We start from the raw sequence: 72089 nt of genomic DNA, 5'->3' as shown, positions 1-72089 counted from the left end.
TGACAAAAAAGTAACATTAACAGGCATTATTGCGCAGCTGTTCTATAAAAAGATCACATACAAAGGATTTGGACGGTTTCAAATGCAAGGGGAAGAAGCATTTTTGACGTCATCAAATTTTCGGAACTGGCTCGTTTTCTCAAAAAAACCGTAAGTTTCACTGACACAAATTGCAGCAAGTGTTGGCTGGTGCATCCTCCTAATTTTACCAAAAGCTTTTTCTCAACAAATGCATTTAAATTTTGTAAACATTAAAAACCTCGTGTTTTGAGCCCTATTTTTGAATGGATCGGTCGTGTTACTATTAATAGAGACCGGAATACGTATGCATTACGCATGCAAAACCGTCGTCCACGAATGGTGTTTTCTCATTGTGGTATAAATATGGCTCATGAAACACTGTTGGTGTTAGAGGCTCAAGTATGCATGCAGACTCCATTGATCTTGTCTTCCTACTTAGGGAGACACAAATATTTGAAACAATACTCAGGTACTGTTTTCCTTGTCTTTGGCAGTAAGCAGACAAGGAAAGCACCAACTAACGAAGTAAATTATTACTTTCACAATACCTTTTTACAAAGCATTACAATACAACTGCTTTATAACGTGCTCATTTTATAAGTTCATTTCATGGCACCAGGTACGTTTACTTAAGTTTATTGTGTGACTCACACTTACATGCAATTCACCAAGGCGCCACATAACTAGTTATACGGACACCCTGGATACACACAGAAAAAGCGATATTGTCCCAGTTTCATTTGTACATAATTAGATCTGTATGAGTAGAATGCACAAATAAGCGTAGCAAAAACATATGCATTGCCCATACTTAAAGAATGTTAACAGTCGAATCAAACCTGTGTTTCAAATGCTAGCATTTGCTTTCATATGTACATCACAAATTAGTGAACATGCATGGGGACGAAATGTCCATATTGTAAATATCTGCCATGCTAACACACTGAAGTTAAGCAGAAGTCATGGTTACAAAGGATGCTCGATATGAAGCATTTACTAAGACTATCTAAACTTTTGACCATAGTCAGTGCATCTGGTATTCGAGACCGTATAACATTTTTGTACTTATTAGTACACGTTACACATGCTACTTTGGTTTATACTATAAGGTAGCCGCATGTATGCTGTTTTAGGCTGTGGCTAAAGTATGCATGCAGACTCTATTATATTGCCTTCCTACTCGCGGAGATGAAACCCAGTCAATCTGACTGCAAAGCATGTTAATGTACGTAAAAGATAATAGATAAATGCTTAGTAAAGGATGTTGTCCCGAATGGTTCAAGGCCACAGTTATCCGCCCCCGTTGACCAAGATCCGGATGCTTGTGTTCAAGTACGAATACTTTAATAAAGTTGAATGAAATAGAAGAAACGGGTGCTCTATCTGTATAGGCCTTAACAGAGTTGGACACTGTATTGCAAAAGATCATAGTTTCCAGTGCAAATGTTAGAAAAATCATTACCTGTTGAACTCTGTAAATTGGTTGTTTGTAGACCTATTCCTTCTTGAGTCCAGAGTCATGTATTTCTACTCAGTTTTGCGAGGTATTGAATTTTTGTGTCTTGGAAAAACTCGAAAGCACTAGTCTTTGTTAGTCAACACCGCACACTAATCGGACAATTGCTACGAACCACGGCTTGGTCTTGCCTCATAATATATTGACTATTATAGACCTTCACAGAGGTCAGGGGTAAAGGTCGAACCATTATAATGGCGCCCAACGTGATTTTTAGTGTGCTATTGACTAGAGGTGCTGATAACACTATTACATGAATGCTACGGCAACGGATAATATACCACAATTATTAGTTACATTCCGTTGGATTTATGGATTACCAATTCACAATCAGTGCACATGGATAAACATATGATGTCGAGGGCTATATGTTGTTTTTTTTTTCGGGAAATGTGACTTTGGGACATTAAGGACAACAGCATGTTGGAACATTTGGAATACCACACTTTGGGGAATAACATTACACTGTCGGAGTTGACGTAGGGATTGCCGAGAACGTCATTCACAGATGCAGGGACCAGACCAGGATATTCAGGGAAATGATGAACATTATGTGTGACATTTATGACATTTGTGTTTAGTGGCCTTTCCAATGAGACTTGATGTATTGATCTGGTTCTGGATTTGTGTGAGTACCAAATATTGCCTAAAATACTAAGAATTTGCAATTTTTATACTTCTTTTCATTTTAAATAACTAATGGATTGCAGATTCTGGTATTTAACATGTCTTTAGTGAGATTTTGTAAAGTAAGAGTGAGATTTCACTTGCATGAAAAATAATCTGGTAAAGGTATTTAATTACTAATTAAACCCCTTCCTCATAAGTGCATTTTAATATTTGTAACCGTCCACCACAAATGTTACTCATTTAAAGTGCTGCTATTTTGAAAAAAAACATTGTGAAAACTATTTGTTTACATTTATCAGCTGTTGCAATACATTGCCAGTACAACATATAGTGATCTGACCTAGTTTGAGGCCTTTGAGTGCACACAGGTTCAAATTTCTAATTCAAGGTTATTTTGCAATATTCATGGCTTAGGAGATTTATTTCCTTCTGCAATTAATGTGTATTTGATTATTTCTGTCATTTATTCGGACTTTCCACTGATATTTGTGAGGTCAGACCCGGGATTATTTCTTTTTACCTGTAAGTGACTTTCTGACATTGAATCATTGAAAATTAATACGCCATTCATACGGTATGTGACTTACATTCCTGTCATGTGATCAGGGATTCTATTTATATTTGTTGCTCTCATTGGTTGATTGTGGAGTTTTCCCTCTGTGACATCATCAATATTTACTGTCATGTGACAATATCATGTGATATTCTTACACCATAGTACAGTTAGATAAATACATGTAGTGAACTTTAGAAAAGTAGTACTTGACATTAGATAATGTAGATTGAAAGTATGTTTGTGCTTTATAGTTAATTAGTCAAAAAGTATTGTAGTATTTAGAAAGACACTGTAGCAATTAGGTGCATAAGTGATTGTTGAATTAGCCATATAAATAATTCATTTATTTATTTGAACTTAAAAAAATATTTTTTGGTACCAAAATGATTTCATTCAAAATAAACATTGTTTTGAGTGAATTGAAGGAAATTATCATTGTATTTTATTGATGAAATACTTTGATGGTATAAATACGAAGAGAAAACATGTACATGTACAATTATAAATATTATTATTGTAAATAATAATATTCATAAGGTTTAATTTGCAAATTACACGGTGACAGAAATAAATTTGACTTATATAATTTATTATTTTTTTGCGGGGGGAAAGTGGTAAAATTGAATTGAATATTTAAACCGGTCATAGATTTGTGTGTAATGTGAAAGCTTCTTTTGATGGAAAGAGAAAACACGACAATTTAAGGAGTTATGAGAAGTTATGCTTTAGCTTGTTTGAATTAAAGGTACACCATTAGTGTTGAAGTGAATGAAATTAAAGGGACAGTGTTGAATCTCATGTGAATTAAAGGCACAGTATGGAACAGTGCGTGAATTAAAGGGACAGTATTGAACGTTGTGTGAGTTAAAGGGACATCATGATAGTCCCAGCTGAATTGAATTAAAGGGACATTACAAGTTGAAACACTTGAATGAGGTGTTTGAAATGTGCATTGGCATTGTGTATTGAAAATACAACAAGAGAACACTTACAGTAAAGTAAAGTGAAGTTAAATAGTTACTGACTAGCTAATTGAATAGTTGTGTTTGTGATGCACAATGATAATTTGTGTGAAATTGGGAGACATGATATTGTGAATTAGATTATTGATTATTCGGACTAATTGTTTAGTGACTTTGAGTGGTACTCATTATCATAGGAGTTTGACAGAACTTGTGAAATAAAGCTATGGTATATGGTTTGGGACACTAATGAAGTGATTTTGAAATTAAGTTTATTTGAAGTGATTTGTGAAATGAATGGTTTTAATAAATTGAGATCATAGTTGGTGCAGCAGTTGTGCCGTTTGGACTTATTAGTGCGAATTTTATGTTTTATTTGTGCTATTAAAAGTGTTTTTTGTGAAACAAGATGTTGTGTTTAGAGACTTAGGGATTGCAAGTGATGTGATTTAATTGCATGGTACAACATAATGTTCCATTAGTTCATTGAGATGTTATTGGTCAAGTGAATTATTTGATCTTTGTATGATGAATTTGGTGATGAACTTGTAAATATTGGGATTAATTGTAGTGGAAGGTGAAATGTGAACTCTTGGATTTAGCAATTGAGAACATAGTTGAATTCTGGGAAGATTTAGTGTGCTTTAAAGAACTTTTTGACTCTTTGACATTGTAACTTGAGTGTTATACAGTGATACGGAAAAGCTTAGTGATATTTGTGATAAAGTTTTGTGAAGGTTAGTGCATACTGAACTTAGTAAAGATGGCTGAGTTTATTGATGACGACAGTGAGATGGAGTGGGAGCATGAAACTTATCTGTACCCGCCATTATCCACATTCAGTGGAAATGAGTTGGACAGCGATGTCAATTGGGATACTTTCAAATTTGAAGTTGAGATGTTGGTGGAAAGTAATGCCTATAGTGAAAATGAGATTCTTATGAGTATGCGGAGATCATTAAAGGGCAAAGCATTTCACATTATGAGATATCTTGGTGTTAATGCCACTGTTGATGAAGTTTTGGTGAGGTTGGATAGCAACTATGGAAGTTTGGAAAGCCAAGTAGATATATTAAGAGACTTTTATTCATTGGAGCAAGGTGTGGAGGAATCTGTGTCTAGTTTTTGTGCAAGAGCCGAGTATTTATTTTATAAAGCAATAAAACTTGATGGATTGAAACATAGCGATACAGAGATTTTAAAGAGAACCGTGCATAAGGGCTTGAAAAGAGAATTAAGACATCTATCATTCTATAAATTGGACACTGTGCAAGACTATGACAGATTTGTTTTGGAGTTACGGCGTCTTGAGATGGACTTAAATAGAGATAGGAATGTGAATTCTGAAGCACAATATTGTAACTCAGCACAGACAGTGGAAAGTGACTCTGAAGTAAACATTGGCAATGTAAATGAATTGATAGAGAAATTGTACCATAGAATAGAAATTTTAGAAAAGGAAAGGGAAAATGGCTACTCTACGGCAAATACTTATTGTTTTGGAAGAAACTTTAAAAGGTATAAACCACAGTATGACAGGAGACGGCCAAGCTATTATCCTAGACGGCCAACATATACGCGCTATTTTGCACCTGCTTGCTTCCAATGCAATGAAAAGGGCCACATTGCCAAAGATTGCCCAAAGATAGTATCAAAGCCAATTGTGGATAGTTCTCAGAAACTGAAAAGAGAATCCCAATTAGTAGGCGAAACTAACGAAGCTGATGTTATAGTCAACGGAATAACAGCAAAAGCACTATTAGACACTGGAAGTTGTGTGAGCGTTATGTCAAAGGCGTTTTATGACAATTCCCTAAGCCACATTAAAATAGAGCCAGTTAACGAGGTTTTAAACGTGGAATGCGCTAACGGTGAGCACCTGCCATATGAAGGTTGCATTGAAGTGGAGTTGGAAGTCAATCAAGGATTACAGTCAGCAGGATCACAGCCTTGTTTATTTCTGATATCTAAGGACACCCATTATTCTGATAAAACTCCATTGATACTGGGAACTAACATCCTACACATCCTTCTTGACGAGTGCAAGTCAAATTTTGGTGACCAATTTTTACAAAGGGCCAAACTTCACATGCCCTGGTACTTGTCCTTCAGGTGCATTGTGATACGAGAACGTGAGCTGAAGCGATGTAAGAACCGAATAGCCATTATTAGATCTATGAATCAGAGAGTAATATTAAAGCCAAATGAAAGTCTGGACATTGAATGCTACACAGATAGGGAAATGAACTACCATAACACCACTGCACTTATCCATGAAACTGAAGATACCTACCTCCCTGACTTTGTTGACATCACACCGGGAATTATACATTATGAATTTAAGAAGAACAAACCAGTAACAGTTAATATTTCAAATCTCACCACCAACACAGTATCCATTGCTCCAAGATCCATCATTTGTGAATTACAACCTGTAACCATGGATGAGGATGTACTTAACCATATTGAAAGTCAGCAAGTCAAAGATGTCCTCAAAGAAGTTCATATTGATGAAAACAACAAGCTTAATGAAGAGCAAAGAAGACAAATTGATGAATTGTTAGAGAAGCACCGTGATATTTTTTCAACAGGAGAAACCGATATAGGCGTTTGCGATATGATAAAGCATCGCATTGATTTTCTTCCTGGATTTGAATCACCTTTTAAACAACGACATAGACGCATATCACCTGACATGATTAGCGAGGTTCGAAACCACATAGAGCAACTCCTGGCTGCAGGCATCATACAGAAGTCAAAGTCACCATGGGCCTCCAATGTGGTTTTGGTCAGGAAGAAGAATGGCAAGCTGCGTATGTGCGTCGACTACAGACAGCTCAACAATCGATCTGTCAAGGATGCCTATGCACTACCTCGCATTGAAGAGGTGTTCGACATCCTTCATGGCAGCCGGTTCTTTTCCACTATCGACATGAAGGCCGGTTATCATCAGGTAGAAATTGAAGAAAGCCACAAGGAGCGTACAGCGTTCACCGTAGGACCGCTAGGCTTCTACGAATACATTAAGATGCCATTTGGTATGTCCAACAGCCCTGCGACGTATCAGCGACTTATGGAGGAGTGCCTCGGTCCCCTCAACATGACAATTTGTGTCATATATCTTGATGACCTTATAGTTTTCGCTGATACATACGAGGAACACCTGAGAAGGTTGGACATTGTATTGACAAGGCTTAAGGAATGTGGACTAAAGCTATCTCCAGAGAAATGCTACTTTATCCAGGAGAAAGTACATTTTCTTGGCCATGTCGTGAGTGAAGAAGGTATAGAGACTGACCCTGCCAAGATACAGAAGGTGCGAGATTGGCCAGAACCGAAGAATGCAGATGAACTTCGCTCATTCCTTGCCTTCGCTGGATATTACAGGCGGTTCGTGAAGGACTTCAGCAAGGTTGTTAGACCACTATCTGATCTCCTTCCGGGCACTGCGACGAAGAAATCTAAACAGGGTAAGACGAGAAAACCTGAAAAGGAATGGCAGTGGACAGAAACAGAGCAAGAAATATTTGATAACTTAAAAGAAATGCTAACACACCCACCGATCCTCGCCTACCCTAATTTCAGTAAACCATTTGAAGTCCATACTGATGCATCTTTCAAGGGACTTGGAGCAATACTGTATCAGGAACAGGACAAGCAGAAAAGGGTTATTGTGTACGCGAGTCGATCACTTACAAAATCAGAAAAAAACTATCCGGCATACAAACTGGAATTTTTAGCATTGAAATGGGCAATAACTGAAAAATTCTCTGACTACCTTAAAATGAAACCATTTAAAGTACTTACCGACAACAATCCTCTCACTTACATACTTACTTCTGCAAAGCTGGATGCTACTGGTCAACGATGGGCATCTGCACTTGGACAATATGATTTCGAGATAACATACAGGGCCGGACTAAAGAATGCTGATGCAGATGGCATGAGCAGATACCCCCATGTAGAAGAGAAGACAGAAGAGGGAAGAAATATCAAGATAGAAGACAATGCGGTCAAGGCGATATGTGGTATTATTGTACCACCATATGTGGAGACATTGCCGGCCATGAATATCAATATAGTTGATGCTACGGAGATGCCAGGGCAGACTATGGCCCAGAAAGAACTGAGAGAAGTCAGAAAGAAGCAAAGAGAAGATCAACTGATAGAAAGATGGAGGCGAGCAGTTATTGACCAGCAATTGCCCAGATACAATCAAGGACGAGACGATGTAACGATGAAACGACATTTCAAGAATTTCACGATGAAAAGAGGAGTTTTATATAAACAAATGAAAGACCAGGACAATTGTATTGAACAACTTGTGTTACCTGAGGTATACCGGAAAGAAGTTTTACAGGGACTACACAATGATGTGGGTCACCCAGGACGAGAACGAACATTATCTCTACTCCGGGAAAGGTATTACTGGCCAGGTATGACCGCTGATGTCGACAAGTGGGTTAGTAGATGTGACAGGTGTTTACGGAGGAAGACGCCAACTAACACCAGGGCACCACTAGTCTCCATTAGCTCTACATACCCATTGGAGCTTGTATGTATGGACTTCTTGACCCTGGAGCCATCGAAGGGTGGGATTGCAAACATATTGGTAGTGACCGATCATTTCACCAAGTTTGCTCAGGCGATACCGTTGAAGAATCAGACTGCCAAGACAACTGCGGAAGCCCTATACAGCAACTTTATTCTGCACTACGGCATACCAACAGTTCTACACTCTGGTCAAGGGGCTAACTTCGAGTCTGAGATTGTTCAAGAGCTTTGTAGAATTACCAACATGAAGAAAAGCAGGACAACTCCGTACCACCCGATGGGCAACGGCCAGACAGAGCGTATGAATCGGACATTACTAGGAATGTTGGGGACGCTCGAGCCAGACCAGAAGCACGATTGGAAGAGGTTCGTAGCACCTCTCGTGTATGCATATAATTGCACGCCCCATGAAACAACGGGAATAACGCCCTTTGAACTGATGTTCGGGAGGAAACCTAAGTTACCAATTGATGCGGCGTTTGAGATAGATACTGGTGAAAACCCGAGAAAGCAAAGTACGAGGGAGTATTTAGAAGACATGCAAGAAAGAATTACCAAAACAACAGAGATTGTCCAGGAACACACGAAGAAGACTCAGAATAAGCAAAAGCAGCATTATGACCGAAAAGCCAGAGCAGCAAAGATACAAGTCGGAGATAGAGTCCTTGTAAAGATACTTGCTTTTGAAGGGAAACATAAGATCCAAGATCGATTTGAGGAAGAGATCTACGATGTTATGGAACAACCGAGGGTAGACATCCCAGTATTCAAAGTGAGAAATGAGAAGACAAAGAAAGTGAAGACTCTGCACAGAAATCATTTAGTCCCTGTGAACTACAAGGAAGACCTAGATGAAGATGTGGCAGTGAATGAAGTACCTGAAGAAACATCAGCTCAGAAAGAGGATGATGTACAGGTAGAAGGACCATCAGATGGTAAGAGGGATGAAGAAGTAAAAGTAGCGAAGGATAAAGAAAAAGGTGTCGACACACGTGAAGAATCGGATTCCGATGAAGAGTTGGGGTACTTTTATGTAGCACCTACATATAAGAATGGGGACGCCCGTTTACCTCAGATGAAGAAGAGTGAAGAAACTGTTGAAGTTGTTGAAGATGATGGAAGAAAACGCGCTACAGATGAACATAGAGTGGTAATAGAAATCAGGCCTGATGTAGAAGAGAGTGGCGAAATTCCACCTCAGCGAAGTGATGTTGAAACAGTACAGGATGGTCAAGAGCAGAATACTGGGGATGCAAGGCAAGATAGCCAAGAAGAAAACAACGCTGATTATAGGCAAGTGGAAGTGCAAACAATAGAAGCAAGAGTTGACACAGATGTAAGACTTGTGACAAGAGAACAAGATGTAAGCACTGTAGAGCCACAAGTAGATCTGAGAGAAGAAACTCGTCGAAAAGTGGTTGATGATGATAGACGACATAGAAATAGAGACAGAATAGAAGATAGACCGGAAGCGGTAGATGTACGACCTACTGAGACTGAAGAGAACAGAGACGATGAAGATGCACCGAGAAGATCATCCAGACAAAGAAGAATGCCTGCGAGATATGATGCGTATCAAATGAACCAGATGATACCAAGACCACAGGACTCGAGACTGCAAGCGTTGACGGAGTTAGTAGAGTCTGGAATATTGAACAACATTGACACCATGATAGCACAGAAGATAGTGGATTCAGTTTGGAAATAAATTATATTGCTGAAATTGATTTTAATGTATTTTATTGATTTTAATGGAACCAAATAAACTGTTATAAAGTTTGATTTAACCGAGTCAAGCGCGGACGCCTTTTTTGAAGTGGGGGGGAGAAAGCAGTAAGTAATTGAATTGAAATTTTGAAATTTGTGTTATAAGAAATACATAAAGTTATTGAAATTGTTGAAATATACTTGTATGATTACGTGGTCATACAGTTACTGGTAGTTACTATGAGTTTTAGGAGTAGTAATACTTTATTTACAGTACAGTATTTACATACTAGTAATGAGTGGAGTGTTGTTTGAAGTAGTAGTTCCAAGTTGTATACATGTTGTGTGGAAGAATGACGAGACGTCATTTCTTAGGGCCGGGGTGTATGTAGCCCTGTGAACATTTCAACATTCTTTAAAAAGTGTTGTCTGCTGCATTTCTCATATTTTGTGTTGTCTGCTTCCCTTGATTGATATTTGATGTTGTGAGAATAGCAATCTGCAGGGTTTTGGCGCATTTTATTTCTTTGGTTTTAACTGAGATCTGGAGTCATTTCCATAGAGCATTTCTATGTTTGGTATGTATTAAATGAATTGTAGGGAGTTATTCTTTTAATTGCAATATGTTGTATTGGTTGTGTATTTTGTATTTTTGGAAGGTTTGGTAAATTCTGTTTATTTATCAGTATTTCAAGATAGCAGCTCTTTTTAAGTAACCCTTTGCATGTGTTTCACTGTTTGCACACTTGTTTACAGAAGTAACCAGTTTCATAGTTATCACGGATGTGAGCTGAGAGATACAGAGGTTGCCAGTGAGAACACTCAGTTCCATAAACTTGTAAGTGTACTGTATGTAGCTGCAGATGTCATTAATGTTTTGTTGTTGTTGTCATGTGTTTTACCTTTCTATTGAATGTCATTTATCTCAATAGTTGTTTGTTAAAACGGGCCACTATGCACTTTACGATATTGTATGAGATAAATCTATTCTTTAACATTTTATTTATTATAACTAAATGTGATGTTGCATATTACTTAATACTGTTTATGTTATATTTCAGTGTGTAGAATCATCAGATTCAACTGTAATGAACTGGAGCCATTGTAATATATGTGAATCGTATAAACAGTAAAAACTCGAAAGCACTAGTCTTTGTTAGTCAACACCGCACACTAATCGGACAATTGCTACGAACCACGGCTTGGTCTTGCCTCATAATATATTGACTATTATAGACCTTCACAGAGGTCAGGGGTAAAGGTCGAACCATTATATATTATATTGCCTTCCTACTCGCGGAGATGAAACCCAGTCAATCTGACTGCAAAGCATGTTAATGTACGTAAAAGATAATAGATAAATGCTTAGTAAAGGATGTTGTCCCGAATGGTTCAAGGCCACAGTTATCCGCCCCCGTTGACCAAGATCCGGATGCTTGTGTTCAAGTACGAATACTTTAATAAAGTTGAATGAAATAGAAGAAACGGGTGCTCTATCTGTATAGGCCTTAACAGAGTTGGACACTGTATTGCAAAAGATCATAGTTTCCAGTGCAAATGTTGGAAAAATCATTACCTGTTGAACTCTGTAAATTGGTTGTTTGTAGACCTATTCCTTCTTGAGTCCAGAGTCATGTATTTCTACTCAGTTTTGCGAGGTATTGAATTTTTGTGTCTTGGATTGCTGTACGGCATCCAGTTGCTTGTTTTACAATTGGGGCTGTTGTAAAGTGAAAAACTATGTTAGTGTCTATATGAAATAATAGTAAAAATAACAGTGCTCTCAGGTCGGATGCCTTCTCTAAATTTAGGACTGAAAATGCGTCTTCAAATTGGTATAGTGTTTAAGTGTGAGTGTTGCACATACTTTATAGTTGTTTATGGCTTTTTTCCAATCTAAAGAGTGGCCTGAATGCATTCAAATATATAGGGAATTAATTAGTAGTGTATAACCTGAATGCATAAATAGCTATATATTTCTGATTGGCAACATTTAAAATAGACTCATATCTTAGGACAGTACAAAGTGCTCTAGAATAATAAGAAGCCCGTTTAGTACTTACTGAACTATCAGGAAATATTATGAGTTCTGCATACGTGTAATTTCAAAAATGTCTCTAAAAAGAGCTTGAACATGACCATGATTTTTTGCAGTAAATAGTAGACGCTATGTAATACAGTGTAACCAATTGGGCCATGTACCGTTCACGTCCTGCCGATAAACAGAAATCCTGCCAACAAAATGGCAGAGTTCATATTTCTGAGACGACACTGGTACGTGCGCTATCTGTCCACAGGTATCTTTGGTGACAAAAAAAGTAACATCAACAGGCATTATTGCGCAGCTGTTCTATAAAAAGATCACATACAAAGGATTTGGACGGTTTCAAATGCAAGGGGAAGAAGCATTTTTGACGTCATCAAATTTTCGGAACTAGCTCGTTTTCTCAAAAACCCTTAAGTTTCACTGACACAAATTGCAGCAAGTGTTGGCTGGTGCATCCTCCTAATTTTACCAAAAGCTTTTTCTCAACAAATGCATTTAAATTTTGTAAACATTAAAAACCTCGTGTTTTGAGCCCTATTTTTGAATGGATCGGTCGTGTTACTATTAATAGAGACCGGAATACGTATGCATTACGCATGCAAAACCGTCGTCCACGAATGGTGTTTTCTCTTTGTGGTATAAATATGGCTCATGAAACACTGTTGGTGTTAGAGGCTCAAGAATGCATGCAGACTCCATTGATCTTGTCTTCCTACTTAGGGAGACACAAATATTTGAAACAATACTCAGGTACTGTTTTCCTTGTCTTTGGCAGTAAACAGACAAGGAAAGCACCAACTAACGAAGTAAATTATTACTTTCACAATACCTTTTTACAAAGCATTACAATACAACTGCTTTATAACGTGCTCATTTTATAAGTTCATTTCATGGCACCAGGTACGTTTACTTAAGTTTATTGTGTGACTCACAATTACATGCAATTCACCAAGGCGCCACATAACTAGTTATACGGACACCCTGGATACACACAGAAAAAGCGATATTGTCCCAGTTTCATTTGAACATAATTAGATCTGTATGAGTAGAATGCACAAATAAGCGTAGCAAAAACATATGCATTGCCCATACTTAAAGAATGTTAACAGTCGAATCAAACCTGTGTTTCAAATGCTAGCATTTGCTTTCATATGTACATCACAAATTAGTGAACATGCATGGGGACGAAATGTCCATATTGTAAATATCTGCCATGCTAACACACTGAAGTTAAGCAGAAGTCATGGTTACAAAGGATGCTCGATATGAAGCATTTACTAAGACTATCTAAACTTTTGACCATAGTCAGTGCATCTGGTATTCGAGACCGTATAACATTTTTGTACTTATTAGTACACGTTACACATGCTACTTTGGTTTATACTATAAGGTAGCCGCATGTATGCTGTTTTAGGCTGTGGCTTAAGTATGCATGCAGACTCTATTATATTGCCTTCCTACTCGCGGAGATGAAACCCAGTCAATCTGACTGCAAAGCATGTTAATGTACGTAAAAGATAATAGATAAATGCTTAGTAAAGGATGTTGTCCCGAATGGTTCAAGGCCACAGTTATCTGCCCCCCGTTGACCAAGATCCGGATGCTTGTGTTCAAGTACGAATACTTTAATAAAGTTGAATGAAATAGAAGAAACGGGTGCTCTATCTGTATAGGCCTTAACAGAGTTGGACACTGTATTGCAAAAGATCATAGTTTCCAGTGCAAATGTTGGAAAAGTCATTACCTGTTGAACTCTGTAAATTGGTTGTTTGTAGACCTATTCCTTCTTGAGTCCAGAGTCATGTATTTCTACTCAATTTTGCGAGGTATTGAATTGGTCAACGTTATGTGTTCTTTGATTAAATTTTTGTGTCTTGGATTGCTGTACGGCATCCAGTTGCTTGTTTTACAATTGGGGCTGTTGTAAAGTGAAAAACTATGTTAGTGTCTATATGAAATAATAGTAAAAATAACAGTGCTCTCAGGTCGGATGCCTTCTCTAAATTTAGGACTGAGAATGCGTCTTCAAATTGGTATAGTGTTTAAGTGTGAGTGTTGCACATACTTTATAGTTGTTTATGGCTTTTTTTCCAATCTGAAGAGTTGCCTGAATGCATTGAAATATATAGGGAATTAATTAGTAGTGTATAACCTGAATGCATAAATAGCTATATATTTCTGATTGGCAACATTTAAAATAGACTCATATCTTAGGACAGTACAGAGTAATCTAGAATTATACGAAGCCCGTTTAGTACTTACTGAACTATCAGGAAATATTATGAGTTCTGCATACGTGTAATTTCAAAAATGTCTCTTAAAAGAGCTTCAACATGACCATGATTTATTTGCAGTAAATAGTAGACGCTATGTAATACAGTGTAACCAATTGGGCCATGTACCGTTCACGTCTTGCCGATGAACAGAAATCCTGCCAACAAAATGGCAGAGTTCATATTTCTGAGACGACACTGGTACGTTGGCTTTACCGATGGCGTACTTTTCCCACTCACGCATTTGACGGGTATTGTTTGTGTGGACGCCTTTTTGAACTTGGTAAGGCTAAAAGAAACTGCAAAAAAATGAAAACAAAAATAATAAAAAATAATTGAGTAAAAAAAAGGATACGAACAAAGGGTGATGCTGAGCGGATTTGAACTTACACCAAACGATCCACACGTACAACACTGGTCCAGCACGCTTAACCACTGCGCTATCTGTCCACAGGTGACAAAAAAGTAACATTAACAGGCATTATTGCGCAGCTGTTCTATAAAAAGATCACATACAAAGGATTTGGACGGTTTCAAATGCAAGGGGAAGAAGCATTTTTGACGTCATCAAATTTTCGGAACTGGCTCGTTTTCTCAAAAAAACCGTAAGTTTCACTGACACAAATTGCAGCAAGTGTTGGCTGGTGCATCCTCCTAATTTTACCAAAAGCTTTTTCTCAACAAATGCATTTAAATTTTGTAAACATTAAAAACCTCGTGTTTTGAGCCCTATTTTTGAATGGATCGGTCGTGTTACTATTAATAGAGACCGGAATACGTATGCATTACGCATGCAAAACCGTCGTCCACGAATGGTGTTTTCTCTTTGTGGTATAAATATGGCTCATGAAACACTGTTGGTGTTAGAGGCTCAAGTATGCATGCAGACTCCATTGATCTTGTCTTCCTACTTAGGGAGACACAAATATTTGAAACAATACTCAGGTACTGTTTTCCTTGTCTTTGGCAGTAAGCAGACAAGGAAAGCACCAACTAACGAAGTAAATTATTACTTTCACAATACCTTTTTACAAAGCATTACAATACAACTGCTTTATAACGTGCTCATTTTATAAGTTCATTTCATGGCACCAGGTACGTTTACTTAAGTTTATTGTGTGACTCACACTTACATGCAATACACCAAGGCGCCACATAACTAGTTATACGGACACCCTGGATACACACAGAAAAAGCGATATTGTCCCAGTTTCATTTGTACATAATTAGATCTGTATGAGTAGAATGCACAAATAAGCGTAGCAAAAACATATGCATTGCCCATACTGAAAGAATGTTAACAGTCGAATCAAACCTGTGTTTCAAATGCTAGCATTTGCTTTCATATGTACATCACAAATTAGTGAACATGCATGGGGACGAAATGTCCATATTGTAAATATCTGCCATGCTAACACACTGAAGTTAAGCAGAAGTCATGGTTACAAAGGATGCTCGATATGAAGCATTTACTAAGACTATCTAAACTTTTGACCATAGTCAGTGCATCTGGTATTCGAGACCGTATAACATTTTTGTACTTATTAGTACACGTTACACATGCTACTTTGGTTTATACTATAAGGTAGCCGCATGTATGCTGTTTTAGGCTGTGGCTTAAGTATGCATGCAGACTCTATTATATTGCCTTCCTACTCGCGGAGATGAAACCCAGTCAATCTGACTGCAAAGCATGTTAATGTACGTAAAAGATAATAGATAAATGCTTAGTAAAGGATGTTGTCCCGAATGGTTCAAGGCCACAGTTATCCGCCCCCCGTTGACCAAGATCCGGATGCTTGTGTTCAAGTACGAATACTTTAATAAAGTTGAATGAAATAGAAGAAACGGGTGCTCTATCTGTATAGGCCTTAACAGAGTTGGACACTGTATTGCAAAAGATCATAGTTTCCAGTGCAAATGTTGGAAAAATCATTACCTGTTGAACTCTGTAAATTGGTTGTTTGTAGACCTATTCCTTCTTGAGTCCAGAGTCATGTATTTCTACTCAATTTTGCGAGGTATTGAATTGGTCAACGTTATGTGTTCTTTGATTAAATTTTTGTGTCTTGGATTGCTGTACGGCATCCAGTTGCTTGTTTTACAATTGGGGCTGTTGTAAAGTGAAAAACTATGTTAGTGTCTATATGAAATAATAGTAAAAATAACAGTGCTCTCAGGTCGGATGCCTTCTCTAAATTTAGGACTGAGAATGCGTCTTCAAATTGGTATAGTGTTTAAGTGTGAGTGTTGCACATACTTTATAGTTGTTTATGGCTTTTTTTCCAATCTGAAGAGTTGCCTGAATGCATTGAAATATATAGGGAATTAATTAGTAGTGTATAACCTGAATGCATAAATAGCTATATATTTCTGATTGGCAACATTTAAAATAGACTCATATCTTAGGACAGTACAGAGTAATCTAGAATTATACGAAGCCCGTTTAGTACTTACTGAACTATCAGGAAATATTATGAGTTCTGCATACGTGTAATTTCAAAAATGTCTCTTAAAAGAGCTTCAACATGACCATGATTTATTTGCAGTAAATAGTAGACGCTATGTAATACAGTGTAACCAATTGGGCCATGTACCGTTCACGTCTTGCCGATGAACAGAAATCCTGCCAACAAAATGGCAGAGTTCATATTTCTGAGACGACACTGGTACGTTGGCTTTACCGATGGCGTACTTTTCCCACTCACGCATTTGACGGGTATTGTTTGTGTGGACGCCTTTTTGAACTTGGTAAGGCTAAAAGAAACTGCAAAAAAATGAAAACAAAAATAATAAAAAATAATTGAGTAAAAAAAAGGATACGAACAAAGGGTGATGCTGAGCGGATTTGAACTTACACCAAACGATCCACACGTACAACACTGGTCCAGCACGCTTAACCACTGCGCTATCTGTCCACAGGTGACAAAAAAGTAACATTAACAGGCATTATTGCGCAGCTGTTCTATAAAAAGATCACATACAAAGGATTTGGACGGTTTCAAATGCAAGGGGAAGAAGCATTTTTGACGTCATCAAATTTTCGGAACTGGCTCGTTTTCTCAAAAAAACCGTAAGTTTCACTGACACAAATTGCAGCAAGTGTTGGCTGGTGCATCCTCCTAATTTTACCAAAAGCTTTTTCTCAACAAATGCATTTAAATTTTGTAAACATTAAAAACCTCGTGTTTTGAGCCCTATTTTTGAATGGATCGGTCGTGTTACTATTAATAGAGACCGGAATACGTATGCATTACGCATGCAAAACCGTCGTCCACGAATGGTGTTTTCTCTTTGTGGTATAAATATGGCTCATGAAACACTGTTGGTGTTAGAGGCTCAAGTATGCATGCAGACTCCATTGATCTTGTCTTCCTACTTAGGGAGACACAAATATTTGAAACAATACTCAGGTACTGTTTTCCTTGTCTTTGGCAGTAAGCAGACAAGGAAAGCACCAACTAACGAAGTAAATTATTACTTTCACAATACCTTTTTACAAAGCATTACAATACAACTGCTTTATAACGTGCTCATTTTATAAGTTCATTTCATGGCACCAGGTACGTTTACTTAAGTTTATTGTGTGACTCACACTTACATGCAATTCACCAAGGCGCCACATAACTAGTTATACGGACACCCTGGATACACACAGAAAAAGCGATATTGTCCCAGTTTCATTTGTACATAATTAGATCTGTATGAGTAGAATGCACAAATAAGCGTAGCAAAAACATATGCATTGCCCATACTTAAAGAATGTTAACAGTCGAATCAAACCTGTGTTTCAAATGCTAGCATTTGCTTTCATATGTACATCACAAATTAGTGAACATGCATGGGGACGAAATGTCCATATTGTAAATATCTGCCATGCTAACACACTGAAGTTAAGCAGAAGTCATGGTTACAAAGGATGCTCGATATGAAGCATTTACTAAGACTATCTAAACTTTTGACCATAGTCAGTGCATCTGGTATTCGAGACCGTATAACATTTTTGTACTTATTAGTACACGTTACACATGCTACTTTGGTTTATACTATAAGGTAGCCGCATGTATGCTGTTTTAGGCTGTGGCTTAAGTATGCATGCAGACTCTATTATATTGCCTTCCTACTCGCGGAGATGAAACCCAGTCAATCTGACTGCAAAGCATGTTAATGTACGTAAAAGATAATAGATAAATGCTTAGTAAAGGATGTTGTCCCGAATGGTTCAAGGCCACAGTTATCTGCCCCCCGTTGACCAAGATCCGGATGCTTGTGTTCAAGTACGAATACTTTAATAAAGTTGAATGAAATAGAAGAAACGGGTGCTCTATCTGTATAGGCCTTAACAGAGTTGGACACTGTATTGCAAAAGATCATAGTTTCCAGTGCAAATGTTGGAAAAATCATTACCTGTTGAACTCTGTAAATTGGTTGTTTGTAGACCTATTCCTTCTTGAGTCCAGAGTCATGTATTTCTACTCAATTTTGCGAGGTATTGAATTGGTCAACGTTATGTGTTCTTTGATTAAATTTTTGTGTCTTGGATTGCTGTACGGCATCCAGTTGCTTGTTTTACAATTGGGGCTGTTGTAAAGTGAAAAACTATGTTAGTGTCTATATGAAATAATAGTAAAAATAACAGTGCTCTCAGGTCGGATGCCTTCTCTAAATTTAGGACTGAGAATGCGTCTTCAAATTGGTATAGTGTTTAAGTGTGAGTGTTGCACATACTTTATAGTTGTTTATGGCTTTTTTCCAATCTAAAGAGAGGCCTGAATGCATTCAAATATATAGGGAATTAATTAGTAGTGTATAACCTGAATGCATAAATAGCTATATATTTCTGATTGGCAACATTTAAAATAGACTCATATCTTAGGACAGTACAAAGTGCTCTAGAATAATACGAAGCCCGTTTAGTACTTACTGAACTATCAGGAAATATTATGAGTTCTGCATACGTGTAATTTCAAAAATGTCTCTAAAAAGAGCTTGAACATGACCATGATTTTTTGCAGTAAATAGTAGACGCTATGTAATACAGTGTAACCAATTGGGCCATGTACCGTTCACGTCCTGCCGATAAACAGAAATCCTGCCAACAAAATGGCAGAGTTCATATTTCTGAGACGACACTGGTACGTGCGCTATCTGTCCACAGGTATCTTTGGTGACAAAAAAAGTAACATCAACAGGCATTATTGCGCAGCTGTTCTATAAAAAGATCACATACAAAGGATTTGGACGGTTTCAAATGCAAGGGGAAGAAGCATTTTTGACGTCATCAAATTTTCGGAACTGGCTCGTTTTCTCAAAAAACCCGTAAGTTTCACCGACACAAATTGCAGCAAGTGTTGGCTGGTGCATCCTCCTAATTTTACCAAAAGCTTTTTCTCAACAAATGCATTTAAATTTTGTAAACATTAAAAACCTCGTGTTTTGAGCCCTATTTTTGAATGGATCGGTCGTGTTACTATTAATAGAGACCGGAATACGTATGCATTACGCATGCAAAACCGTCGTCCACGAATGGTGTTTTCTCTTTGTGGTATAAATATGGCTCATGAAACACTGTTGGTGTTAGAGGCTCAAGTATGCATGCAGACTCCATTGATCTTGTCTTCCTACTTAGGGAGACACAAACATTTGAAACAATACTCAGGTACTGTTTTCCTTGTCTTTGGCAGTAAGCAGACAAGGAAAGCACCAACTAACGAAGTAAATTATTACTTTCACAATACCTTTTTACAAAGCATTACAATACAACTGCTTTATAACGTGCTCATTTTATAAGTTCATTTCATGGCACCAGGTACGTTTACTTAAGTTTATTGTGTGACTCACACTTACATGCAATTCACCAAGGCGCCACATAACTAGTTATACGGACACCCTGGATACACACAGAAAAAGCGATATTGTCCCAGTTTCATTTGAACATAATTAGATCTGTATGAGTAGAATGCACAAATAAGCGTAGCAAAAACATGTGCATTGCCCATACTTAAAGAATGTTAACAGTCGAATCAAACCTGTGTTTCAAATGCTAGCATTTGCTTTCATATGTACATCACAAATTAGTGAACATGCATGGGGACGAAATGTCCATATTGTAAATATCTGCCATGCTAACACACTGAAGTTAAGCAGAAGTCATGGTTACAAAGGATGCTCGATATGAAGCATTTACTAAGACTATCTAAACTTTTGACCATAGTCAGTGCATCTGGTATTCGAGACCGTATAACATTTTTGTACTTATTAGTACACGTTACACATGCTACTTTGGTTTATACTATAAGGTAGCCGCATGTATGCTGTTTTAGGCTGTGGCTAAAGTATGCATGCAGACTCTATTATATTGCCGTCCTACTCGCGGAGATGAAACCCAGTCAATCTGACTGCAAAGCATGTTAATGTACGTAAAAGATAATAGATAAATGCTTAGTAAAGGATGTTGTCCCGAATGGTTCAAGGCCACAGTTATCTGCCCCCCGTTGACCAAGATCCGGATGCTTGTGTTCAAGTACGAATACTTTAATAAAGTTGAATGAAATAGAAGAAACGGGTGCTCTATCTGTATAGGCCTTAACAGAGTTGGACACTGTATTGCAAAAGATCATAGTTTCCAGTGCAAATGTTGGAAAAATCATTACCTGTTGAACTCTGTAAATTGGTTGTTTGTAGACCTATTCCTTCTTGAGTCCAGAGTCATGTATGGCATCAGGTACGTTCATAGCTAGTTATAATTACTTTCAAAATACCTTTCTACAAAGCATTACAATACAACTGCCTTATAACGTGCTCATTTTATAGCTGAAAAATATAAGTACACGGTTTATAAAAGCCATACAAGCAATGTATAGTTTTGTCAAAGCATGTGTACGACATAAATCAAACTTATCTCCATTCTTTACGTCAAACATCGGGGTGAAACAGGAGGATCCCAGTTCCAGTCTGATGTTTTTAGTTTTCATGAACGATATATTATCAAACATTAATCGTGATATAGACGGTGTTTGTAGTATAAATGATGTTAAATTATACTTACTTTTATTTGTTGACGACGCAGGCATTTTTGCACAGTCACCCATAGCCTTACAATCTATGCTTAATGATCTACAATTATATTGTGGCCTTTGGGATTGAAAAGCTAACAAAGCAAAAACTAAAATAATGATATATTTGAGAGTGGTAGAAAAACAAATTATAAATTAACCTTTAATGATACAAATTTAGAAATAACTGAAAGCTTCAATTATCTAGGTAAAACTTTATTTAAAAATGGCAACTAAAATAGAACACAGAAACACGTAGCAGAACACTCGATGTATGCCTTACATAATTTGTTTATTGTTTTTAATCAATTAAACCTTAACATTAAAGATAAATTTAAACCTTTTGACAGTCTTATTGGCTCCATTCTAAACTATGGAGCAGAAATTTTCGGATACCACCCGTCAAAAGACATTGAATTATTTTTTGTAAATTTATGAGGAAAATTCTTAATGTCAGAAAAAAGTACCAATTTATCTGCATTATATGGAGAATTAGGCAGACATCCAATGGTAGTAGAACGTGAAATAAGGATTATCAAATACTGGATAAGAATATTGAATTCTGATAGTAACTCTCTTTCCAAGCATACTTATACAATGTTAAAGAATGATATCGTTAACAATAATAACAATAACGTACTAAATTGGGCCTCCCATGTAAAAACTATATTAGATGAAATTGGAATGTCTGATACATGGTACACTTAAGATATACAAATAATCCCCATCCAATTAATAAAACAAAGAATTATTGATAAATTTAAACAATCTAAACAATCGTGGAATAAAGATTTAAAAAATCCAACAGATAAGAAACATACTGTTGGTATAAAAATGAACTAAAGCAAGAAATACCTAGATGTAATACAAACGAATAAATTTAGAATAGCACGTACAAAATTTCGAGTCTCACGATTTATTAGTTGAAACGGGTAGACATCATAATATACCGAGGACAGATAGAATTTGTACTTATTGCAACATGAATGTCATTGAAAACGAATATAATTTTCTTCTAGTTTGTCAATATTATAATATTTTAGGATAAGAATACTTTAAACCTTATTTTTGCGATTGGCCTACAAAACAAAAGTTTATAACTTTGATGTCATCAGAATCAAGAAAACTTAACGAAAAATTAGTAAATTATGTACTTTGCATTTAAATTACGCTCACGAAATTAACACGATGTGATAACTAAAACCATTGTTACAAATATGTTTGATATTATGCAACATCTCTCTATTGACCATGTCTTTTCTTTTTACGACAAAGTGATATAATTTGTGTTGGCTATGAATGTTGTAAACGTTTAATGCTGAATAAATGTCATGTTATGTTATATTATGTATTGAGAATTGATTTGAATAAGAGTGTCACTTTAATAATTTTGCCCAAAAGGCAGTTATTTTATCTTCAATATCAACAGAAATGACGCGCTAACCCGGTTTCATCATAAACCATATAATTTGAAATACATCGCATAAGCTTTAAAATATACTTAAGGAATCGAAGTTGAACTCTTTCTAAAACATCTTTTTTGCCATAGCCCCAAATTTCCGCCCCATAAAGCAGTATTGGGTTCATATTTCTATCAAAGATTAGCGTTCCGTAGTATACTGTACATTGCTCTAGTAGCCTGGTTTGCAATATGTACTTTGCTTTTTTGTAAACGAGCCGGTTCTACTATTAGTATTACCGAGGTAGTTATTTCATACATGATGATTTACTCCATAGATTCGGCTTGTCTGAAAACGGAAATTAAATGAAACCGGTCTTCCTTTTTCGAATACTTGTATTTAAGACTTTGATATATGTACTGTTAGTTTCCACGAATGGCAGGAGTGTGCGTATGCATCGAGTGCATTTTGTAAATCTGTTGGAGTCTCAGACATTAAAACTGTATCTTCAGCATATAGATGGATGAATGTTTTATAAAGTTTTGCAAATTTTGAAATTGGATTGGGTAATTGTACACTGCTGTCTATATTGTAACTGATAAAATACTCGTGTAAATCGTTCAGAAACAATTAAAACAAAAGTGGAGACAGATTTCCACCCTGTCTGACACCTATATTACTTTGGAAATAATTTGACAATTCTGGGTTTTGATATTGTTGTACATAGTTTTAATGAGAGTTACACATTTGCCGTTTAAATTGCAGTTTGAAAGTTTCACCCAAAGCCCTTCTCGTCAGACAGTGTCAAAAGCTTGTTAAAGATCGATAAACACACAGAATAGCTTATTTTTGTTACTGTTCAAATATTGAATTTTGATGACAAACATGTGATCTGATGTCGAGAAACCAGCTCTAAAACCTGCCTGACATTCATGTGTAATATTATTGGATTCGACATAATGTTTTAGTCTATTATTTATTACGCAAGTAAACAATTTCCCACAGCTAAGAAGAGAAATATGTCGGGTTGGGTCACCCTTATTTTTGAAAACTATTAATTACTCCAACAGTCCAAGATTGAGGTATAACATTATGCTCAAAAATCAAGTTAGATAATTTTACATATATGTTCTTAATAACATTAAAAATGAAAGTATACTGGACAATGATCTAACTGCTGCATATATTGTTAACAATATTGTCAGTAAAGTTAATTCCAGGCTGAAATTTTTATATAGACAAAATCGTACTTTAGATGTGAATCTAAGAAGAATGTTATGTAATTCCTACATACAATGTCATTTCGACTATGCATCGACATCTTGGCACAGTGGTATATCTAAACAATTTAAGAATAGATTACAGGTCAGAACGTTAACGAGAGCAAAGTTGTCAGATTTATTTCTGACTAAGATTGTAGAACTACCCTGAAAGCGATCTTTGATGGCTTAATATAGAAAATAGGATAAAGTAACTAAGAATAAACCATGTGCATAAACTCTTTAACAAGAGATGTTGGTCAAACATTATGCCCCCCGTCTCACCCACCCCTTAGCGCCATGTTGTCAGGGATTATTTTGACAATTGAATGAAATATGCATGGACAGAAATGACAGTTGATTTGTCATTGACATTGGATGCCTTTAAGGCAGTTAAAATGTATCCTCTAAGCAGCAGGGGATAAGTAAATATGATGAAAATTTTAATGATGAATATGAGTTATGACCATATGAGATCAAAATCCATAGGGATCATCAATTGGTCACCCAAAACATAAATGTCAAGTTTGAGGGGCATTGTAGCAGGATTTGTCAAGTTATCACACAGACAAGCTTTTTGTGTTCAATGTCACTGTGACCTTGACCTTTGACCCGATGAACCCTAAAATCAAAAAGGGTCATCTACAGGGCAGATCCAATAAAAAGACAAGTTTGAGGGCCATGGGTTCATGCATTGTAGAGTAATTACTCGGACAACATTTTTGCATTCAAGGTCACTGTGACCTCGACCTTTGACTCGATGACTCCTAAAATCAATAGGAGTCATCTACTGTTCAGGCCCAGCCTCCATGTCAAGTTTGATGAACATAGGTCCAGGAATTGTCGAGTTTGCCTTCAAGGTCACTGTGGCCTTGATCTTTGACCCGATGAACCCTAAAATCAATATGGGTAATCTACTGGTCAGGCCCAACTTCCAAGTCAAGTTTGAGGGCCATGGGTGCAGGCATCGCAATTTGACACTCGGGCAACCTTTTATCATTCAAGGTCACTGTGACCTTGACCTTTGGCCCAATGACCTCCAAAATCAATAGGAGTCATCTTCTTGTCAGGCCCGACCTCCAAGTCAAGTTTGAGGGCCATTGGTGCAGGCATTGTCGAGTTATCACTCAAACAACCTTTTATCATTCAAGGTAACTGTGACTTTGATCTTTGACCCGATGACCCCTAAAATCAATAGGGGTCATCTACTGGTCAGGCCCAACCTCCCAGTCGAGTTTGAGGGCCATGGATGCATGCATTGTCAAGTTATCACCCCGACATCTTTTTATCATTCAAGGTCACTGTGACCTTGACCTTTGATCCGATGACCCCAAAATCAATAGGGGTCATCTACGGGTCAGGCCCAGCCTCCATGTCAAGTTTGATGACCATAGATCTAGGCATTGTTGAGTTATCACTTGGAAAAGCGTTAAAATCCTTTTACCATTAGAACACTTTGACCTTGACCTTTAACCGGATGATCCCTATAATCAATAGGGGTCATCTACTAGTCAGGCCCAATCAATGCCCATAATACTAACATGAACATTTTACTCTAGTCTCATCCACACACTCCTACAACAGTTTATATAGTGATCGAAAATTTAAAGTGCCGCAGGCGGACAGTTTTATTTTAAATAAAAAAAATATCAAGCAATGCGGGACTGGAACTGTCTTCCAATAAAGTTAAAAGATTTGAAAATAAGAATACTTTTAAAAAAAGAAGTGAAATCACTTCTCAGTGATGTATAAAGTGTGCATAATTGGCAGATTTGATATTTTATTGGTTGTGATTCATTTCAGATTTTTAGTGCGAGCCTTTTAACAGTCCGTAGAATTATAACTGTATACAGAGAATTTTAATCTCATACACTTAATCATCATTTAATAAATGTATTTATATTTTTCATTAGGACCCATTGAAAATAAGTTGAATAACTTTTATGGGTTATCCTGTGTTATATATATGTCTCACATATTTGAGTTCTTCGGTAACGTATGTGTCCAAAATTTGGTTTTGATTTAGTCTAGATTTCATCCCTAATTCTTTGTTAAACAGTCTGTTTTAGATCTATTTCACAGGAATTGGAAAATAATAATGCGCCAAAGAGACGCTGTGCCCTTCCAGGTAGCGTATGTCTTTGTATTTTCCAATTTTACGCCAAGCTGTTCGAAAAATAATTTGGTCAATATCATATTAAAAAGGAAGAACATCAATCAGCATTAATCAAATGTCGGTCCGTGTGAATGCTTTGCAGGTTTCGAAATATACAATGGAAACTACAGGGAATGTCGGTCTAAATATTGTGTTGAAATTTGTATTGATATTGTCATTGTGAAATGTGTTCTCATGCAATAAAATATTATTAACAAGAGCACCGCGAAACGGAGCATTATACGCCCGAAGAAGATTCGGTTTGAGGTCTTTAATAAACATTTAGGTTATGCTAGTATACTGCTTACTAGGTGTGAAGTGTTTACAACAAAGGCTTAAACTTCCAATATTGAAACTTTAATGATACTTAAGTTAGCAGTGCTAATAAAAACCTTTGTTCAACAGTATTTTTTTACAACATAGAATAATTGTAAAACAACATACATACTGGTAAGTAGTGCAATGAAGGATGTACTAATATGGAATAAGATTTTATGAAATGAAATATTTTTATAAAGTCAGCATACAAATATGGTTGGTACATATCTCCTAAATTACCCGATTACCAGCCAGCCCAGCACAATCTATGGTCTGTGTAATATGTCTCCAACACGCCTGCCTTACAGCCGTCCATGTTTGTGAAGATGAGGTCTATTATTGAATTGAAGTCATTGGTGGGACATTTTAATATTTGAGAATACGAGTGCTTGTTCATGAATGTTTTCAGGATTTGTTTGTTCTGTGATTGTTCACACCAGTCAGTATTAAAATCTCCAAAGTTGTGGCCTGGGACATTCTAATATTTGAGAATACGAGTGCTTGTTCATGAATGTTTTCAGGATTTGTTTGTTCTGTGATTGTTCACACCAGTCAATATTAAAATCTCCAAAGTTGTGGCCTGGACACGGAATTGCTAACGGAATTGCTAACGCCCCCAGTGGAATTAGCCTTTGAGGTACTGACCTGGAAAGCATGCTTGACAAATCCTTTTACTGTAGAGATGATTTGTATAAAATAATTTGAAAATTGCTTTAGTAGTAACCCAGTTATGGCCTGGACATGGAAATGCTAACGTCCCCCCATGGTGATTCTAGTGTTTGAGGTATGGACCTGGAAATTGCGCGCGACACATCCTTTTAATGTAATGATGTTTTGTATAAAGTTATTTGAAAATGACTTTATTAGTGACCAAGTTGTGGCCCGGACACGGATTTGCTAACGCACCCCCATGGTGATTCTAGTCTTTGAGGTATGGACCTGGAAATTGAGCGCGACACATCCTTTTAATGTAGTGATGATTTGTATAAAGTTATTTGAAAATCGCTTTATTAGTTACCAAGTTATGGCCCCGACACGGAATTGCTAACGCCCCCCAGTGAAATTAGCCTTTGAGGTACGGACCTGGAAAGCATGCTTGACAAATCCTTTTAATGTAGAGATGATTTGTATAAAGTTATTTGAAAATTGCTTTAGTAGCAACCCAGTTATGGCCTGGACATGGAATTGCTAACGTTCCCCCCATGTTGATTCTAGTGTTTGAGGCATGGACCTGGAAATTGCGCGCGACACATCCTTTTAATGTAATGATGCTTTGTATAAAGTTATTTGAAAATGACTTTATTAGTGACCAAGTTGTGGCCCGGACACGGATTTGCTAACGCACTCCCCATGGTGATTCTAGTCTTTGAGGTATGGACCTGGAAATTGCGCGCGACATTTGATATTTGAAAATCGCTTTATTAGTTACCAAGTTATGGCCCGGACGCGGAATTGCCAACGGACGGACAGACGGACAGACAGACGATGGAGGCCATAACATAATACGACCCTTCGGGCGTATAAAAATGAAACTACAGGGACAAGTCCTGTAACCAAACATTTAGACCATGTTAAAAGGCACAAGGCTGAGGCCAAATCCGATATCATGTAACCGTTCCATCAAGTTTCATACTAATAAAATAATTGAGGTATCACTTAAACCCTACAAATAGATTGTGTCCTCATCACCAGAACAATTAGAAATAAATGACTTGCATTAGAGACAGAGATTCTTTCCACAATGTATATCGCAATACTATGTGTATCACAATACATTAAATCACTGCCAAAGTATTTAACAACACATGTACCTTGAACCATCGACAAAGTATTTCGCAATACCTTGAACCACTGCCAAAATATTTAACAATACATGAACCTAAAACCACCGATAAAGTATATCACAATACAAAGTATGTCACAATACCTTGAACCACTGACAAAGTATCTCACAATACCTTGAACCACTGACAAATTATCTCACAATACTTAGAACCACCAACAAAGTATCTCACAATACCTTGAACTACTGACAAAGTATTTCACAATACCTTGAACTACTGACAAAGTATCTCACAATACCTTGAACCACTGACAAAGTATTTCACAATACATTGAACAACTGACAAAGTAACTCACAATACATTAAACTACTGACAAAGTATTTCATAACACATTGAACCACTGACAAAGTAGCTCACAATACCTGAAACCACTGACAAAGTATCTCACAATACCTCGAACCACTGACCAAGTATCTCACAATACATTGAACTACTGACAATGTATCTCACAATACCTTGAACCACTGACAAAGTATCTCACAATACCTTGAACCACTGACAAAGTATCTCACAATACATTGAACCACTGACAAAGTATTTCACAATACATTGAACTACTGACAAAGTATCTCACAATACATTGACCCACTGACAAAGTATCTCACAATACCTTGAACCACTGACCAAATATCTCACAATACATTGAACTACTGACAAAGTATCTCACAATACCTTGAACCACTGACCAAGTATCTCACAATACCTTGAACTACTGACAAAGTATCTCACAATACCTGAAACCACTGACAAAGTATCTCACAGAACATTAAACCACTGACAAAGTATCTCACAATACATTGAACTACTGACAAAGTATCTCACAATACCTTGAACTACTGACAAAGTATCTCACAATACCTTGAACTACTGACAAAGTATCTCACAATACCTGAAACCACTGACAAAGTATCTCACAGAACATTAAACCACTGACAAAGTATCTCACAATACATTGAACTACTGACAAAGTATCTCACAATACCTTGAACCACTGACAAAGTATCTCACAATACCTTGAACTACTGACAAAGTATCTCACAATACCTTGAACTACTGACAAAGTATCTCACAATACATTGAACCACTGACAAAGTATCTCACAATACCTCGAACTACTGACAAAGTATCTCACAATACTTTGAACCACCAACAAAGTAGCTCACAATACCTTGAACCGTGAGATAAAGTATTTCCCAATACATTGAACCACTGACAAAGTATTTCACAATACATTGAACCACTGACAAAGTAACTCACAATACATTGAACTACTGACAAAGTATCTCACAATACCTGAAACCACTGACAAAGTATCTCACAATACATTGAACTACTGACAAAGTATCTCACAATACATCGAACCACTGACCAAATATCTCACAAAACCTTGAACTACTGACAAAGTATCTCACAATACCTTGAACTACTGACAAAGTATCTCACAATACCTCGAACTACTGACAAAGTATCTCACAATACCTTGAACTACTGACAAAGCATCTCACAATACATTGAACCACTGACAAAGTATCTCACAATACCTCGAACCACTGACCAAGTATCTCACAATACATTGAACTACTGACAAAGTATCTCACAATACCTCGAACCACTGACCAAGTATCTCGCAATACCTTGAACTACTGACCAAGTATCTCACAATACCTTGAACTACTGACAAAGTATCTCACAGTACATTAAACCACTGACCAAGTATCCCACAATACATTGAACCACTGACAAAGTATCTCACAATACCTTGAACCACTGACAAATAGGCCATGAGTGGAAAAGGGTTTTGCTCCCCGGGAATATTGTAGACCATGATTTTATGAAAGTGTATCATCTTACAAACATTTTAAGACATGTTTACGCCTTGGCCGTTGGGGCGTTTGGAAACTACAGCATTTTAAAGTTCGTTACCAAATAAATTTAAACTTTCGAACATATCTTTCACTTATAAAAACCTGTCGTTTTATAAAAGAAAAAGTGTGGAAAACTGTTTTAATTCAATAATATATGATGTAATTTTACGCACCAATAGTTTTTCAGCTAAAAACAAAGATGTTTCATGGCTCACTATACTGTAATTTACGTTACTTCAAAACTTGCAATATTTTATGACGAAAATCAAGCATCAAAATAAACTGCATTGATTTGATGAGAAATCTTGATATAGACATTAAACTTCAGACAGTACTGATGAATAAGACAAAATGTCAAGTTAAATTTTCACATGTATATTACGTTACATCATCAGAAAAGTATGTTGGCTGCTTATACATATTAAACAAATAATACCTACAATGACCATTTATCGTCATTTTGCAATCCTATCTATATAGTGATCCTTTTTTATGGCATAAAAGCAAATTACAAATATAATTTAGAAAAACAATCACATTTTCTGATGAATGTGCAAGTAGAATACATTACTTTTTTAAAAATACGTTACTGACAATTTCTTAAGTAAACAGGACTAGATATATTAACTTCACACTTTTCACATCACAATTCTAATCTGTTATGCAATATTAAATTGCAAAAACAAAATAAACGATCATTACATCATTAAATTTAAATTAAAAATACGTCACATAAAATACTAATCTGCATATAAAATACTTTACTTCAAATTTCAATTACATGACTTGACATTTTGACCCGATAAGTCATAACATACCACTCCTATATTTTTATGTAAATGGACTAGAAATATCAATTACATTCCTAAATGGGAATACCTTTGCATCTGTCAATTGTAGTTTACGTTACCAGTGTAAACAAGAGTATCCTTAACCATGCAACGGGACAATATACAGTTATAATTGTACACAATATATTTAAAATCACAGTCTAGAAATTTGCTGTACACGCTCGTGTGTTCCTTTGCATGCAGTTCTCTTACATGACATTAAAACAACTTGACATTTGTTAACAGTATGTGTCATATACGTGACAAATTGTAATGCTCATACATCTTACCAATTTTGCATAATTTACATGAAAAAAATGTCTACATGTTTTTAAAGTCATTCATTATAGTTTAATTTTGGAAAACATTCTGCAATCAGTGAAGTCAATTAACTTTAATTAATGTTCGTGATACTTTTAAAGATGTACTCTTACTTCCAAATATGATTTACCACAAATAACTCATATGTTTCAATAAACCAAAAAGGATATATAAACGTCAAAAACAATTGTTCTTATAAAGGTCACCGAGTGTAGACGCAGACAACACGGTATTTCCACCTTATGAGACGAAAATAGATCACAGTAAATCTTTAGTACTCACCAATCTCAGAAAACTGCGTGTTAAGATATTAAATACACTATTACAATCTTGTTATCATTAAATAATATTTTCCAAAAATGCATTTTTATGTAAGTTTCAAGGTTCTTCACTCAAAATCTATGTTTGTTTTACATGTGTGTGTAAGAGTGTCACTTTAACCGATATGCTCGTAATATAGCAACATCCTGTTCTAGTCTGTATCATATTCATCTTCAAATACGATGTCAGTCATATTATCAAGCTCCACTTCTTCGTCATCCTTTTCCGAGTCACTGTAATTTTCATCATCCCTAGTACACAAACTTTTAATAACTTACCACAACACGTTTTCGATACTACTTGGCACGTTTATCCAACCACTTCATTTTATATCTCAAAGTTAAAGTACGTAATTTTCATGGAAGTATTGCCAGACGTACAATTGGTAGTTGACCATGGATTTGAAGGGGTGCTCTACAACTCATGTTGATACTGCTATAGGAGTCTAGAGAGAAACCTTGAGAACCTAGGTTCATTTTGGCAGAATGTGTCATATCCCAATTTGTTCACCTGTGTTTATTTATCTTTTACCATTCAGCAGACAAAGCATTCGATTTTTTCAAGAAAGTTCAGACAGTGAACCTATATGGAATTGGCAAAAGTCCTTTTCTAGGATTTAAAGGGGCGCCGTTGTTGTATCACACCTTGTTAAGCTATGAATGGCTAATATTACTGGACAAATATCTTCTCCTTTGTTTTGACCAATTTCATTTCCAATAAAAAAATCGCCGCTTGTTACCTACACCAGTATAAAAAAACTAAAATACCTCGCTCAAACCACTAGGACATCTGGAGATCTAACAATGAACGCTTTAATGCCTGCCTCTTGTTAGATTAATTGAAATGCCTTTTTGTGAAATATTTCAACATTTACACCTTCAAGCCTTGTAAGATTTTAACATATTTCTCTTAGAATAACAGGGTCTCAAAACTTATCTGCAAAGTTGTCAATTTTCCCTTGGTGGAAAGTAAACATGACATTTAGGTTACTAGCAAGTCATTGTTGCCCATAAAAGCCATCCGAACGAGTTCTTATTTCGGGACCAAATATATAGAATGTTGGCGGAGTTCTTTTTTTTACATTCAACTTACTTGATTAAATCAGGGTAATCAACCAACTATCCGAATGTATCAGGTACTCATAGTAGGCTTTGAAGTGTTACATTGCCAACATATGTTTGTGCAACATTCTCACATGGTTTTAAAAGCCATTCTATCAGCAGTTTCTAAGGACCATGTAACTTGACCATAGGAAAAGGGCAGTTTTGTTCACAATTGGATTTTTAATGACCTATTCCATATTTGCCTAGCCTATTCCATGAGCACAATTTTAAATCTTATTTATCTTACAAAATTGAGTTTTTCCACTTATTTATCAATTAACGTTTATGTTTGTAAACTGCAATTGAATGAATTTTCACGCTGTATTGAGTATGAATTATAAAGATCTATTTTTTATGCCTATGTACAAGTTCTGTTGAACAAAAATATATATTATTGTGTTTTAACATTTAATTGATTGCAACTCTATTTAATCTTACCCATTTTCCACATGAAACTTAACAATAACATTTAAATCTTCTGTCTGAGTAACGTAATCATGGTTACGTAGGTTTTATCACTGGTTCAAATTAGAAATAAAACCAGAATATAATGTGTGTATAACTAGGGCGATTAATTGTGTAAAGGGTATTCATAATTTACCAGCATCAATCGTTATTGTGCAAAATATAACTAATAGTAACGTAAATTACACACTCGTTATCTGCACAATCATAAGAAAGTTCAGGGAGTTATTGATGAAATCGTCTAATATATATTTAAGAAATGGCACAGCTCTTTCAACAAGCAAAATAACATGACTTTATTTGTATAAGCACTCTATGTAACATATTATTTCTATAAAAAACTTTGCTTATTATGTTACGTTTTAACAGTAACGTAATTTACACCAATTCGCGCGGTATGAATTATTAGAAAACCTTCATCGAACTTAAGAACGATGACATCATAAACGATCATTGTACGTGGAAGAATTAGTACAGATAAAACTTAAAAGTAACTACTTACGGTAACGTAGTTTAAAAGTCCGTTACTCACATATGCCCCCTCCCTCAGAGCGTAAACATATCTCATTTTGTGGCGTTTTGCTTAAGCTTTAAGAAAATCATAACCTTCAAAATTCCCCCTAGGGGGGAGCAGGGTCAATTGGCAGCTCAAGGTCTAAAAATATCTCACAATACCTGGAACCACTGACCAAGTATTTGACAAAGTATCTCACAATACCTGGAACCACTGACCAAGTATTTCACAATACATTGACCCACTGACCAACATTATCAAAATATCGTGAACCACAGACCAAGTACAATGTATACCACACTACCTTGAGCCACTGACCAAGATTATCACAATACCTTGAACCACAGACCAAGTACAATGTATACCATAATACCTTGAACCACTGACCAAGATTATCACAATACCTTGATCCACAGTCCAAGTACTGTGTATATCACAATACCTTGAACCACTGATCAAGATTATCACAATACCTTGAGCCACAGTCCAAGTACTATGTATATCTCAATTCCTTGAACCACTGATCAAGATTATCACAATACCTTGAGCCACAGTCCAAGTACTGTGTATATCACAATACCTTGAACCACTGATGAAGATTATCACAATACCTTGAACCACACACCAAGTACTATGTATATCACAATACCTTGAACCACTGACCAAGATTAGCACAATACCTTGAACCACAGTCCAAGTTCTATGTATATCTCAATTACTTGAACCACTGACCAAGATTATCACAATACCTTGAACCACAGTCCAAGTACTATGTATATCACAATTCCTTGAACCACTCACTCAAAGTACCGACAACATATAAATAAAAGATATAATTGTAAAAAAATCATATACATCGTCGATGTTCATGGGGGATGAATGATATGCGAACATCAAAATCAATTAATATTTATTTACTTTTTATAAATAACGTATTTCATCAATGGTTTTATGCATGTAACATGATTTTGTCATATAATACAATAATACATATAAACAAATGTTTACACTTAAATCCATATCAAGTACATTTGTTCAATAAAAAGTTCTATGCTTGCATGCTATTTTTTATCACTGTGACAGCATAATTCTCAATGTATATTTCATATACCAAACTGTGAGAAATATGCAACTTCTCATAGTTTCTGTATTATAAAATAAACACAACAACACATTTACTCATTACAAACAACAAACTCTAAGATGCAACACTTTAAAAATTGTTTTTTTATGGTTTTAAAATTTCACAAACTTGAAACATCAATCATTATGCGATAAGAATCAATCTGAATCCATCTTTTATGAAGCCCATACACTACAGTGATGAACATGAAATGTGACAATGAATACTGGAATGCTTGTACACATGAACAATCTACACTTGCACGGTCAGGAGGGAACTACAGCATAGTCAGGAGGGAACTACAGCATAGTCAGGAGGGAACTACAGCATAGTCAGGAGGGAACTACAGCATGGTCAGGAGGGAACTACAGCATAGTCAGGGGGGAACTACAGCATAGTCAGGAGGGAACTACAGCATAGTCAGGAGGAAACTACAGCATGGTCAGGAGGGAACTACAGCATAGTCAGGAGGGAACTACAGCATGGTCAGGAGGGAACTACAGCATAGTCAGGAGGGAACTACAGCATGGTCAGGAGGGAACTACAGCATAGTCAGGAGGGAACTACAGCATAGTCAGGAGGGAACTACAGCATAGTCAGGAGGGAACTACAGCATAGTCAGGAGGGAACTACAGCATAGTCAGGAGGGAACTACAGCATGGTCAGGAGGGAACTACAGCATGGTCAGGAGGGAACTACAGCATAGTCAGGAGGGAACTACAGCATGGTCAGGAGGGAACTACAGCATAGTCAGGAGGGAACTACAGCATGGTCAGGAGGGAACTACAGCATGGTCAGGAGGGAACTACAGCATAGTCAGGAGGGAACTACAGCATAGTCAGGAGGGAACTACAGCATAGTCAGGAGGGAACTACAGCATGGTCAGGAGGGAACTACAGCATAGTCAGGAGGGAACTACAGCATAGTCAGGAGGGAACTACAGCATAGTCAGGAGGAAACTACAGCATAGTCAGGAGGAAACTACAGCATAGTCAGGAGGAAACTACAGCATGGTCAGGAGGGAACTACACCAAAGCTACAATACTCCTGTATAATTCTTCCGAGTTTATTTAAACAATCACATTTATAAGACTTCACCTTGAAACCTCTTGTCAACTAATTGTGTCTTAAAGCAAGATAACCGAATAATCTTGACCTAACAAAAGTCTTCTTTACTAAGATGTAACGCAAACACTGATAACAAAACAATTTAACATTTCCAAGAGCACAGCAGTGATGCGTTCGCTGTCAAACAGTTTAGTCTTAATAAGAACCTTCTTTAAAATAAAATAGATTTGAGATGCACAAGGAAAATATTTACTCTTATAACGTTTATGTCAGTTTATGTCAGTGTTCTTTCTACATATATTTTTTTTTAAACTAAGTTGACTTTGAAACATTGAATTTGGCTGATGTTCAAAGTTATTTTAATGAGTGTTGAGGCAGAAAGATTTGAGCTGGAGAAATACAGTTATCAAAGCACTAGAATAACTTGCAGATCAGAAACTTAAAAATTAACTATTTGACAAGCCAATGGGTTTTTTTTTCAATTCACTGTCAACAAGGAGAATCGCGTGGAACATACCATGTGGGTGTATTTCCACAACTAAGGAAATAAGGTTTTTTTATTAACCAAGTGGCTTCTGCAAGCAACAGTACATGTATCTGTACCATGTTATCGTGAAGTTGTTGCCTCCTTATACTACGTTTTATTTTATTATTGTTGACAATTCAAGGACCACTACTCACCAGTGAATTTTGTTATTCAAACATGGCTGTGACATTATGTCCTTCATCAATGTGACCACATTTGGTAAAGATTGGATGAGAAATGCTCAATTAAGTGAGCAGAAATAAAAGTGTGACCTGGACGGTGCAGACAATCTGACCCCTATATATCTGCCATGATATGCTGGCGACATCATTCAAATGAATAGCATGCATACTAACACAACAAAGTCATTATTATACTGCAAATTAATAACAGCAATTTTCTAGAGGAATTAAACAACAGAATGAGTCCATTGGAAGTATAAACAATCCTGAATATTACATTTGCATAAATGGGTTGCCATTTATCTACAAAATAAGCTTTCATAATTTGCATGGTTTTTGAAAGAAGTAATGCATGTAATATTTGTGTCTACATTAGCTGTACATATGGTTACTGTTGTTAGTTCACCAATATGCTATTGATGCATTTTATTATGTTGAATAAAACTATAGTAATTTTCAAAAATCACCACACAATGGCGTAACCTTCAATTTAGTAAATGAAAGTCCAATCATAACAAATAAGCTTTCAACAATAACCTGGATGAATTTCAAATCTTTTTTTTTACAAGACAACATAACATCAAATATGAATGGTAAAAATGAGTTAACGGTAACCAATACGTTGTACAAACATGAAATAGAGAAATTTTAAGTGCGGGAAAATATTGATATTTTTTTACATAGATCTTTTGTTTCCATTCCAAACAAAAATGGAAGCATTTGTTAATATCTTGAGCTGGTGAACATATGACATTTTGAATTTTTGTTCTTCACCTGGAATTAAAACATGTTGTGGCAGCGATTTTCAGGTTTTTAAGCCCAAGAAATAAACAGCTTATTTGAAGAGTTTAGGATAATGTGTGCGAGAGTGTGTGCGCTTATGAAATTAGAAACCAAATCTCTCTGGAATATTGCAGCATTGTCTTATAAACAGCTCTGATATCTGATTTTTGTTAATGCTATGACATTTATAGAGGCTGAAAGACTAGAAAGTATGTTAGCACTAACTGTATACACAAGAACACAAACATTCATTGTTAAGATCCTTGCAGGTAAAACGTTTTCTTGCTTTCAGTACTCTGAAACCCCACTGGTTTAAATGTTCATGCATATATCAAGTATAGGCAAGGTTCTTGAATAAGGTAACGTTTGACAGCACGCTAAAATAATCATTGTTGCCTCAGAAACAAGTGGTATATACACTAGTAAACCAAGCATACAATCATTTAGCAATTATATTAAGTTTGAAACAATGTGTTTGATAACCATACCTTTACAAACAAGCAATGTGCTTCAGGATTGCAACAGGCTTAGTATATTACAGTAAGTTTTAAGATGGAGAATTCAAATTTACAGTCATCATTATTAATTTTGAAAAATCTTTGCTACATTTCACCCACGTTGTTTGAGCCTATCAGGTCATTGAAACCATATCTGGATGTCTAACAATGTTCACAGTGTTCTATATTGCAACAGCCCACAAAGTGTTGGTTTCCATGGAGATCATTCTGTCTCCTCCTTGTCGCTCGAGTTCTTCTCCTGGTCGGGAGTTTCAACAGGCTCCCTTGCAGGATTGCTGGCATGCTGCATCATGGACCGGTGGGTCTGGTGACCTTGGGTCATTGGTTTACGAACCTTATCCGCTTTTCGGAAAATAGTGATCTCCTGTAAAAAAACATAACATCTTATTATCTTAAACTGCTATAAATACTCTTCTGCCATTTCCCTTCATCAATCCTTTATTTTTATTGTACAAGGTGTCTTTACCATACATTATGACTTTGCAGTACAATTTTTCATTCAGGCAACAATCAATAACAGTAAGCATTCTTATATTAAAGTGCTGTCTAACCCATTTACCTGCTGTTTGAAGTATCGGCGTTCCTCCTCATCTACAAGGACCAGGTTCAGGTAGTAACGTACAGAGAACTTCTTGTTGATGTCACGCATCGTCGGCGTCAACTCATACCCACTCAGGAACAACCGGATTGGTATTGACTCTCCTAATAAAACCAATACATTTAATTAGCATTTCAAGTTAAAGGTACAATATTTCAAATGTGACAAATACAATTCTATATCATAAGATGTCTTTAGGAGATTTCTGTTTGAATGGCAAGGCGATGTTTTCAAGGCGGTATTTCCCATTTCCTGTGAACACTGACCTCTCACTGGGGCTCCATCCATGATCTCATACTTTGCTATCGTCTCATTCTCATTAAACGTGTTGGGACCTGCAAAACAAGATATTCTCGCAGTCAAAACCCATCATATCTTAAATCTGAAGGCACACCTGTATATAGATTTACATATATAGATTTTAGTTCATATTTATCTATATGATCTATATTTATCATATTATAATAATTTCATGCCATCAGAATGGAAGCAGCAAAAGGTTCTAATTCAGAAGCATAAAATATGTTTCACTTGTAAGGCCAAATAAAAAAATAGGTGTGTTTCAGGTAACACTGCCAAAAAAAATAGGGTAGGTAGGTCGGAATATATATATATATATATTTTTTTTTTTTTGATATATCGATTTTAGTAACTGTTGACTCAGAAAGTAACAAAAATAAAAGTCATCAATTTTCAGGTTTATCAGTAGTTTTTAAACATGTTACATGCTTCAAAGGAAACATTCTTTATTTGTCTGGTTAAATACTTTGACAATGATGGTTGGATTTTAACTAAGTTATGGTACACCACTCTGCTATTATTTAAGACTTTCCAGGAACGGTTTTACTTTTCTTTATGCACCCGTTTGCTTTCAATCACCCTCTGTAGAATACTAACCTCCCTGTAACACAATTACATGAAGAGTGGGACAGCAAATTTACCATATTAGTCATCAGCCAAGGAAACCTCAATGCTGTCAAGAGGACCTGGGGGTTCAGGTTTGAAGAACAAGTAACATGCAGGTTTTATTGCCAAAATTGCACACTTAAGTCTGACATATCAATCCGAAAGTCAGTATCTGACACATTTGTATCTGACTAGAAAATATAGTTCAAGAATTGAAATATACCTGCCACACAAGCACAAACGTAATTCACCTTAAGAGTTCGGACAATCTATAAAATTCGGACATCCATTATTATTTTCAAAAATAATTTATTTTAGGTACCTAATTTTCGGACACCCAAAGGACATCGACTGAACTTTTACAGTTACTAAGTCTCACAGACAAAAATTATTGATCTTTATCGTTACAATGCCTGGCTAGATTACCTAACCCTATATATCACTGTGATAAGTTAGTTGGTTACTACCCATCCTAAACGATTTATTGCCTGGTGAAAAGGATGAGTGATATATTTAATGGAGGATTAAAGAAACAACAAGGGCAATGCAGAGATTAAGAAAACACAGACATGACATGTTTGTAAAACGATCCGCCAATAAACTTTGAAACTTGTATCACACTTTTAATATAGACTTTATGAAGCAATAATCGTACAGTAATACTCATTGAAACATCAATAAAACAATAAAGTCAACACATTCAATGATACAGGTAACTATTAAATGTGATGAATTAAAGTTATAAATGCAATACTTAAGTTACAATAAAAAACACCACCAAGACACATTAATCCTGCATAACAATATCCATGCTCTCCATGAGATTCTCGTGGGTATAACTGAGTTATGTGACGTCACACAATGTGACTGTTTGATCTGAAGCCGATAAAAGGTGTTTATTCATTTCAATGCATGTATAAAATGGTGTTGAATGGGATTTTAATTATCTTGATGAAGGAGCTACCGTGACTTATAGGCGTAATAACCATTGATAACTACGGATAAATTAATAAGTGGTAAAATGCAGACATGAAGAAAAAAGGCAGGTTTACCATACATGTAAATAAAATGTAAAAATTTCTATGAATTCGTAGAGCGAAAAATTAATTATTTTAAGATGTCCGAACTCTAAGGTGAAGTACGGTAAATACATTCAGAAATCCAACTCTAATATTGTCAACTTTACGTACATACATTTCGTAACAAATGCTTTTCGTACCCAAATCACATTTTTTTCAGGGAAAAATAGGTTAGGGTCGGCGGGAAAAAATAGGGTCGGTCGGGTAACCTGAAACAGACCTATTTTTTTATTTGGCTTAATTAACTAAAAATTCAATATTTTCAAATTTTACCAAGAAAAATTAATTCTATCAATAAACATCAACTGACATATCAATAGCAGATAAAAATCAATGTTTTACAGTAACAGATTTCTTAAAAATATTTGTGAAAATATTATGCTTATGCAACTACCACAATAGAACTACCACGATAGAAAAAGTAAAGCATACTGCATGTACCGGTCATATCTATAACAGAATATATATTTCGTGATAATGGAAAGTCAGAAAAGCAGTAAATGATATTAAAGTGACTTCATTAGCATATAGTTTGTATAGAACGCATGACTTTTTCAACATATCACAAAATGCATACAACTAGAACTAGACATTCACCTGTGCCGGTGCTTTCCCTCTTGATAATCTGTATCTCCATATGTTTTATTTTGATGCGCACAAGAAGGAAATAGATCTTGCCCACTATCACATCCTTTAAGTGGTACCTGCCACAACAAGTACAGTATCAATCAAGGCAACGTAAACAATTCTAATATCATCACAAATCTGAGTTCTGTAGCTTGGTATGCAATAATGCTTTTTACAATGAAAGTCAAGAAACACCTGGTAACTAAATGGTAGTAAATCCATTATTTAACAATTTTCACAATTTTATTTTGAAACTGCATACTGTCACACTTGTGTTTTAGACAGAATGAACCCAAGGCATGAGCAGAACTCTTATTTGTGGTGTTTGCTGGGTGCAAGTAAGCAATCACTACGCATATAACCCATGCAACAGCTTATGTATGGCCTTGGAGACTAGATGATGGCTGAAACAAGAGATGTCACTGTAAGTAACAAATGCCCCCGAAGTGGTACTTAAGTTTAATTTAAAGGTAATTTAGAAAGGAAAAAATTATCAATGAAATGCGTGGATAAAGAAAGGAATGTTTATGAAGATATGGTATTTATAGACATGAATTACCTCTCATTAATGTTTTGCAACACCACATGAGACACATGCATGGTCACTGTAATATGTAATATGTCTACTATGTCCTTATATGAAGCATTCCATTGTGAACAAACTGCAAGTGTGACCTTTGACTAAGAAATAGGGACTTGGGTCTTGCACAGATACGTTGTCTTGATATGTCAAACATATGTGGCAAGTTATTTTAAAACCTGTCCGTACAAGAGAAAGATACAGCCTAGACACGACTAAATATACTCTTTTCCTTATATGCAGCATTCCATAGTAAAAAAACACATGTGACCTTGACCTTAGGGTAAAGTCATGGTTCTTGCATGTGACACATGGTCTTGGTATGTCGAACACAAGTGGCAAGTTATTTTAGAATCTGCTGTACAATAGAAAGTTACAGTCCGGACACTAAAAATTGAGTCAAATGCATGGACGGACAGACAACGGATGGTGCAATTTTTATATGCCAACCTTCGGGGGCATAAAAACATACATCACACAAAAGGCATATGATCAAGAAACTCACATTAATCTCACAACACAAACAAACTGAATATAAAATAAAGCTATGAAATTATAAATCTTGCTGTAAACTAGAATAAAGACCTTGGTACATTGAACAATTTTATCAACCACAACAACAAATCTACTGGTGGCAACTTTATACAACACTCAAAGCTGTAGTACTTGGGTATACCTGCCCCAGTCACTTCTCGTCTTACAATCGCTAACTCCATGTAACGTATTTTTATCCGCACTAGCAGAAAGTATATCTTTCCAACAATAACGTCCTTCAAGTGGTATCTTAAGAGCAATTAAATATGGTATCTTAAAAGCAATTAAATTTGGTATCTTAAGAGAATTAAAAATGATATCTTCAGAGCATGTAAATACATCAATAAATATGATATGTCAAGAGCAATTTAATATGGTATCATAAGAGCAATTTAATAGAAGTTATTACCTTGGAAAATAAACTGGTCAGCCCAGACTATAAGCAAATCCATTAACAAGTTTAAAGAAGATTGAAAATATTTTCTTACTTTGACTTATTATATTCAAACTCTATATGTAAACAATCCTCTATGCCGACTTCCATTTTGATGCTGGAATTCATATCAGGGTACTGTGACAGTGTGTGAACAATGATATCCTGCTCCTTTACATAGTCACTTAGGCGCTTTACTATAGTCACACGCAGGAAATATCTGGGGAAATAAAATATGATATATAAGAGTTACACAATAAAATTCTACATTAATTTATTATTAATTCATTATTTAAAAACTATTATAGAATAAAGATATTATATATCTTCATGTAAAAAGAGCTCAGGGCTTGTGCTTCACTTGGGAAGTCATTTCATGACAAAGATAAACAAGTGAAAAACAATAGCTGCAGCAATGAACTTTTTTGTAAATCTGGCACATATTTGCTAGCAAAATGTTTTTGTTACAGTTGGCAGATAAGCTCAAGAATTTATGTAATCTAATTCTGTTGAAATTTATACTTATCATGCAATGTTAGCTGCACAAAAAGTAAAAGGATTTAAGATGCTTCATAGAAAATATTATGATCTGCTTGCAAGTGATTATTGGTGGAGAAAGCTTAATCATTTGAAGCTTGATAAATCAATTAATGTCTAATGCTGAGATGGAGAAAGTTTATCCAGCTTGCTATATTTTAAGTTGCCAGGATAGACTTTTTTGCTTGCCTGATGAAGTTCCTCCATCTCGGTACAAATGATGTATTCACTATTTCTTGTCTTTATATCAACAGCACATACAGTGCTTAAACTAAAGGATAGTTTTTTGAAAACCTTACCTTAATCTAACATTAGCACCTGTGTATGATTCGTAAGGTTTTTCTACTTGTTGGAACTCAAAGTTGAAGCTTGTGTTTTGACTCATTTCTCCTGGTCGTGCCAACTCCTTCACTAACGATGTGAACTCGTGGTGGTTGCCTCGGTCATAGTACAGTTCTAAAATGCAGCATTAATCTCATTCATGAAAGCCACTAAAGCCACTCATGTAAGCCACTAAAAACTGGTAAAATGCTTATATGCAAAACTATGCTTTTTAAATTATATTTTCACATGGTTGTTGCATCAGTTTTTAGCTTCTACTTTATGTCCCATAAAACAAGACTAGTCATCTGAATTAGAACAAACCCAAATCCCCAAATCAACCCTGGGCATGTAAACATTTTTTGGTTTTGTTATATGTTTAACTTTATATACATGTATATATTTGAGCATGATCAAGAAATTAATACTACAATAACATACATGTATAGTATTCTGGCCTGTTCAAGAAAAATTCACAATAACACGAAAATAAAGTATTTAAGCTTGTTCAAGAAAATTTAATAATAACGTGAACCAGGGCTACTAAAATTTGCCAACTTGCTGATTTTGACCATAATGCCAATTTGCTGATTTTGACCATGTTGCCAATTTGCTGATTTTGACCATGTTGCCAATTTGTTGCCAATTTGCTGATTTTGACCATGTTGCCAATTTGCTGATTTTGACCATGTTGCCAATTTGCTGATTTTGACCATGTTGCCAATTTGCTGATTTTGACCATGTTGCTGATTTTGACCATGTTGCCAATTTGCTGATTTTGACCATGTTGCCAATTTGCTGATTTTGACCATGTTGCTGATTTTGACCATGTTGCCAATTTGCTGATTTTGACCATGCCAGACCAATTTCAGTAACAGAAATTGGCTAAAAATTGCTCCAAATTTCTTTTATTTTTTAGAAATTCGGTCCATAGAAAATTTAATACACATTGTGACAAACTTTGTTTGTTCTTCACACATTCCCAAATACTCCAATAAACAGGTCAAAATAACCAATAGACTGACGCCACCATGACAGCTGCTAATCCACTATGACGATGAATTGATATCTGAAAATTGGTGAACCAAACACATGGTTTTTCACAGGAGATACATTTAAACAAATTATGTACTTGCAGCTATGCATAAAAGTACTGTTCCAATTGGTCCGTTTGTCATAAAACAAACTGCTAATGGCGCTGATCATAACATGAAATTGTGCTGCGTGTATTGTTACGTTATTCCGTTTGTGTATTACCAAAAAAGTATCATTATATTTAAAACAAAAAAGGTTTTAAAGATACAAGTACCTTAAGAAGCACGAAAAGAATGGTGACAATTTTTGTTTTAATTGCTTAAATTCTGGTGACTATATGAGGCAAATATTTTGGATATTATTCGTGCCATGACATGAACATATACCGTAGTATTGGGGCTTGTTAAAAAAACTCAATTTCAAGGAATGACTATATATGTATATGTATATTGTATATAATGAATAAATCCTATGATGAAAAGGTTAGTAGACACTATCATCACAAACATCTATGCCTCTGTTAAGTTATGCTCAATAGTGTAAAAGTGCTCAATGTCCAATTATACAACTTGTACATATTTGTAAGACTTCAGTGTACTACCAATCTGAAATAAATATATTTTACAATAGGTATAGCATCTCAAACTTTGTAACAGTAATTATGACATGGCCTTACCTATTTGTCCTATAAACTCTATTTTAATGCCCTGGTGCTCCATTTTACTTCCTGCTTTCTTGAGGTTCACATTTACCTGAGAATTGAAATATTTCAGTAATTTACTACTCACTACTGGTAAGTAACTCAAAAAGGGAATTGGTATTGAACAAGTTATGATATGAATACTGCAAGTGTTTTCATGTAATTTAAATGCTTTTGAGACTATTTGCGAATAAAGAGTTTTTCTGTTTCTTAATCTTTTAGTTTAATTATGTTTTAATATTAAAAACCTGTGAAAAATGAATACCGTAATTCACCTTAGAGTGATTCTTTTTGTCGCTGTCCGAATTTAAAGAAAATTACCATTTTTACATTTTATTTATGTCGGAAATAAAAATAAAACCTGCCCTTTCTTCATGTATTGCGTTTTACCACATATTGATTTCTCCGTAGTTATCAATGGTTATTTATTACGCCTTTAAGTGTAAATCCTTCATCAAGTTAATTAAAATTAAGTTTACCGATTTACACATGCATTGAAATAAATCAACATCTTCTATTGGCTGCAGATCTCTTGGAGAGCATGGACAATGTTATGTGCAATTAATGTGTCTGCGTGATGTTTTCGATTGTAAACTCAGTATTGCATTTCTAACTTTAATTCATCTCGTTAAATAGTTACCTGTATCATTGAATGTGTTGACTTTTATTGTTCTATTGATGGTTTCAATGAGTATAACTGTACGATTATGGTGGTGGTGTTAGTAGTTTATACTCCTGGTCCCGGCGTGAGCACATTGAAGGGTCCCAGAGTGACAGTTCAACCACCACACACCTATCCTGGGCAGAACCAGTACTGGGTGCCTTCACCTCTGCAAGGAACTGACAACTTCTGTACATGCCAGGGGCAGTGGTACAGTGCGAATGGTCGTAGAAAGGATTTCATAACCAATCACAACAGAAGTGACCTGGTCCGCCCGGGAATCAAACCCGGGTTGTCCGATTCAGAGTCCAACGCTCTACCGATTGAGCTAACCGGGCGGACTGTACGATTATTGCTTCATACAGGCTATAAATGTGGTACAAACATGTCATGTCTTTGTTTTCTTAATCCCCTGACTGCCCTTGTTGATTCTTTAATCCTCCAATAAATATATCACACTTCCTCTCTCTACAGGCAATAAATCGTTTAGGATGGTTAGTAACCAATTAAGTTGTAGTGGTGTATACTGTATGGTAATCTAGCCAGGAAAAAAACATTATAAAGATCAATAAACGCTGCCTGTGAAACTTGTTAACGGTAACTGTGAAAGTTATGATTGATGACCTTTGGGTGTCCGAAAATTAGGTACGCAAAATAAATTATTTTTTGAAAATAATTATGAGCGTCTGAATTCTTAGAGTTTCCGAACTCTACTGGTTGAGAAGCAGTTTCCGACGGAAAGCAATTTCCGACAAATCGCTTTTTCGCGTACTTTCTTTTTATCTTCATAAAGAAGGTATTGCAATTCAATTATATGGTTACTAGGCAATCAAAAGTTGAAGTTTTTACCGAGACACGTAAATAACTTTTATTATTATTTAATGTTTAATGTTTATTTTTCAATTTGTACACAAACTTGCACGTGGGGGATCGTCACGCGCAGCGCATTGCGCATGCGTGTGAACCTAATTTGCATATCTATAATGAATAGCTACAAGGTTGTCCTTAATTGACTTATACAAACGATGATCATTGTGTACATATTTGTGAACACTGTTGTCATGCTAGTTTTACACCCACATTTACTAAAATGATAACAAACACAAGTTCTTATTAGAAATGAAACAAAATATCATTGATATTTAGTGTCTGCCTGATTTCCAGAATGATGATTGACTGGCGTAAGTTTTTATGTTTAATTTTTGGTAAATGCTGAAAAATTAAATAATAGATCTCGTATTATAGTCTTCTATTTAGTATATTGAATAAATGGTTAAAAAAACACACAATAGGCACCTAAAATCTGCCGCGTATTTGATTTGTCGGAAACTGCTTCTCGTCAACAGCTAATCAGAACAGTGTAAGTACCCTCTTGGCGCCCCCATTAGATACACTATATGTGACGTCATACATGTGAAAAATATATCGACAATAGCAGCTTGAGCTGTAGTTATCTAAAATGTAAACAATCTTACAGGGCTTTTTCTACCCATTTTGGGAAAAAGACCCTAGACATTTTGGGAAATTTTGCGTCGTGAAAATGCGGAAATTGGGAAATTTTACAGTGAAAAGAAAAAGCTGTCTAGTCTCCTGTGAATAAGGAGATGATTTAATATTAGTTTATTTTCCCTTTAAAAGACCCACAATGGCTGAAATATCAATCCTTGGGGTGTAAATATCTATTGAAATAAATCATGACATATAATAGTTCATATGTCTGAATGTAATGAAAATCAATGATTTCTCAGTTCAATTACCAAAAAAACTTACAATCACATAATTTATTAGGATGTTGAAAATGAACCAGTACAGGTAAAAAGAATTTCTAAAAAAAAAAAAAAAAAAAAAAATTTTTTTTTTTTTTTTTTTGGATTGGGATTTTTTTCTGAAGATTGGGAAAAATATCTTATATTTTGCTTTGGGAATGGGTCCGATAGTCGGACCCGTGGGTACTATAGAAAAAGCCCTGTCTTAGTAGGAATTTTAACATGTATGAATAAATCAATAAACACTTGTAAAAACTGTCGGACACTGCTTCTCAACCAGTAAGGTGTATTACGGTACATACAAATGTCATGATGTCTATGAGCAGTACATTTTTTTTATTTCATTATCATTGCGCATGTGTATTTTACTTAATGACAACTTATGATAGCAGGTGCTACAGTTCAGAGAAACAAACCTTTCCGGAGACGGTTTCACCATCATAATATAAGTAGTGCCTTTCTTTTTTCCCATCCTCTGTTTTGATTTCAGCAGTTTTCCGTGTATCTTGGCCATCCAAGTGGATTTCAACTTCGGCACTTTGGCCGAAACCAAAGAAACTCTGCAAACAAAACAATTTTAACAATTGTAAAAACTCATAAACAGTAACAGAATTTCTGAAGGGTTGTTGGTCAGTCATAAAATGGGTAAGGGAGGGATCTTGCATCAACAGTTGAACACTTTAAACAGATTCTTGCACAGAGCATCTAAATCCTCTCCCCCTGTAGATATATATGCCATAACATAAGTGACTTCTTTGTACACAAATAAACACAGAACAGCAAGCAACAGTAACTTCCCTTTCAAACTACATATTTTGCTGATTAAATCACTAAAAGACATTGATAAATGACCCCTTGATTGGCTCTGAGTCACACTTCATTGTAATTGTCCCTAAACACTTTGCCTTGGCATGCCTTAATATCCTGGCACACTGTAAGTTGTAAAACATTACCTTTGGCATTAGTGTGTGCGAATAAGAACCAGTGCACGCAAGGACCTAGAAGACAGCATGTGATTCAACAAGTCAACCCTAAGGTTGCCAAAAGTTGGAGCCTTACACCGGGTGAGCTTGTGATTCAACAAGTCAACCCTAAGGTTGCCAAAGGTTGGAGCCTCATACCGGGTGAGCTTGTGATTCAACAAGTCAACCCTAAGGTTGGCAAAGGTTGGAGCCTCACACCAGGTGATCTTTTCCTTTGAGACTTACTTTACATTATAGCGATGCCAAGTCAATTGTAGTAATCTCCCCTTATGAATCTCATGAATATTAATTTTTCACGGAAGGCGACCCAATACTGGTACCGGTTTTATACACCCTTAAAAACACATATATCAACATTTGCGGAGAACCATGTGGCTATTTATAGTTAATTAGATGATGAAATATTCTGGAAACCAGTCAGAGTTCACTGAAAACGTGGTTTTTCTAAAAGAAAAACGAAAGTGAAAATTTGATTAAACGTTTTTTTCATGTTTTCAGGCAAGTACAAAGGATTATTTGGTTTGCTTTTAAGCATGGGATGAATCTCTCATAGTTTTTTATCACTTTTGATACGAAAACAAATGGACTATGAACGTTCTTAGACCATTTATAGACTTCGCCAAAATGTAAACAAAAATCCAAAATGGCTGCCGCAAAGTGAAACTACCGTTTTCACTTAGTCAGATGCTTGATGATTAATACATGAAACAGTTGCTGACAGCTTCAAACTGCAAGTACACCCTGTGTAAATAGGTGTTAACATTCAGAATGAATACATTTTATGTCTATTCTTTGAATAATTGTAAAATAAACAATGTTTTTTAACAAAGTTTGTGTTTGTCCCCAGTTTCATACCGTTTCCTTCTCAAATATGTTTACAGTATGTAATAAAGAAGTGTTTATATAAAATAAAGCCCGAGAAAAATGCCAGATTTAGGTTACATCAGTAGTTTTCTAACAGAAACGTTGTTTTTGTGTAATAAGAAAAGATAAGATAAATTTTATTCCAATCATGGGTCATGTTATTTGAATTATAAATCACAGATTACATAATGTAGAAAATAAATTGATACAGTAAGGCAACACATTTAGTGAATGCAAATAAGGCTTCATTTTGATTTTTTTTAAACACAAAAAACATAAGCTTATTTGGAAAATTAATAAGCATGTTTCCCATTTCCATTTTATGCCTTAAAGTAATGTAAATGTACTATTTAAATCCAGAGTTGATGTTTATATGTGATTATAACCTACAAATGGGAATCATGTTTATAAGCAACCACAAATTAGTATTTATAAAACATTTAACAGGAGACAACAGCAAAAAGAAGGAATTCACTCATAAATTGACAATCATTATTATATATAATATAATATTAATATAATAATTGGTTTGATCAATATCACATTATTAAATGGCAGTGTAATAAATTAAAACTGTAATTGCAATTGTACAACTCGTTTCAGTTTGTAACGAAACTGTTTATTTATTTTAGTTTGTTCATTTGCTGTGTTTTATTCAGTTTATATGTTTGCATATAGTAAATAAAGCCTTTTGGGCAGTTCTACATGCCTTACAATGAAAATAAAAACTTGGGGATCAGGATTTCGTGACTTTTCAGTTAGAGCATTTTCATGGCGGTGAAGGGTGGGTGCATACAAATTGCTATATCTTCACTTTGAAATGAGATATTAGAATAATTCTTGAATTTTTATTCTCACAAAATACTGTATGTATATTCACAGAAATGTAAGGTTTTTGCATGTCAAATTATTTAAAAAAAAGTCATGTTGCAATGCTATTTACAAACGCGTTTTAAAACTCATGACATGTTGCAATTCTTGAAAATAAGCAGATATGAAAAAATAATGGATTGTTGACCATTTACTCATAATAATTTCAACAACTTGAATAAACTGTCAAAACGGAAGTGGGTAAACAGTAGTCAACATCTTTCATAGAGAGATAATTACTAAAATTCATTTGAAGCAGATTTTAGCAATATTACCGTTGTTGACCTCTAAAAGCCTAAAAATCAAAATCATCAACTGTCAAAGGAAATACTTGCCATAGTTTTGTTTTGGTCCCTCCTCCCACGGTTTGTCAATAAAAATGGCTGCCGTAATGTCTCGTTTACGAATCTCGAAATGTGTGTGATAACCTTCTCGTATTGAAATAACCAAATTAAACATAAATCGCGCAATTATCTTCTGATATACTTAAACATGCAAGCTATGGTTAAAACGTTTACAAAAAAAGTGTTTAAAAAAAAATATACACGGTTACATATCACTATTCAATATGTGACTTTCAAAACTCCATGCAACATTTACTTCCCCTTTCAGTAGTCTGCAATGTAACAGTCATTGTGTACACACCGGTCTTACTGACGGTCTATTTTTGAGACCGGTGTGTACACATTGATGTAACAGTTAGATATCCTTGCAGAAAGCCCGGACATATGAACCTTGGCGGAATGTTATGATGTGAAGTGAAGTAGTACTCAACCACTGTAAGGTAGTGTTTTGTGATATGATACACGCAATGCTCTCTTGGATGTGTACATTGGAGCACTATGGACGTGCTCTAGGAACAGTCTATAAATCTTTTATCAGATCCAATTTCAACTACTGTCCTGTTGTTTGGCATTTTTTGTAGCAAGAACAACACAGAAAAATTGGAAAAGATTCAATACAGAGCTTCAAAAATTGTTTTTAATGATTACATTTTGCACAAATCGATGCTAGAGGTATATTATCCCCCGCCGAATCAAAGATTTCGGGAGGGGATATTGTTTTGGCGTTGTCCGTCCGTCATTCCGTCCTTCCGTCCGTCCGTCCGTCCGTCCGTCCGGTACCATATCTTGGTAGGCATTGATCAGAATGTTCCCCTTGATCAAATCTTAACCACTTTTAAAAGTGGGTCACTTGGGGTCAAAAACTAGGTCAAATCTTAGAAAAATCTTTGGAACATACTAGAGGCATAATACATGGTCAAATATTCATTAAACTTAATCAGAATGTTTTCCTTGATGAACTCTTGGTCGTAAATAAAACTGGGTCACATTTGATCGAAAATTAGTTCACTAGGTCAAATATTGGAAAAATCTTGTCTAGAACCATATCATGGTAATTATTGGTCAAGTTATGTTTAAAATTGGTCATGAGGTACCCTTTGAAGAAATATGGATCACTTAAAAATTAGGAATGAACAACACAATACCAACATCGGCATTCCACAGGCACGCTTCCTTTCAGAATATATGCCGAAAAGGTCATTCGACCGAGTTGACCCGACATCCCGGCCACAAGTACGCTCCTTTTCAAAAGTAGTCCGAATAAACCAGGCTGAAATTGTAACTGGGCAGAGTTGACCCGGCTCGGCATGCATACGATAAGGCACAAAGTGGGTGGCCAAAATGCGACATGTGTCTGACGAGGCGCAGCATTGTAACATGACATTCCAGCCATTTGCCGCATATTCGCCAACCACTTACCCCATTTTCGCAAATGTAAGCCCTATTCATTGTATGTCTCTTAAGCCTTAAAGTGTACGTTCTGATATATTCTTTGAATAATTCTTCTTCAATATTAAAAGTTCACATTGACAATTTGCAATCTGAAACCGCTGGTGTCGTGACAAGAAGAAATTTTCGATATTTGGTGTTTTCTCTCTGTGTGTATACACATTCTATAGCCTTGGTTACACATTTTTACAAAACAATTTAAAATTGATTACACAGAGGTTCAAAGTTCAAGTTTAGTTTTTATGTCAACATCGGAGAAAAAAATAATAATTGAACATACACTCTAAATGCACCATTTCGGGCTAGGGATTGGTAAAACAATTCTGGGGTGGTGAATATACCCAAACCCCCGGCCAACATTTTATACCATTTAAATTTCAGTTCGAGGAGGGGGGGGGGCAAATATCAAAGGGTTGTGCCCCTAAATTACGCCCCTATATCGTCAATTCCTGGGGCCGCCCTTGCAAGTAACTGCATTTTCAATGCAGTGCCAAAATTCCTTTTGAATCGTATGTCAAAACAACAAAATATATATCTTTTGGAAAATTCATAATTGGCAGACAATTGATCGTTTTCGATACAAAAGTGGTTATGGAGAAGTTGTCAAGTGTCTTCTAAAAATGTTTCAGAAAAGCATTTGCCGAGGTTGTAGATCTATACAACAAGTCACTGTAAAAATAGTGAAATGTAACCGTTGCCTATTTTTATCTTTGTTTATTTTCACTTCCGGTTTAAAGAAAAAACGTCTTTCAAAGTTGGTAAGAAATACAAGATTCTATCAAGTCAATCACTTGCCGTGAGCCAAAATAACGTTTTCAATCTGGTAGTATATGCTCACGGATCTTTGATTAAAATTACTGTTTTGTTTTTGTTTGGATTTACCTTTGTATGTTAAGAATTTAGAAAGGTGATTCATCTGTTATTCCATGGAAAGTCTAAAAATTCTAATATGTAGTCGAACATCACTATTTAATGTACTTTGTTTCCATTTTTTATACAAGAAGTGTTCACGTAAGTGTGCGTGTTTTTACGCGTACCGGTCTTCTGTCAGGTCCGGTATTCTAGATTTTGCACAATCGGTCCGACTGTCCGGTCAATATGTGTCCGAAAGTCATGACACTATGAAAATGGCAACTAGAAGTATCCGGCCCATTTCGGCTTAGTGTCAAACTCAACATATCGATAAACCTTTCTTTAATATACAAACCTCTTCCAGTAGAGCTCGTTCATCAGTATATGTCAACCTAGTCCAAATAATTGTATGTTGACAGATTTTTTTGACGATTTTTGATAAGACAAATCCTTCACATACAAATTATTTTGTACCAAAAGTGGGTAGTTGTTCCGATCGGGATTTGGGTTATAGCATATTGAGTCCATAAAATATCATAAAAACAAGAAATATTACTAGATTATGTTATCTTATATTAGTTCTGTACACATAAAATAAATATCCAACGAATAGTTATGAGTTTGATGCGGTTTTCTTCATTTCATTCTGTCAAAACATAACGCAAGGCTGCAGTTCACAGTTTTACAACAATTGGAGCACTTCGGTCATGGCCGAGTTGTTACGATTGTATTTACGAGGTCTATCACAAAGTCTATCACGAAGCTTGTTGGAGGTGGCCGAGTTATTACAATTGGGTCGAGTTGTTTCGCTTGGCATAATTGTTGTCTGTGTCACTCAAGTTTCGTTTAATTGGAAACGTAGATCATGTGTTTCATGCTTGTTTTTGTGCAAAATAGCTTTGAACTTACAATGGTAAAATATGAATATAAACCAGTGCTCCAGCCAGGATTTGAAAAGGGCAGGGTGGAGTTTTGAAAAGGGCAAGCTACATGAGTCGTGTAGGGGCGATTGGGGGGTGGTTGTGGGAGGGGTCCACCCCTGTCACAAGGGTTTTTTTCTGGGGGGGGGGGGGGTCTCACCCTAGAATTTGTTTTGTTTTCATACTCATTTTAAATCATTTTCCATGATTTTCAGACTTGAACAAAATGGGGCTTTTTCTCAAAATTTAGAAGGGTGTGTTTTAATATCAAAATTAAAATTTGTCTTATTGTCTGTGGTATAGTGTGATTGTACTTGACTGGAGTCTTCTTTAGTGCAATGTCACATATTTCTCCTAAAAATCATGTAAAATGAAGAAAAAAACAAAGACAGTTAAACATTTGAAGAAATCAAATAAATAAATACACAAAAAAACAAATTATGTAAGGGACGAATCTTAATTTGGTACGTTCAGGATTGAGTACGAATGTTACATTCAGCCTGACTGTTATTTAATTGTCTTTGGTAAAATAATGTTTAATATGCTCATGTTTTAGAATAAAATGACAATTAAAATCACTGCCCTTTCTTAAAAAGTCACTTATAAAACATAAAACATTGATAAAATAACTCCTAAATTCGGTCTGACAAAATGGCGGTTTCGGCGAATTTTGACAAGATCGTGGACATGATAGGTAAACACTAGATAAAGCATCAACATATTTTTGTGGGTTACAAAGAAATTTTCATCATCAATATTTTACAAATAAACTTTCAAAACATTTACTGAATAAGTGATGTATTTGATTGTGTTAGCGCCACTTTTCCTGTGTTCATAAATCGGCAGTGACCGTCTGCTTCAAATCAACACTGTTTAAAATGGCGAGTCTCGTCTGTACAATACAATAAACAATTATTTAAAAATATTTAATTGTGCTTGACAACATTTTTCACCATCCCCTCACATTTTCTATCGCATTTTACGAACTAATTCTGATTGGCTGGTTTTCAATAGCTCCGCCTCCTGACGATGTTCCCTATTTGGCTTTTCCTAATTATCGGATTAAAAGATGACCGGTTATGAAAACACATGTCGTCTGCTCACTACACAAATAGCTGTCATATGACTTGGACAAGGCACATGGGAAGATAAAAGGGCAGTACGGCATATTTTAAGCAGTCGGCAATGGGGCAGCATGGTGACACCTAGCGGGAACACTATTATCATAAATATTACGTAATTTGACTCAATTATGACAGCGGCTGCCGATCTTTGATAATGATTTCAATAGTAAAAAGGGCACTAACGGGATAATTAGCGCTAATAGAGCATTTGTGAAAAGGGCAGTACTCAAAAAAGGGGCAGGGCGGTAAGAAAAGGGGCACGGGCGCTGCGCCATTGAAAAACGGGCTAGCTGGAGCACTGTAAACCTTTATTATCCATTTCAAACCTAAAATACTTCACTAAATACAATTTCAATATTTTTCAAACCCACCCAGTTTTTGCACAAACCCGTTAAGACGTTAGGAATTGAATGAATCCCGTATAACATGTCTATTATTTTAGACTAATGTCAACCAATAAAGTCTCACAGGTACATTTGTTTAAGTGACATCACATTCAGGTATGTGAATTGTGTGTGGATTCGTGGAAATCCGCGGATCTAATGGCCCCGGGGACCCCCTGGTTGATTAAAAAAGTTATTTGGTTCCTTTGGTTGTTAGAGTTAATATCTCAGTTTGCTTCAAATTTGAAGTCAGGAGAGCCCTCAAAAGAGCTTTTTAAAAGTCAGTTTTTCTACTACGGCAGTGTGCTTTTGACAAAACCCCAAGAGCGCCCCAAGAACCCATGGCCGAAATGGTTTCAGCCCAGCCCCTCCAGCTGCCAGGTCAATCACATCCCTGACAATGCAGAGTTCATTTAGTATTTTATTTGACAAATTAGGAATCCAGTTGATCTTACTTCTAAAAATGAAATCCACTGGATTCCTGTTTTGTCTCGCACTGGTATTAAGGCATTGATGTCACCTATGGTCTCGACGCTATTTTATTTGTGTACTTAAAATCAGTTTTTTTTGTGTTTTTGAACTACAGGTTTTAACAGGCTGGTGAAACTTGTCTAGTTTGGCAATATTGTTGATCTGGCAATTATTGCCTGATTGAGGAATATATAGAACAAATGAAGTAACATCTTATGCCTTGCTTACAAAGAAGCAACAAACTGTTAGCTATGGCACACACAGAAGAGATACATTGTGTTGAAACAATTACAACCTGTCTGTTTCATGCAGAAAATCACTTAAAGAAGAAAAAAAAAAGTATAGTAGCTGATAACGCCAGTAGAAATTTTTAGACCCTTCCCACTCCTGTACTTCTATCATGATGAATGAGCAGAGCGTCGTGTCGCCATTATTTTGTCTTTGTTGTTTTATGAAATGGGCTTCTTGTTGGATTTCATGAATTCAGCTATTTTATGCACTTGCTTTTATTTTGCCTGTTTAAGTACTCACTTGCAGTCGTAAAAATTAAGATCACAATGAAAGAAATTAATCAGAAATTAAAATCACAAGCAAGTCCGGCTAGTAAACCACAAATGTTTACTGGCCCGAATGAAAATTCACTAGCTGAAGTCAGAGTTCCCACTGACGTAAAATATTAGGTAAATCACGCAAAAAAGTAAAAAATCACGCATTCATTTTTCACCCAGTACAAGATTACGCGCGCCTGAAAATCATTGGGGCGAATATTAATTTTGTTGGAATCTCATACCGCGTTCTAAAAATAGACAAATGCTATCTAGTCCCATCAATTGGCTAAACCGCAGATTCTGCTCGTCGACGTCATTACAATGTAGACGGGTTATAAGTTTTTACGCCTGGCAAAATGTGTGAAACATTGTAACCAGTCTACACACAGGAATTCTGTCTGCATTCAAAATGTCGATGGCATCAATACTGATGACAGTACGGAGTACCCCTTACATCTGTGCCTTGTGAAAGGGGATTTTCATCCCAGAATACAAGCAGGCATCTGGTCAAAAATGTTGAAAACAGGATGACAATCGACTATTGCATGAAACAACATGGGACAGACTTGGATGAAGTCCTCCAAAGGGCAGTTCAGAAATGTAACCTGTAGACAATAGACTTAATAAAATATTTATTTCTTACCCCCCAAAATTGCATTTTACCCCCAATTTGTGTACCCAGGGGGTAAGTTTAAATAGTAAAAAATAGTAAATGGGAACTATAATCAAATATTTTTCAAATGTTAACTTCTTAAAATCCCTGATAATTTTTCAAAAGTCAATAGTAGTTTACTTAAGTGAAAGTAGGAACCATCACATTGATTTAAGCGGTTTTGGCCGGTACAAAAGTGAAAGTAGGAATTATTTTTGTCACTAGCAAGTCTGGCTACTATTTTTTTGCTGTCCAACTAGTGCTAATTTCGACCACTGCACTTGTAGAATGACAAATCACACTCGCATTTGAAGACATTAATCATAACTGTACATAGATTGCAGCTTCTTTTTCATTCATGCATCCATAACAATGAAGGTCCTAAAGTTGGCGATTTTGTTTGTCCCCAGACCCTGTTACCAAAGACAGTCAGTTTAACATAATTATTTTTTATACGCTTGAATTTATCAAGCCTTCTAGAAAGAAAAAAATGATGATAAATCCAACAAATTTGTCTGCAAATTATATCATCATTTGTAAAATCGTAGATCTATTGGTGTACATGTGTCAACAACAATCCTAAATTTAACCTCAGAAATTTACCTCAGTATTCGGGAAAACCCAATAAACACATGATATGGAGACTAAAGAGCAACAATCACTTGCAGAACCATTTGGTCTTAACTATAATCAGTCGCATCAGATACGAAGTCCAAATTCGAAACCTGAAGTATACGTTCAAATCAGTAACGGTCTACTTTAGACAGTAGTGTACTCGTCAACAAGATAGGGTCATTATTGCCCTTTTGTTTTAAATTTTTGGGTCACAGTTTGACAGTGATTGGGCGCTCAGCAGGTGACACATCGTATCCAATTGAATTATAGCATTTTCAAACCTAAAAGTCAATGCATATTGTGTTTTATATAATTTATTTGACATATTGTTTTGTCTTATTGCAGGATCTTTACATTGACATCTCATTATGGACATCAGACCAAACCACACGATATACATCAACAATTTAAATGAAAAAATTAAGAAAGATGGTAAGTTAAAGTTAAATAATAGTACTTGTATGATGGTTGTTGGCTTGAGAGAAATTCAAATTCAAATATGAATATTATGTATTTGTCCTTTAAATATGTTCAAGTATAGACATTTCACTTCATCAACAATTAAAATTAGACTTTTTGATGACCAAGTATGAATCCATACTAGGTACACTCGTAGGCTTGCCGTCAAATAATTCATCAAGCCCTGCTATATAAAATCCAGAGTTTTACCAGTGCAGGGCTTGTGCTTATTTTGAACACTGTTAACACATTTGCATGTACATCTGGTATGTTTTAGTTGTGCATCCCTGTTGCATGAATATATTTAAAAAAAAGTAAAATATGCCATAATCAACATGTTTTTGAAATTACAAAGTAAAAAATAAAACAAATCAGTTACCCTTAATCTGAAAGCTTTGCTGAATTGTGTTTTTCAGAGTTGAAGAAGTCTCTATATGCCATTTTTTCCCAGTTTGGCCAAATCTTGGACATAGTGGCGCTGAAGACACTAAAAATGCGAGGCCAGGCATTTGTCATTTTCAAGGATATCAATAGTAGTACAAACGCACTACGGTCCATGCAAGGCTTCCCCTTTTATGACAAACCTATGGTAATGTTTGTGCTAGAATTAATGTTAAAAGGCCTCGTTGATTAGGAGGTGTGAAACGTAATTTTCTGTGAGTTGCCCGTTATCCAACAAGGGATTGTTCAGGAGTAATGGAGACATCTGTTTTCAAAAACCATGCTCTCAAAACTACATGCTTCTAGTTTTAGTTAAAATAAATGCTTCTGTTAAAACTAGGTTGTACTTAACCTACCATTTAGCTGTACATTATTAATTTTTAGTATTGAATTTGATGTCATCAATTTGTGTAAAACTGTTCTAAACCAGTTACTCCATGTGTCAATAATACCAATGAACTCAAAGTTGATGTATTGCATGTTTCCTTCAGAGTGAATTGTTGTTTTTTTCGGGTTTAGAGGATCCAGTATTCTAAGAAGGACTCTGACATGGTAGCAAAGATGAAGGGTACATTCGTTGAGCGGCCAAAGAAGAAGAAGGAAGAGGAGGCCCAGGCGGAGAGCAAGAAGAGGAAGCGTGGACAGGCGAATGCTGCTAGGTAACAGTGCTAATACTTATCTACATACTGAACTTTTTAGTATGAAGAAGAAAAACAAAACACTTTGTTGCGTATAAACACTTTGTGGCGTATTTGTCCTATATACCACTTTGTTAACCGGGTTATCAACAAAATTAAATGATTTGTCATTGGGCAGGCAGTCGATTGACATGCTAGTGGTTTCCAGTGAAAAACTCGGTCATCATATAGACACCAAACTATGTGTGTAAAGTAAAAACATGTGGAGAGCTCTCCTGGGATTGCTTTTGAGTCTGTTCTGTCAAAGATCAAGATCAACATAAAAGAAAATAGAAATTTGTTTTCAGCGATTCAGTTCTTAAATTGTGTCACTTGCGGCATCTTTTCAGCATTGATGATCTTCATGTATTCATACGAATACAGCCTTGGCTGGCCTTGTCAAACTTACCTATGGTATCGTATAATTGTAGTACACTTAGTCATATAGTGACACAACTTGGTACATGAAAGGAAGAGTTTGTGGGGACCTTTCATGGGATGGTGTTTGGGTCCCTAGGGTCAAGGTCACTGTTACGAAAAGTAGTGGAACGGTAAGAACTGGATATCTTTAGTACGGATTGACATATTGCTACCAAACTTGGTATATAGTAAGAGTTCTTGGAGACCTTTCAAGGTATGCATTTGAGGCCCTTAGTGTCAAGGTCACTATTACTAAAAACAGACAAATGGTTAGTACTGAATAACTTCGTTTTAGGGTTGACAAATTGCGATCAACCTTGGTTTATAGAAAGATTTTATGGAAACCTTTTATGGGATTGCGTTTTAGGTCCTAAGTGTCAAGGATAAGGTCGCTGTTACAAAAATATAGATAACCAGACTTTAACCAAAGGAAGAGTTTATGGAGGACTTCATGTGATTGCATCTTGGGGCCCCTAGGGTCGAGGTTACTGTTACTTAAGAAAAGAAAACAGTTGAAAATGAATCACAAAATGAAGGCTGAAGTTCTTCAATCATTGAAATTTGTTTTGTCACATTTCAGTGTTTCTTGTTCTCCTATGCAATTATGTATGCTTTAGTATTAAAATGTACCTAATTCATTGATTTTTTCCCAGACCTTTGATATTCAATTCAAGATAAAGTATCATTCCTAAAATGTTGACATTGTTATGCAAGTACATAACCCTGTTTGTGTAAGTGAAAAACATAATGTTTGGACTTGGTATGATGGTATGCTGTTTTGTCTTCAGGGAGCGAGCTGCGAAGGAGCAAGCCCGCCAGCCAGTCCAGCCTGTTGTTCAACAGCCTGCGGATGTCCCAGGTATTAAAGTTTTATCACCATTGTGGTATGTGCCACAATACTTACTTAGTTGATATGACTGAATTAAAATTGCTTTAAGTTTGATTTTCAATGAAAAATTACTGGTTATAGAATGGCAACAACCAGGCAGGCATATGTTATTATGAATTTTGCTTTATTTTTATATAATTCTGCGTTAAAGTTTGTATTCTTTGTCATAAATGCAATAGTTTGTAATTGTTACAATCCAATTATGAAACCTGGTCAGATTCTTGTCTGCAAGTTGTTTTGAACAATTATAAATATGGGTCACCTCAGTTCAAAAGCTAGGTCACTAAGATCTAATCTTTGGGGTCCCTGTCAATAATTCAATAACATTTTTAATAAATTTTTCATAAAACTTGACAAAAACCTTATTCACTTTCAATACAGTTAAACACTAAACCCAATGAAGAATTTCATCTTTTATTCTACCTTCATGACTTCTGTTCAAAATATTTGTATCCATGACAAATTTTTTACCTATGCTCAAAACTATACAATGAATGGTAGTAAAAAAAACAACATAACTTCCCACGAATCATTCATCCTGTTATAAAAAAGCCATTGTCAAAATGAAAATCTGGCAATAATGTGGCGTATTGCATAGCCCCTTGTTGTATTTATTTCATTGAAAACAACTGCAGTTGCATAAAGAGAATTGAGACTGAACAACTTTGCATGTAACACTTGGTGTATGTATGTTGCAGCTGGTGGTGCGCCGGTTGCCCCAACCAGCATTCCAGAACAGCCCCCAAACCAGATCCTCTTCCTCACCAACCTCCCGGAGGAGACCAACGAGATGATGCTCTCAATGCTCTTCAACCAGTATGCATTTGCTACTTGCTATTTTTTTCTGTTGCTTGTTGTACTGGAATAATTAGACCACCTTTTAAATTTAAAAGTAGAGATGGATATTGGCAATGACTGCAGTGTTTAAGATATCAAAAAGAATGTTCAGGTAGAAAAAATATGGTCTTAAATTGATATATAAAGAACACTTTTTTCGCACTTTTTGCATTTAAAAAACCTTTTCCTTCTAATTTGCCCAAAGACCTTGATGGTTTGGTTATATCCATTTCATTTTCTTGCCTGTAATATTGGCTCATTTAGTAAAGTGAATGATTCCTGTTTTTTTGTTCAGGTTCCCCGGTTTCAAGGAGGTTCGGTTAGTCCCCGGTCGCCACGACATCGCCTTTGTGGAGTTTGAGACTGAGACACAGTCTGCCGCAGCCAAGGATGCTCTGCAGGGATTCAAGATTACGCCTTCAAATGCTATGAAAATCTCATTTGCAAAGAAGTAGATCATGCTTGGTCATCACCATTTCAGTGAAATATTAATGCCATTCTTCATCATATACTTTCTTTTTACATTTTTGTAGGTAGCTCGCATATCTCTATGATTTCCTATGTTATCAATATTTGGTAATGCATTTGCTATTCAAACATGTGTCAAGACCATTGCACAGAGAAGCTGCATACCAGTACAGTCATTAAAGGAACTCTCCAGCTCAGGATCAGTTTGCATTTTATAGCCAGTAAAGGCAATTCTGATTTAATTGTTTGACCATGTACTCCTGCTACTAAGTTCAGTGTTCTTCAATTTGATGAGTTTTATTTCAATTAAGAATAATGTTTGTTTTGAGTAAACTAATCAACTGATGGAGAGAGCCACTATGACTTCCTTCAGCGCTCCTTGGTCAATGTCGCACTGCCATCATTTTCATGCATTCATTGAAAAGTTGTGATTCTACTGGCCAATGACACGTTAGCAGACGCCTGCATTGCACGACATGGCTTATGTTAATTATAATGTTGATCTTTTTTAGCAAGGGTAAGTCTTTCAGTATTTGTTTAAAGACGCCCATTGCACGTTAAAGGGTCGTTTGCCCATTGCACAACAGGGCTGAAAATAACTTTGAATGTGTTTGGTGTTCATCTTGTACCACATACGCTGGAAATAAAACTGCAACCATTCTTATTGTGTTCTGAATCTGTATACTAGTATTATGTCTGAAGGGAGACTACTTTTGGAATGGTTGACTGTCCATCCAACTCAGTCTTGTGTGGCATGTATCTTAAAAAGAATAATATCCATAGTGATGACACGTGCTAAGCAGCAAGTGAAGATGTGCATCTTTGCCAAATAAGATCAGAGTAATGACCCTTGTCTTAGAATGCACTCTTGTGTCGCGTGTATCTGGTCCGTGTGATGAAAGTGTACAGGAAGTATGTGCACCAGGGGTGTTGTGTGTGGCTGCATCCTCTAAATGAAGAGTTGTGGTAGTTTTTGGAAGCCAGATTCACATACGTTGACGAAGTTTGTATGTGTTACTTTGTCATTTAAGTGCCGAATGACCATTTGCCTTGATTCAACAACGCCTGTGCCGCGTGTCATTTCCAAGGGTTAACCAGTGTGATGAGACGTATCCTTTTGCGTGTATCTCCAAAAATATATGAGCCAGCGTCACAAAACAAAAACTGAATGAGAAGTTGTGCACTGTGTTGCTTGATCCAGACCCGGGGCCCTTGACCTTCTGAAAGATTCGCAAACAATCTTGTGTCGCACATACATATCCCAACAGTATGAGGGCCAGTGATGAAACTTGACAGGAATGTAAAGTTGTGCACCTGCAGCAATAAGACTTGTTAGTTTTGGTGTGGTCATTTTGCTCAAAACATACATTGGCCAATATTATAAAATAATTACTATTGACCAATCAAACTACTAAGTATTTCAATGTGCCAACTAGCCAATAGATAGCCGTTGGATAACTTGCCTAGGCATTGTACGATTGGTTGCAGGGGTATAAAGTGTGTGGCTCCTCCGATAAAACAAAGGTTCAAGGCCCTTTACTTTGTTTAGAATTGCATAATATAAAGCATGGGATTTTGTGTTGTCCCTATCTTGATAACTTTCTGAGGCGTGATAACCAGTACGTAAATATAATATCAGGACCGGTAAAATAAAACATCTTAAGTATTTTCCTATACTAAGTCGTTTTCCGAAGTTAAGTATCTCACTGGCCATATGATATAATAACAAAAATCTATCGAAAATACTTAATTTCATTAATTTTTATGTGATATATACACTTTTATGTTGAAAACAATTTTACTTTTTAGCTTAAATTTGACTGAAAATTTAAGGAAATCGACTTTAGAAATTACTTAATGTTATATGAATACCGGCCCAGCGGGTTTATTTGCGTCTGTGCCCAGCAGAGTTATGGCCCTTGTTTCTAATTCGTTCGTTGTATAAAGCATTCATTTCTACATGATCCTGTCAAGGCGAAAGGTCAGTTTTCGGCTGAAAACAAAGTTATTTAATACTGTTCAACAGAACTTTATGAATTTAGATATAAATTCAGACTCACATGGAGCCTAGGTCATGACGATGGGACATAAAAGTGAAAATAGCAAGAACGTGTAATATGTGCAGTGATTTAGACAATCACTGGATGGTATATAAATGTGGTTAAATGTTTACAATAACATTGACTCGAGCATAACGCTGAAGATATTCTCTAAAGAATTTCGAAAACTTAAAATAGATTTGCATAATTATACATGTTTATACAACTACCAGGGTAAACAATGTTTACTTTTAAAGCTCTCTGAGAAAACCAATATTCTGATCTGTTTGTTTTCTTGTAGATCGGAGGTTTAACGCCAATCGTTTACACTTAATATATAGGGATCGATCAATACTCGATCAGGCACTATGTTCTTACATATGTACATTAAACGAGGATCATAAATAGAAGGTATTTATGGTGTAATATTTTGTATTTCTAGTGAATGTAATTATTTGAATAAGTAAACACATTGTCAGTTAAATGCTCAATTTACTTTCTTGTATAAAAGACTATCTTTCTATTTAGGTAATACAGAATGGGGAAAAAGGTTGCAATAGTAACTGGTGCAAACCGCGGAATAGGTTACCAGGTAGCGAGGCTGTTGCTCCAGCAGTTCCCTGGTGACGTGATCGTGACAGGCAAGGACACGGCGAGGGGCCGACGTGCATGTGCACAGCTGACGCGGGAGGGCCTGAAGCCCATATGGCACGAGCTGGATGTCACCCAGTCGGCCAGTATCCGTATGTTCCTTGACTTTATTACGGAGACCTACCGCGGCGTGGACGTGCTCGTCAGTAACGCGGGCACCGTGTTCCCCAAGGACACGCCCCTCTCCATCTACCGCCAGGCGGAGCTCACCGTCAACACGAATTTCAAGGGCACTATGAGCCTCATGCGGTACTTTTTGCCGCTCCTCAGACCACATGCACGTGTCATTGTCGTTTCTAGTGAGCTAGGTGTTCTAAGCAGTCTCGGTGACAAGATAAGGAAAGAAATTGACTTAAATAAAGTGACTATGTTTGAGTTGGATAAACTTGCTGACAAGTATTTATCAGCTGTGAAGTCAAATGTGTGGGCGGAATACGGGTGGCCGGACCGAATACTGGAGGCAGTCAGCGTGCTACAGAACGCGCTCGTGTACGTGATTGCGCGGGACCTGCGAGCAGATTGTCGGCGGAACATCCTGGTCAACGCGGGCTGCCCGGGCTGGACGCGGACAGAGCAGATGGAGACACACCTGGACGAGAATGGCTGCCTCGGTGGAGTGGTAGCCCGGTCCCCGGAAGAGGCAGCGGTCGATATCGCCTGGCTCGCCCTGTTGCCGTGTGGTACCGATTCACCCAACGGGAACATAATTAATAAAAGACAGATAGTCAAGAATGAATAATAATCGATCATCATTAATGATTTCATTTCTATGTAAATAAATTATATTGAATGTCCTTATTGTTTTACAAACCGCAGCTTCGCGACATTTAAAAAGGGAAGATTTCTCGACAAATTCGCCGTTAGTTTAACAGTGCCGGGTTCGTTCACTAGAGAAGATGTTCTGAGGTATGGCGTGTATTGACCACAAACTTGTCTTTTATAATGGTTATCGTCGGGTTAAAATATGTGTATTCTCTCAAAAACCGATTCATCTGTTGCCTGTCATTTTTAATGTCCTCTTATAAACGTAGGGATCTCCGATATTGCACTTTTAACTTTCTCACGGCCCTTCTCTTAAGCCCTTTGAAGTCAATATTTGACCACTTGTGGGCTCTTAAAAACGAATCTTGTGTAAATAAATCGGATTGTTATAAAAATCGTTCCCATGTCCAAACTATTAATTCGATCTCATCACATATGGCGCATTTGCATTTTATTCAGTGAATTTGACTGTAAAGGAATTTTAAATAACCATCACACAAAGTGGAAAGTGGAAGATTAAATTTCATCCATGAATTATTACGATTGGTACAATTGAATGTTGACGCCAACCTTGGTGCAGTTAAGCTTAAACAGACGACAGCTTGGTCCGTAGATTAACTACGTTACTAATTAAGTTTATACTTATTTCTCTAATCTTAATTGTGGCGAAAGCTGAAAGCGTATGGAATTACTCTCGAGTTCGTTTCCCTGGAAGAAACCGAAACTGATGTCCATTTTGCGAGGCCATGAGAAACCACCCCTAGTGGGGATCAAACCTTAAACTTCTTGGATGGGAGGCGGACATCTATACAACTACACCATTATCTCAGTTGATGACTGCTTCACTTCATATTTAGTATCAAAGTAAATTTCAACGATTCCTACGTATCTAAAATAAAAAAGCAGCAACCACATTTAGTTTGAATTCTTTTATTCATTGAGAATATATAAATCATTGCAGCGAACATGTACAATATGTTCAGGCATAGTTTCTGTAACACATATATACAAGTATATTTACAGCTATCACAGTCTTAACGGATCTGCAGTGTGGTCAGTTATTGGAGAACTAATCTGGCCAGGTAGTGGAGAAACTGTCAGTGAGCGGAGAACTGGTCAGTGATAGGAGAACTTGCCAGTGAGCGGAGAACTGGTCACCGTCAGTGAGCTGAGAACTTGTCAATAAGCGGAGAACTGGTCAGTGTGCGGAGAACTGGTCAATTGAAAACAGGTCAGTGAGGGGAGAACTGGTCACCGTCAGTGAGCGGAGAACTTGTCAGTGAGCGGAGAACTGGTCAGTGAGCGGAGAACTGGTCAATTTAAAACTGGTCACTTGTCAGTGAGTTGAGAACTTGTCAGTGAGCGGAGAACTGGTCAATTGAAAACTGGTCAGTGAATGGAGAACTTGTCAATGAGCGGAGAACTGGTCAGTGAGCGGAGAACTGGTCAGTAAGCGGAGAACTGGTCAATTGAAAACTGGTCAGTGAATGGAGAACTTGTCAGTGAGTGGAGAACTTGTCAGTGAGCGGAGAACAGGTCAGTGGAGATCTGGTAAGTGCATGGGGATCTGGTCAGTGGCCGGACGTCGTTTCTCGCCTGGACGGGTCACGTTTTGACGCCATCTAACAAAACAAAGAAACAATAAATCATTCAATAACCGCACCGTTTGAAACATTTAAATATAAGTGTGTATTCTCTAAAATGCTTAACTGACGAATATATTTAAATGTGTTCGTATATAAAAAACAACAACACTAGACTAGGAAAATATAGATAAGTAAGACTTTAAATTATGATAATACTTATTTGAACATATGGTATATATATATAGACTCGAACCATAAAGCAAGACGGGACCTCCGATTACTCCATATATGATGGCTCGTAAGGGCTCAGGAAAGCGATGACCTCAAACATATATTGTATCACAGTTGTGCTTCAGTACATCATAAGGCTTCGTCATCGTCTACAAAAAAAAACATAGCTCAACATTTTTATAAGACAAAAAAATGTTTTGTGACATTTTACATCATATATATTATTATTTATAACAACGCTTGATAAATGATTTACTCGCATTTTGGTGATTAAATGTTTATTCAAATGATATACAATTGTTTATTTGACTATTAAAATACTAGCTTAGATAAATGAAACTCGCCACCTACCCTAGACAAACTTGGCAGGGCGCGGCTTGCCGTGGTTTTGTGTCAGATAGGACGGCACCCGCTGCTGTTTCTCATATTCCTGGACCACCATTGGCACTGCTACCCGTCGCCGGAAGAAGTCCGCGGGAATAAAATTGTGTACAAACTCCTTCAGCGTGTCATTTTCGGTACATGTACTCCCTCTGTCGCCTACAATAGATCAAATGAAAACTATTAATAAGTAATACCTGCATAGTATATTATGTCGGCCTTGCTTGAGTATAGCGGATTTTATTATCTTTATAAAAGCATGTTACTTGTAAAAAAAAAGCTATTGATTTGTGTCATGAATTATTTTATTTGCTGAGATTCCTTCTAACAACAGCAATTATTGCTATTGGATTTCTGTCAAATCAAGCGAGCCATATGGCATCGAATACGACGCGCGCCAGTGACACGTGCCACGCTTTGCGCATGCCTGTCTCATCGCGGTTAATATGAATGTTAATATTATTTCAAACGAATGTCATAAACTTTGGCGTTACAATACTTTGATGTCTGATTTACGATTTCCGAAAGGGAACTTGATGAAAATTTAAGCCCTTAAGCATTCTTTTTCGAGTCTGCGAAGAATACAATGTTCTCCCTGTGGTTTACACAGAGCATATGGCCAGGACGGGTTTAGCGCACATGCTGCTACCGAAATCCGGTTCTTGTCCAGTCAAGAGAGAAATAGGGGTCGTGCGGCCCCTATCTGAGTGGCCAACTTAACGACTTTGGTCTGTGCATAAGAACTATTTGACATATGCTAAAGAAATAATCAGTACATTGTATTTTAATTTCAAGATGTATTGGTAGAGTTTCAGAGGGTTTTTTTGTACTTCATGCATCGTAAGGATAAGCAATCAGTTAGTATATGGATTATCAGATATTGAGAACATCAAACACCGTTGACATATAGTCACATATATATAGTGGCACATACCAGTGAGCGCTTCTGTGTGTCCGAGGCGGGCGGCCAGGGCGCGATGCAGCTCGTCAATGTAGCGGACCGCCTCCTCAATAACCTCAACCTGCAAAAGCAAACAGTCGTATTTCACAACGTGTACGGAAAGTGTTCGGTTATACAATGTATCTAAGGCGCTCGCCTATTAATGGTTATTCTAATTAAATGAATATAATTCATCATCTAATAACAATATGAGTTTTTACAACCAATGACCATTATTTAGTATGAAATGGTTTAGATGACACGCAAATGATTGCGTGAAATGATAGTGTTTGGCACTGCCATTGGCGCCGATCATGTTCCATTACAAATGAACTTTGAAACAATTTTTTTAAATGTTCCGTAAAAAGACATAAAAAGCGGAACTGTTGTATCGGTCTCAGGTGATACATCATGATTTGTTGGTATATATAAACCGCACATAGACCACAAAACGCGCCAAGTTAAGACATGTGATGTAAGCCATCTGGCCATGACGAGACCCAATACTCGGGAAGACAATAAGCAGCGTATTATCATCGGACAGCACACAGATGGAGCCTCTCATGACGAAACCACATCCTCGAAACTACATATGGAGTATATCACCTCATCCATACATCATCTTCCCGCCTAGGGAGACAACATATGAGAACTATCATCTTGATATCCAGTTAAATAAAACACTTCGAGTGTTAAACTCATCAAATCGTGATAAATTGTCCACATTAAACCAATCATAATACATTCAGCGGTAGGTGTAAGCCTTTCAGGCTTGCATGTTTGTTGAGCCTATATCTTTAGATGCTCCTTCCCCCTGGTGATTCGATATCATTTCTTAACGGTGTATATGATACGAAGGTATATCATGATAGTTACAATCTATGACCATTATTTAGTATGAAATGGTTTAGATGACACGCAAATCCATATTGCGTGCAATGATAGTGTTTGGCACTGCCATTGGCGCCGATCATGTTCCAGTATAAGAAGAATCACTAACAGCTGTTGGTCGTCCTATTATGGGCTCTTAACCAATTATGCTACTGCATGAAAGTTTCAACGTAAAGCATGTCTTTTGAACTGTTAGATGCAATTGTCAAAGTACGATTAAAATCAAATCACGTCAAATAAATTGAAGTTCAAACAGAAACACATCATTTTCAAGAGTTCCCTATCATCCCTAATTATTTTCTCATGCAAAAGAGTTCATCACTTTTCGGTTGTCTGATAATTACCTTGGATACTTTCTGTTGTTTGGCGACGGCCGGCACCATGGCACGTAACCTGCGGTATTCCTTGTTCCGAATCCTCCGCAGGTGCTTCTTCATATGTTGCCTAGCAACGATCTGCGTAGATGATATGCCTTTTCTCGTGGATGTAAGTTTAACTTCTTTAACCTAATAAGGAAAACATTTAAATTATGTATGATACCAATTTGTGCCCAACACTGTTCCCATAAAGCTGAATGCAACTAACTTAAGCTTTTCATACAAGCTATTTCAGCCTTTTATCGCCCGTAAGGTACACACTTAAAAAAATAACAAATTAACTCAATCAAATGGCAACGTGCATTTTAAGAATGATAGACGAGAAGTCCATGAATATAATCGATCGCTACAACTGCCATTTCTTATACCACTACCAGCATTACTAACTCGTATAAAACACATTTACTACCTTTTCCATTTTTGAAAATATCCTTTCTGGAATTAGATTGTTTCACTTCTATTTCGTGCAATCCTCTCAGCTGTCAAACTGAAACTGAATTCACACGGCCATACCGGCCAATTTATAGCCAGTCTCGATTGACACTCATCCGGAAAACCGCGCCATGGGCGAACTGACACGAAATAGTCCCCGATAAATAAGTTGCGTTTCATTATTAAAAATCGAATCAAACGCCATAAAATAAATACAATATTAATCTTTAGATTTATTTTAATGTCAACGTATTTTGCAATGGATTGTTAAATGTATGCGAGTTTATTTAATTATATCGGTATATGGTTGGAACTATTTTCAAGTCAACTGGTCGGTGATATTGGCAAAATGTTTGACAGCTTTACAATATTGATAATGTGACAATCCATGCAGCGCAGGAATATTTAATAATAATGAAAGGCCTGAATAGATGAACATTTCGGTACAAAAGAAGTCAATAAAGCTGTCATAGGATGCCATGTCATGTCTGACCGGTATCCGCATGGGGACATCGTTGTGGCAGCAAGGGGAGCCAGTGACCGCCAGCTGGTAGCCCCCCCCCCCACCACCTCTTCCTTTCGCGTCTCAGAGCACTCGAGACTTTGCTTATTTCAATTTAACCCTTATCGGACCCTTAACCCTGATCGGATGATCAAAGTATTATTTACAAGTACATATATGTACTGGTGTCAATCACTAGCCCAAGTCAATGCCAAAGGCAACGGAGCATTCTTTCAAATTACGTTGAGGCCACAAATGAATGAATATGAAGGAGTTTAAACTATTTATACATGCTATATAGCAAAACAAAATGTGCTCTTGCAAGGGATTTTATTTTCTTCATTATTTCCTTTCAATTTATATGAGGTGTTAATTTCACTATGTACAGTTTCAATAATGCTTCATATAACACTCGGAGACAATACGCCAGAGTGTTGGCATCTTCCATAAAAGTGTCATCTGTTTACCATTTTATATTTAAATATCTAAATGAAACTTATATTTATCCTTAATTAGATTACAGATATTCCCGCTATTTGAACAATATGCATGTTAAACCCGAAACCTCCGGGCCTAGATAAAGCATTCGCGACGGGATGTATAGAGGCGTTTATTGCGTACATTAGTTGGCTTTTCCCATGACACTGGGAGCGACAGATGGCCCGGCTCGGTCAGCGTTGCCCGCTCTGTCGCACCAGGGCACTTACCGACTGGTGATACTAGTAATCACTAAATATACCAAATATGGCAAATTTGTTTAAAGATATACTGTTATGGTTGTCATTAAGAGTATGACACTTGACACTAATCTTGTTCATTATAAAACAACATTAGCTTCATGTAATATAAAATATGAGAGCTTTATTACCAAATTAACCATGCAAAAAAGACTGTATAAAAGGTAATAAAATAAAAAACTACAAGGTAAGTAATTATGTTGTTTAGCTATACAGTCATGTGAAATGTTCGATGCAGATTAGAAAGTGCCTTCGAGTATTTCCGTTAGACCAGGTGCACAATAACTAAACCATTGTTGGACAATAACATTCATAAGTCACATGTTTCACAAGATTGTCGAATATGTGATAACGTATTTCACAAATCGATTTGGTAAAGATATGTGCTGCAAGACAGGGCATAATAAAGTTTTCCAACATGTTTTCATACTATTGTATGAATAGTGAACTATTGTTACGTCGTCCATTTGTCCGCTTGTAGTTTTGTCTGTCTGTGGGTCATCTGGCCATACGTCGACTCGCTTGAATTTCTACATGTATAATATGTGTGTATAATATGATCGGCAGTTGCATATGTATTAAACCACACACTAGAAGACCG

General features: G+C 36.3%; 4 protein-coding genes and 1 long non-coding RNA gene across 6 annotated transcripts; 3 read left to right on the top strand and 2 right to left on the bottom strand.

Moving 5' to 3' along the window:
• The first annotated feature begins 10452 nt into the window (after positions 1-10452).
• Positions 10453-11174, top strand: LOC128232615 (uncharacterized). Its single transcript, XR_008260555.1, has 3 exons — positions 10453-10524; positions 10703-10784; positions 11008-11174. It is a non-coding gene; the product is annotated as an uncharacterized LOC128232615 (long non-coding RNA).
• Positions 11175-34614: 23440 nt separating this feature from the next.
• On the bottom strand, positions 34615-50886 carry LOC128231183 (vacuolar protein sorting-associated protein 26B-like). 2 transcript variants are annotated; one of them, XM_052943672.1, is made up of 9 exons: positions 50746-50886; positions 48110-48253; positions 45243-45318; positions 43510-43666; positions 42729-42893; positions 42383-42489; positions 38781-38849; positions 38476-38618; positions 34615-38280 (listed from the first exon to the last, which is right to left on the bottom strand). In XM_052943672.1, the coding sequence occupies exons 1-9, from the start codon at positions 50746-50748 to the stop codon at positions 38119-38121; spliced, it is 1026 nt and encodes a 341-aa protein (XP_052799632.1). In that variant the 5' UTR covers positions 50749-50886; the 3' UTR covers positions 34615-38118. The 2 variants fall into 2 exon arrangements, with proteins under 2 accessions (XP_052799632.1, XP_052799631.1); XM_052943671.1 differs by lacking the exon at positions 42383-42489 and adding an exon at positions 41097-41203 and having other exon boundaries at positions 50746-50885.
• A 2025-nt stretch (positions 50887-52911) lies between these two features.
• LOC128231186 (U1 small nuclear ribonucleoprotein A-like) lies at positions 52912-62619 on the top strand. Its single transcript, XM_052943674.1, has 7 exons — positions 52912-52961; positions 58114-58200; positions 58644-58816; positions 59188-59327; positions 60554-60624; positions 61353-61470; positions 61787-62619. The coding sequence occupies exons 2-7, from the start codon at positions 58137-58139 to the stop codon at positions 61944-61946; spliced, it is 726 nt and encodes a 241-aa protein (XP_052799634.1). The 5' UTR covers positions 52912-52961; positions 58114-58136; the 3' UTR covers positions 61947-62619.
• Positions 62620-64226: 1607 nt separating this feature from the next.
• LOC128231185 (carbonyl reductase [NADPH] 1-like) lies at positions 64227-65437 on the top strand. Its single transcript, XM_052943673.1, has 2 exons — positions 64227-64409; positions 64527-65437. Exon 2 carries the CDS (start codon positions 64537-64539, stop codon positions 65386-65388), a length of 852 nt encoding a protein of 283 aa, XP_052799633.1. The 5' UTR covers positions 64227-64409; positions 64527-64536; the 3' UTR covers positions 65389-65437.
• Positions 65438-66228: 791 nt separating this feature from the next.
• Positions 66229-70360, bottom strand: LOC128231187 (uncharacterized). Its single transcript, XM_052943675.1, has 6 exons — positions 70227-70360; positions 69785-69946; positions 68544-68631; positions 67580-67768; positions 67251-67377; positions 66229-67033 (listed from the first exon to the last, which is right to left on the bottom strand). Exons 1-4 carry the CDS (start codon positions 70233-70235, stop codon positions 67581-67583), a joined length of 447 nt encoding a protein of 148 aa, XP_052799635.1. The 5' UTR covers positions 70236-70360; the 3' UTR covers positions 66229-67033; positions 67251-67377; position 67580.
• Positions 70361-72089: the final 1729 nt, after the last annotated feature.

Source organism: Mya arenaria, chromosome 4 (genome assembly GCF_026914265.1).
Source record: "Mya arenaria isolate MELC-2E11 chromosome 4, ASM2691426v1".
Classification (NCBI taxonomy): domain Eukaryota; kingdom Metazoa; phylum Mollusca; class Bivalvia; order Myida; family Myidae; genus Mya; species Mya arenaria.
Note: the sequence above shows the minus strand (reverse complement) of the source record. Positions and strands in the feature narration are given on the sequence as shown.

Coding starts and splice junctions, on each gene's coding strand:
- LOC128231186 (XM_052943674.1), top strand. CDS start 58,137: ATGGACATCAGACCAAACCACACGATATACATCAACAATTTAAATGAA. Junction 58,201..58,643: donor TGAAAAAATTAAGAAAGATG/GTAAGTTAAAGT, acceptor TGTGTTTTTCAG/AGTTGAAGAAGTCTCTATAT. Junction 60,625..61,352: donor ACAGCCTGCGGATGTCCCAG/GTATTAAAGTTT, acceptor TGTATGTTGCAG/CTGGTGGTGCGCCGGTTGCC.
- LOC128231183 (XM_052943672.1), bottom strand. Junction 42,894..43,509: donor GGTGCTAATGTTAGATTAAG/GTAAGGTTTTCA, acceptor TTATTTCCCCAG/ATATTTCCTGCGTGTGACTA. Junction 38,619..38,780: donor GGATGGAGCCCCAGTGAGAG/GTCAGTGTTCAC, acceptor TGGTTTTATTAG/GAGAGTCAATACCAATCCGG.
- LOC128231187 (XM_052943675.1), bottom strand. Junction 68,632..69,784: donor AACAACAGAAAGTATCCAAG/GTAATTATCAGA, acceptor TTGCTTTTGCAG/GTTGAGGTTATTGAGGAGGC. Junction 67,769..68,543: donor ACACACAGAAGCGCTCACTG/GTATGTGCCACT, acceptor GATCTATTGTAG/GCGACAGAGGGAGTACATGT.
- LOC128231185 (XM_052943673.1), top strand. CDS start 64,537: ATGGGGAAAAAGGTTGCAATAGTAACTGGTGCAAACCGCGGAATAGGT.